A 72,089-nucleotide genomic window follows, 5' to 3' on the forward strand; every position below is an offset into this window, starting at 1 on the left:
GCTTTAGTGGTCTTCTCCAGTTTTGTAGAAAGCTAATGGACCAAGTAAGTAGTTTCAGAGGCACGCCCATAGTCAACAAATGTCTCATTTGGTGATTTATTCACCATTGATAAGCGAGGAGATTGTGTGGCTAAAGCTTCAACATCCGTTACTACCCAAGAGCTGCAGTTCAATGGTCAAAATGTTAGGATGTTGCATAGTCAAAACAAAAATAACAATGAGCCTGTGAAATGAGTAAAACACAACTTTGTAACTTCACATATTATGGAAAATCCTTGATATTCCTTAAAACTCTATTTCATTTGTTTTGTTCCTTTTCAGATTTGTTGGTATTATTTGCAAGAGGCGTGTTTTATCCAATAGGTATAATATATTTTACTTGTATTTTTCTGAAGATTATTGTAGCGAAGACGTTTGTCAAAAGTATTCAGTATTTACAACCCATGGCATGTCCCATCTTAAGCCCCTCGAACAGACTTGTAATCACACACCAGACTGGTGTATCGGCATTTGCCGTAAACTTTTACTCAATCTATATAATTCGTTAGTTCCATTTCAGCTTCCAAAACATTTGTTGGCTATTTAAAACTTTGGCAAAGCCCCTTCTCGTATATAATGGCTGGGAGTGTTAGAAGGTACCACGACACTACAACTAAGCATCAGAGTGTTGAGTACATTGATTATGAGTAGAAGGATTTTAAGATAAATATGGTAGTGTCTTACCAATCATGTGGCATTAGCTATTGTTTTGTCCATTTCTTTTTGCTAGCCATTTATCTCTCCCCTACAGTGTAATTTTTGTATTGTTTGTATCACAAATATGAAATTAGCACAGGATAATGATGTGTTTGAAGAAAAACACATGCTACAGTTAGTAAACTAGAGGTGAGGAGGCTATTTCAAATACTGTGGTCGAGAGCGCTCGAGACTTCGATTATGGAGGCCAAATATTATGGCATATTCTGTTATTATATAGAGCTAGCTAGCTTCAATTCAATGGGTGACAGGTGAGCAGGAAAAGAGTGTAATGATATAGTCTTGGGAGGGAGAGGAGAACTAGGTGTGGATTTTAAAGTAGTAATCAATCTTGGGCCATTCATGCGGTTGCTTCGATTGTACCATGCATGACAAATTTAGAGTAAATAATCTTGGGTTGGAATTGATGACTGCTACAGACAGATAAAAGGGTTGTCGTACACAGCACTGTGCTTGGTTTACCTTGGGCTCATCATCAAGGATGATGGCAGCAGTCGGGCACTCGGGCCTGAGGAGGCGGTGCTGTCAGCGAGTCTCCGCCGGAGGAGGCGAGGACCATCATGATGTTTCATAACTTCAAATCATTCAGTAATTGATGTTTAGGAAATGTATTAAGAGCATCGTGCAGAAGTTCATGATTGTTTTACTCAGTTATGAAAAATGAAGCAGATGAGCATTCCATGTATTCTTGTTTGTAGCACAGTATAAGGGCAATAATTTTTAGATGGTCGGCTTATTAACATTAACATTTGTTAAACAATGGATATGTTGCTCGGTCCTTCACCGTACAACATGCTTCAAAGGGTGGACCATATCACCATCCTCAATCCATGAGTGTGGTAGCATCCGGTGCTTCATGCTGATATTCCATATGTTTACGTCACAAGCCGAAACACAAGCCTAAAAAATGTCAGAAATGCTGTATACTGTTTAAACTTGTCTGAAGCATTCACTTCAAGAACATGGGAGTTATGAAGTTGTTGCGTCCATGAGTGTTCTATCATCTACGTTTGTCCTCTGAATCTGGTTGATCGTCAATCAAGTGGAAGCAGTTTGGTGATACAAGATGAAGAATTTTATATCATTCCGCTCAGGAGATTTCATTATCTTTTTAGGCGACGCTTAATTGTGATGTTTGAACTCAAGTTCTATTTCTTATATGGATCTGGTATGAAAATTGGACCAGTAGCCCAAGTGGCGTTAGGGACATTTTCCCATTTCCTTTACTGGTTATATCTTGTGCCTCCAAGATTAATAACCACCACTAATTTTGTTAGCTCTGTTACACAATACTTAGAATTATCTTCTCAAGACAAGGCAAAATAAGGAGCAGATTATCCCAATCATTTCAAGACCAACCTTGGTATATGCACAAGTGGCACACCCGTCCTAATTCCGTCTCAATTCCGGCATACCTGACCTAATTCCGTCTCAATTTTGGCACTCACCTGCACCAATACATTTTAAATAGGCACTCACCAGTATGAATACTGCCCAAATGAGCAATTTGAGAATTGATCTTTCATTGAAAAGGAAAAAAACCACCTGTTCGCAGTTATTGTCATTAGTCCAATATTTTCGCCTCAAAATAAAATGTATCAAATATATCTTTATCCAAATATTTTTTGTATTTACATGATTTATTACTTTAATATATTAAGTGCCAATGATTAAGTACTTTGTTCATTTAAGTATGAGCAAACTTTTGGTGACATCATGCCACATGTCCATCAATAATATGGTGGAGGAGCTTATACAAAAGCATAAAAGCTGAAAAAATAATGCAGAATCGTACTAAATTGTCATATCTTACTACATCATCTCAATGGGATGGTGTGTCTGCAAGATACTAAAGTAGTTCAATTCCGGGCTAATTCTAAATACTAAAATAAGATAAAATTTATGGTTTAAATTTTGACTTGATTCTGCCATTTGCGCGATATCACACGTCTTATGCTGTGTTTTGTTCTACGTCTTTTTTTAGCACACAGTCACATATGGTGATACTTTCGGAGAAAGTAGTGTAGATTCAAAGATACAACATAGCCACGTCCATAATTTTCTTCACATGTTTTGGAAACTCAAATGTGCAAGTAAAACGAAATAAGAAATCGCAACCACTTTTCGGTCATAGCAACTGGATTGCCCAAAGGAAAGTGGAAGCGATATCGAGAGCACTACCCAAATGAAAGTACAAGGGCCATCGAGGCTATTATACCTCACCATGGGACGCCCCGTCGGATACTATTCTACTCGATCCAAAAGCTCTACTCCAACCTCGGATGATGTTGTAGCTCACCTGGATGGCCATCCAACCCGAATGCCCTCCCTTTATCACTACGGTGATGACATCGGCAAGAAGAGTACAGCTCCACTCCAAGCCTCTGATATTAAAATAAGCCAAAACTTATGGTTCAAATTCTTATTGAATTATGCTATTTGTGCAATAGCACAACGCGGTAATTCGGTACTAAAATAAAAGAAACCCTATGGTTAGCCTTTGTCATTGCGCGATAGCGCAACGGGTCATCTAGTATATTAATATCAAGAAGATACCAATTACACCCAGCCTCTGCAACAACGAACCACCCTAATGGCACTACGGATGCACACAGCCAAAAACAAGAAAAGAAAACTAAGAAATAAAAGTCCCGCTACAGTATCTCGGGCCTAACAACAGCAATACATCCACCGCCAAGACAACACCTGAATTACAGACTAGTCCCCGCTCTCAAAACAAATGCCTCCACCAAGGACATTGCCAGGCACAACCAATTAAGGCCAGACCTTGGGTTTTCACCCTGAAAGGTAGGACTCTGCACTTCACCTGTGTTGTCGCCCCCACTTTCATATCGCTGCTGTGAAGCCCGAAATACCAAGCAAGTCCCTCAACATCGCAAAGACTTGAACCTCCCTTAGCTAGTCCTCCCCTCTGGCCTTCATGAAATTCTCTTCTTCCGACTTTCATCATGGATCCATAGTCACTTGATGTCAATCAAAGAAAAAGAGCTTCGCGTCGCTCCCTCCAGAACCAATCGGTCGGAATAAAAACATGGGTGCGCACGACCGAATACCTCCGATCCAACAAACTCCAGGCAAAAGCACTGTTACATTCATCGGCGGAGCCTTCCGGAACTCAACACTCCGGCCAGATCACGAGTCCAGGCCTCCGGTAGATCCTCCTCTTCACGCAAGAGAGGCCCTAGGACCGCCGCCTTTATTCAGGTCGGACCCCCACGTCGGCGACCATCCCGGGCTGGCCACTCCAACCCACCACCGGCGACACCGACGCCGGCTTCCAAGCTCCTCCATCATGCCGCCGGAAAGCGGTGATAGATCGATGGATCCACCACCACCAACCGCAAGCCGACCCTCTCCGACGAAGAAGATGGCCACCTCCACCGTCGTACCCAAGGCTGCTGCCCCGGGCGACCTCGTGGCGCGAGAGAAACCCGAGATAGCCTCCACACACGGCCGATGTAGAGAAAACATGTTCATAATAAAGAGCTACTCCACACATTTTTGTGCATCAATTTACTCTATGCATTTGTGTTTGATCACCATATGTACAACTATTTCCTATACAATTCCGTTTTCACCACCTTGGATCAGACTCACCGGCAAAGTCTGTGCAACAAAGTTATCACAAATTTTACGCTAATCGTAAAGTTTTGTGTAACAAGTTTGTAGTATGATTGTATGAATAAAAGTTGCTGTTTAAATGAGATGTGCATGCTAATAGACGGGCATCTTAATCAAAATGCTCTATCGCAACAAATTCAGTTACCACTGAACAACCCTGCATAATAGGCCATTACATTGAACGTCCTGGTAAGAAGATTGGCATAGGCATTTGACTGAGCAGTTTATGATCGACCTTGTAAGAAGATTGGCATAGGCATTTGATCGGGCACTGTATAAACGACACATGCAAACATTCCGTCGAATAGAATAATCTGACAGCGGACGAGAAAATGAATACAGAACACAGGATGTAATCAGGTATAATAGCTTGTTTCATTACATTACATATTACAGCACGAGCAAGAACCAGTAGCACAGTACTACTATAACTTATATATAACATTATTCGAATTATGCAGCACTGGTACGCGACTAAGATGGGCAACCCATGGCTAGAGAAGAAGAGGTAGATTTAGAAGTCCTCGTCAATGCTGAAGACATGATTTGTTGCGGCACCGCCGTTGAGGTTGGACATGACAGAGGCCTTCTGGTAGTCTCCGACGCGCTTCTCAAAGAAGTTGGTCTTGCCCTGCAGGGAGATGAGCTCCATCCAGTCGAAGGGGTTGGCGGCGTTGTACATCTTGGCGCAGCCGAGCGCCATGAGCAGGCGGTCTGCCACGAACTCAATGTACTGGCCCATGAGGCCGGCGTTCATGCCGACGAGGGCGCAGGGGAGCGCGTCGCAGATGAACTCCCTCTCGATGTCGACGGCGTCGGCGACGATCTCGCGGACTCGGGACTCGTCGAGCTTGCTGTTGAGGAGGCCGTAGAGGAGGCAGGCGAAGTCGCAGTGCAGGCCCTCGTCGCGCGAGATGAGCTCGTTGGAGAAGGTGAGGCCCGGCATGAGGCCGCGCTTCTTGAGCCAGAAGATGGCGCAGAAGGAGCCCGAGAAGAAGATGCCCTCGACGCATGCGAAGGCGACGAGGCGCTCGGCGAAGCGCTCGCCGCCGTCGATCCAGCGCATGGCCCAGACGGCCTTGCGGCGCACGGCGGGGACGGTGTCGACGGCGCGGAAGAGGCGGTCCTTCTCGGCGCCGTCGCGGATGTAGGTCTCGAGCAGCAGCGAGTACATCTCGGAGTGGATGTTCTCGATGGCGATCTGGAAGCCGTAGAAGGCGCGGGCCTCGGCGACCTGGACGTCGGACATGAACCTGGAGGCGAGGTTCTCGAGGACGATGCCGTCGGAGGCGGCGAAGAAGGCGAGCACGTGGGAGATGAAGTGGCGCTCGTCGGGGGAGAGCGTGCCGTCCCAGTGGCGCGCGTCGGAGGAGAGGTCCACCTCCTCCGCCGTCCAGAAGGACGCCACCGCCTTCTTGTAGAACTCCCAGATCTGCGGGTACCGGATCGGGAACATGGAGAAGCGGTCCGAGGACTCCGCCAGCAGCGGCTCCCCGGCGTCCACCATCGTCAGCGCGGCCGCCGGCATCGTCTCGCAACCGCCGGCAAGATTGATCGACTGGCGGCTTCGTTCGGGGTGGGATTTTGGGGGTGGTTGTGGCTCGGGGAATGGAGGGAGCGGGTGGATTTATGCGCGGGTGTGGGGAATTTTGGGTGGGAGATTTCGAATTGGAATTTTGGAATTGGCGGCGGCTAGGCTTGCGAAGGAGGGAGGAGCGGATAAGGGTGGCGCCGTGCGGAGGAAGAAGGGGGCGAAATTTGGATTGATTTTGCCGGGTGTTTTGGGGGAAGAATGGAGGGTTCGCGCCGCCCGTGCAACTGCGTGTCCTTGGACTTGGGCCTGTTCGGTTGTTATGCGGTCCTCTGGACTCTGAAGATGATGGTTTTGGGCCGGTGATAATGGAGGGAATGGACGGAATGTAAGATGATATATTTTTTCCTATAACGGCATAGATAAATATCTAAACTATATCTACTTCCTGCTAATTGTATGAACCCTGATTTTTTCGGTTGAAAAATATCGATGTATGTAACAAACAATTGTTCATGCATTTAAAAATTAATGTCCATGTGTCACAAAAAATATGTAACTATAAGTGGAAGAAATGTTCATATATCTGAAAAGGATGTTTATGGTGTGAAAGGAGAATATTCATTTGTTTCAAAATAAATGTTTATCTATTTAAAAAATAAATATGCATGTATGTACCCCAAAAAAGTGACAATAGATGTTCATATATATCAAAATGAATTTTAAGTTTAATATTCATGTATAAATAAAATAAAATAATAATATGAAAGTAAAAATATATTTTTCGAAACACGGTATAGATGCAGACGCTCACAAATGTGTATATACACTCACTTCTATGAACGCACGCACATCCTATCCTTATTGCACCTCCGAGAGACTAAGTCAAAGAAATTGATCTGGCAGGTCTTGAGATTGACAAAGTCACCAAATGCTCCTCACTTTCAACGGGAACTCCGTATCCCACTGAAAGAATATGTATCAAAGAAAGTAAGAATATGCAGAGTATAAGGTATGTGTGTACGTATAGGAAAAAAGTGGTCATAATATGTATGTATTGTGAGAAAAGGCAAAGTAAAAAAAAAATAGATAACAAAACTATGAATAAAACGGGAAGTGGAGAAAAGAAAAATTAAAATGTGAACATAAAAGCTTAGTAACGAAATCAATGGTTGAGAAAATAAAAAACCAAAGAGCAAACAAATAGCACATAAAATGAAAAAAATCAAAAGGAAAAAAGGTACCAAAAAATGAAATACGAAAAATAGAAAAGTAATAAGAAACAAAATCTTAAGAAGATGGAACACTGAGCATGTGACCTACCGAGATATAATCACCAAGTAATTAACCTAAATTAGACTCAACAACAACAATCAACAATTGTTGTTTATTGTTAATACTCGTGTGTTCTTAGGGCATCTCCAACGATTTGTCCCATCATGTCTTCCAATCTATTCTCTCCATTCTGGATTTGACTATGCTCTGGCGATTCTGACATGATGAGAAAAATGAAAAAATATAGGGTAGAGGGGTGACTCATGGCATATTTATAGCCGCCATTTACTTGTTATAGATCTATTTTTGGGAATTATTGCACATACTATATGATTAGCGTTAAAGGAAATTGAAATCCACTGAGCCAAGATTTTTACCGTCATTTTGCTTTTTTAAAAAAAAATGAGGTAAGGTGGTATGCCCCCTCGTCATCTGCATCAAAATAATGCACTCGACATTTATTTATATTTTATTAAATAGAGGTCCGGCGAGAACATACATCAAAAGCTATCGTGCAATACCTACAAGCCCGACAAGAGGAGAAGAACATGTCATCAGAGCCTTATGCCCTAGAAACACAAACAATGCCCCAAGCTAGGTACCATGGGCGCATCACCAAGTCCCCTGTGGCGAACCGGGGGCACACATGCGGTCTAGGAGACCCACGGCGTTCACCTCATGCACACTATGCTGAAGCTGTCACCGCATAGGAAGTCGCACCATCTTCACGGCAGATATCCACATAGTCCTGTCCAGGCGTGCCAATGAAGCCGCCACGACGCTAGACAACGCCTTCGTCTTGCGCTAGTCCTCCATGTCATGTCCGTCGTCAATTCTAGTTACACCACGTCGCTGAGACATGTTGTTGTCGGAGCGGTGGATTAAACACCACTCCACCAACAGACCCCTCTAGACATCACATGTTCCAAAATGATGCCCGCAAGAGGGAAAGCATCATCGAAAGTGAAAACATCATCTGATGCAGGAGACTCAAATCTAGGGTTCCCCTCGGAACATCTGAGCTGGAGGTGGGAGATTTGCAGTAACGACACCTTGAACAAGGTAACGACACCCACAGATGTCGCCATCGTCAGCTCTCACCACGCCGGAGCCCGACTCTCATCAGACGGCCTGCCTCGCGTCCAACCCGCGCACTTCAACCACAGCCCACAGGGGGCAAGACGTGAGAGAGGGAGCCATCTCCATGTTGTTCATCGTCGATCTTCCGGAGAGGGGCCACCATGCCGTCGTGGTGATACAACAGATGTCATAGGATGGCTTAAGTTGAGGCTGAATGTACGCTTGAGGATCCGGGTAAGGGTAAGGTTTAAGGGGAAAGGGAGACAAAACTCCGGATTGTATTACTAAACTTGGCTGAGAGCCAGAGGTTGAAGATGGTACAGGACCTAGCTCTACTTGCTGCTCAATCGATCTCCCCGCGCAGGGGTGTGCCACCTCTCCTTATATAGGGGGAGAGGTGGCTTACAAGGGAAGAAACCCTAATGACATCTTTGATGAGCTAAGCTACTTTATAAAGCTACTTTGGCCCCAGTGACACCATTTCTGACTTAATCAAAGACTGATGAGCTCGTCCGGTATCTTTAGCGTCATCTTCAGCTTTGGCGTCATGGCTTCGATTTTAGCTGAAGTTCTTCGCTCATCTTGCCCTTCGGTTCTTGATGGAATCTTTGACTGGAGTGCCGACAGGCTACAGTTGAACCTATGCCGGATCTCCGGTATCCTATGCCGGTTTTCCGGTATCTTATGCCGGTATCTTTATCTGTGAGGACCGGCTTCTTACCCTTTGTATCTCAATTTCTACTCTTGGGCACATCTCCGGCTTAGATATCACCGGTTGCCTTTTACTCCGGTATACCCCTCCTAGTATACCGGATTGTTTCATCCAACAGTGTTAAACTAAGCCATCATAATCTGGTTTATTCTTTAATCCGGTTTAGTTTATGCCGGTATCACCTTTACCGGTATACTCCTTGGGTATACCGGATTGCTCAACCCAGGCGACCTTCAAACTCCGGTATCTTATGCCGGTTTTCCGGTATTTTTATCCGTGAGGACTGGCTTCTTTGGTTAGAAACGACCATGTCTGGATTACCTGTGTAAACCGGTTTCTGGCTATCTTACTTAGCCAAGCTTGACACACTCTTGACCTACCGGGGGTCATCCCCCGACTCTCATCAGCTGGCCTGCCTCGCGTCCAATCCGCGCACTTCAACCACAGCCCACAGGGGCCAAGACGTGAGAGAGGGAGTTGTCTCCATGTTGTTCATCGTCGATCTTCCGGAGAGGGGCCACCACGTTGCCGCAAAAGAAACCACGCTATGATGCCCAATGGCACACTACGCTCAGTCCTAGGGCCCTTCGTCCGCCAACCGAGGTCGGAACTCGGTTTTCACCGGCAGTCACGCATCCCCAACTCGCAGAGTGTAGTGCCAAGACGGGCAAAGATGACGCCTTCGACAAGGTAACGACGTCGACCGATGTCGCCATCATCCGCCAAGACCGAGGTCAAGGCTCAGTTTTCACCGGCCGCCATGACACCCCGGACTAGATCACCATCGCCGGAGACCTGTGCGAGATCCCATGATCACCCACACAGGACTACCAGCCTGGCCGACCACCTCCGACGAAGAAGAAGGCCGCCTCCACCGTCGAACCCGAGGCTGCTGCCCCGGGTGTCCTCGTACCGCGGGAGAATCCCAAGGTCACCCCCTCGCACCGGTGAGAAGCGGAGGGGATGGCGCCATCCCACCACCAGCCGCCACCGGTGTGCCGCCGCCGGGAGGCAGGGGAGGCCGCAGCACAGAGGCCACCGTCGCCCCTCCATCCTCCGACCGCCGCCGCCCCGCCATCACACGGGAGGCCGAAAGTCCACCGCTGACGCCCCCCATCGGGAGGCAGGAAGCCGCCGCCGCTGCATCGAGTGGAGGACCCAGCCACCGTCCCCACCGCGCCATGAGGGAAGCCCACCGCCGCCGCCACGCCCCGCGGCCTTTGCCCGGCGGCGCCGCTGGCGGCGGCGGCGGGAGGAGCTAGGGTTTCTGGGGTGCGGGACGGGAGGGTGAGGTTGCGGGCTGGAGGGTGGGTTCAAACATGTTCATGTAAATCAATCTTGTTAGATTGAATGGCATGGGGCTACTCTTGGTGAAGTTGAACGTGCGGTTCCATTTGTAATAAGTTGAGACCTTAGGCTCCACAAGGGTCAGTGAGAAAAAACATACGAAGATCAACATTTTTTTACAACTAAAGTGTGAATACATTGTACTGTTGGCAAAGATAATACAGGAGCAGCCGCACACATGATAAAACAATGATGAATTAAACATTTGGAACATTGGACCAGCAACAACCGCACTTGCTCCAACATAAATTAGAAAAAAAAACTCACAGCAAAAACTGGTGGCAAGTGGAACAATACTCTGGCTAGATACATAAGGGCACTGGCATTTTCATTTCATGTTACAAATAGTTGTGCAGACAATTCAAATATTCTCTAAAGCAAGACTATGTTAAGGAAATCTGAGGCACCCGTGCATATAAGTGCACCATATATGCATAAGGGCACTAGCATTTTCATTTCATTGTTACAAATAATTGTGCCAAACTATTCAAATGTTCTGTAAAGCAAGACTTATGTTAAGGAAATTGAGGCACCCGTGCACCATATATGCAGCACTTTTGTCAGCTATCCAATAGTGGAATTCCTGGCAAGGTATTTTCAAGCATGTAGTAGCTATGAACAAATATAGGCAATAGCATGTAGTAATAATGTAAGAGCTGGCAATACGTCAGTAACAAGTAAGCATCACGCAAGTGCTCAAATATTCATGATAGATGGCAAATCATACCACCAAACCCAGAACAGCAAACTTGTAAAAGCCGTGTGATCGCCGGCAATGAGCAGCACAAGAACAGCTGTTACCCATAATAGAGATGGCAGCATAAATCCTGGACTCATGTCCAATCAGCACAGGATGATATATATAGTCCTTCCATCAGTGAGCCAATAATACAAGAGAGGCTAAAACTTTATATGCTGTTCTTATCAAGACTACGACTTGCAGACCAAAAAGCTAAGCACACAGGGAGCACGCTCCCACTAGCAAGCAGATTAATGCACGCTCGACCTACATTGACCAAAGCCTCCGTTTCCACTTTGGAAAAATAGACAAGAAATAGCACCACCCATTCACCATCAACATCATCTTCCATCTGAAACATTCTTTCAGATTTTGTCAACCATTTGCGCAGACTTCACACATACATCAGCCTCTTTTCATTAGTCCAACTGTCCACTACTAAAAAGGCGACCGGCTGACCCCACCACAAAGTGTATGGGTAGTGCACTACAGATCCAAAAGGAAACAAAATGAGAGCATGCCAGACTCTTTGGTAGCTCTACCCATCACTCACACTCATAGGGGCATTGAAAGACAAAGATGCATGAACAGAGCCATACCCTTGTAATCAAAGCACCTTTGAAACGAAGAAGAAGAAAAGGGAGGACACATCATATATCATATACCATGGGTACTACTTCGAGAGGAGAGGATCTTTAGGTCCTTCGCCTGCTCTCTGTTAGCAGATCAAAGTGTTCAGTATATCCTACACTTCGGATAGGTCCACGCCTAGCAATAGTAGGGGTGCATGCTAGAGTTACTGTTCCTATACTAAGAATGAGTGTTGGGTTCAGGCTTCATTGAGTGGCCGTCCTGCAGATGTTGCGTGTCGTAGATCGCCATTGCAAGCGAGATTGGCATCATGCATAGCGCTTTGGATTGGAGGAACTGCATCGCTGCCCCGATGTCTTCTTCCATCAGCTTTGCTACCTGCTTTTCCGTGCCATCAGTCGACCACTTCTCCCAAATCTGTTGTTTGCCCCCACTGTCACTTGCCTCCCCCTAGGGTGTCATTCCAGCAAGATTCAGTTTAGACCGAAAGATATGGTATGACTAATGGATGAAGATTCATAAGTACCAAAAGTCAAATATAATTATTTAAAAATGAATTTCTGCTACCTGTTGTTAATCATTTACCACTATCAGGTCACCCATGCTATGGGGTACAAAATGGTCAAACGAGTGTGTTCTATCAATCAAAGTGGATCAAGAATAAATAGCTAAACTATTTCAACTAGTCAGCCCATTAGCAAATATGAATTATTCATTAGTAGCAAGAAAGGATATACTTTTTGCTGACAGCACAAAACACCAATAGTGTATGCTGACACGTATGAATGGATAATCAAAGAAATTAAAGGGCAAGGAAAGGAAAATTAGACTGTGCGCAACATACTTTCTACTACCTCTGATCTGGTTTAATCGACGCTGGACAGTATGTAAGCGCTTTACTAGCTAGCATCACTTTGCGTTGATTAAATCTGATCGGAGCGAGTACACGGCTTGACTCTGAAAGAAGGAGCAACTAAACCTAAACCATAAAAATATAAAGATCGGAAAAGAATATCTAAAATCCTAGTGATTATTATTTTGGCATGTTTGTTGGAAGCAACAATGACAAGCCATTCATGATAGCTGGTTCATCAAATTAATTGTATAGATTCAGCGTAAGAGTACAGCATTCTACGTTTTTGACAGAGGGTGTGACCTTAACTGAGAGTGGGATATCAGCAATCAGCTGCGCAACTGCACCAGCACCGCCGAGTCTGCTCATACTCAGAACCTGGCATTATAGAACAATTATCAATATCAAATAGCTAAAAGTAGCAGATAGTTTCGGCTTGTGCTGTTTTAGACAACAGTACATAAGAAAGCATACCTTTACTTGAAGCCTAAGAAACTTCACATAATCAAGGATCTCATCTAGCATCACTGCCCTGTCAGTCTGCATTTAAGATAAGACATGTTTAAAAAAATTGTTTGAGATACAACACTAATTTTGTTAATTGACTCTCTTCATGGGTCGGCAGAACAAAACTATATCTAGTAATTACATAATCATGTGATAATACATTGTTTTCAAATTACCAGACAACAATCAACAATTCAACATGAACAAAAGTAATCCAAAGGGCAAGTATTTGTGTTATCCTAAGTAGCATCCATATATAATTAGCAAACATATTATGTACTTATGTGGGTTATAGATATGAAGATATCAGTTCTTGAGAGTCATTTTGATTAGTCGGGAGAATATTAAGGCGAACGGGGTGGAAATCTACTGTGAGGACATCATAACTCTGGACCACTTGCTGAACATCCAATTGTGGCAGGCATGTGCAGCACGCAAGTCTTAGCTTATTATGATACTCGATGCGAAAAATTGCAGGCAAACCTTGTTTGTGTTGGGGACCAATTCTTGCAAGGCCCTCATCCTTTCTGCTATTCTCTCTCTTCTTAGCTGCATTTGAACAGAGAAAGAATCAAACCAGTGCTAAGAGCCAAAGAGCTATAAGAACCGAACAATGTCTAATGAAAATATGAAATGTAGCTATAAGTAAACTGGAGGCTAACGCTTTTACAGAACAACAAGAGGCTAGCCCTCTCATATTAGTGACTACTGGGAATATATTGCAAGCACACCCTTCAGCCATATTTATTAATACCCTTTTTTTGCGAAAAGTATTATTAATTCCTTGGTTGCAATCATATCACATTCACTAGAAAACAAAGTTCCAGTTTGGTATAAGAATTGCCAAAAGCTTGTGACTTCCAATACAATGCAACATGATTGTTAAAGTATTCAGGGATGCTTAAACAACACTACACAATATACCTCCACCACATAGCCGCCCAACACGGCAACACCTAGCTATGAAAAGAACATTTTCCTTAATCCTTCCAATTCCTTGCACAGCAACACCCGATAAAGTTAAGAATGCAAGGAACTCATACGAAGGTTCTCTTATTGTGGATAGCGTTACCGTGCCAACAACCATCTCTCAAGCTTCATAAACTCGTGTGCATCAAACATGAATGTGGCTAGGTTGGTCAATTTAACTGTGCAGGCAGGTGTGAGTTGGTTAGGCATAAGAGATTACCCTCTCAGCGATACTGTGGGGATCGGTGGCCTGCCCCCGACGTGCCCGCACCTTAGGCCGGGGCGGTGGCGGCTGGTGCTGCTGTGGCGCCATGGCTCCCTCACCCAGCCTCGGCTGGGCGTGGAACACCTGAACAAACACAACGAATCAGCAACAAATCGAAGGTTAAAGCGCACACACCATTCAATTAAGTCGGATCAACCTGAGGAGGCGGCGCAGGGCGGAGGTGCGGCGCCGCGCCGGCGAACACCGGAGTGAAGAGGCCAGCGAGCTGGGCGGGGTCCCGGTCCTGCAAGAAGAAAAGAAAGTGGAGAACACCTCAGTCAATCCCCTCCCATGTCGCGCCACTGGCAACCACAAGGACAGGGTAAGTGAGCTCCTCACCGCCCGGGCGCCATCGGGTCCATCGTGGAGGCGCCTGGCGCCGGCGGAGGCCTCGGCGGCGGCGTCGAGGCTGAGGGCGAGCGGGAAGGGGTGGTGGTCCCCGGGCGCGGCAGCTGCGGCTTGGCCGGCGGGGAAGGAGGGGATGCTGAAGAAGTGGTCGAGGAAGTCGTCCTCGGGGCCAGGCGGCGGCTGCTGCCCCGCCATGGAAACGGCCGCCGGCGAGTGGGTGCCCCAGCTGTCAGGCGGCAGAAGCTTCGGGAGTGAGAGCGAGGAGTGGGGTTTGCTCGGGGAGCGTGGAGAGAGGCTTGGTTTGGCGTTTCTTTAGTAGAGGACGTACTGGACTGGCGGAAGTGACAGAGAGAAAGTAGGTAGGGCCAGGGGAGACAGAGAAAAAGACTGGGCTTCCGGGCCCTGGTCTTGTAAGGCCGACACAAGTTTGAGCCGAGTACATTCGGCAAATCCTATACGCCCACCACCCACCAGGTCGCCGCACACCACGCACGCGGTACAGCCCGGTCCAGTTAGGTGCTGGTGTTTTTTTTTTCTGTTTTTTTTTTCGTTCGTATTTCTTTGTTTCCTCTTTTTTCTGTTTCTTTTTTTAAGATTCGAAAAATGTAAAGATAATTTTTTTTTAAAATTGAAAATATACAGATTTTAAAAAGGTTAAATTCAAAAAAATAAATTTGACATTTGTAAAAAGGTGCAGATTTAAAGTTGTTCAAAATTCGGAAATTTTCAAATTCCTAAAATAGCTTTGTTTTAAAATTGTGCAAATTTAGAAAGGTGTAAATATTAAAATTTATTTTTTTTCAAAAAAATTCAAGTTCAAAACATATCTAGATCTAATAAAATATTTTGAAAATTGATTTACGAAAATAAGTACATTCTAAAAAACATTAAAGAAACAACTTAAAAAAACAAGGAGATAGTACTTGATCCTGGGCCGTGGCCCAACTAGCCGTCGCGGCCACGTAAGGGTATACGACACCACGCGACTGCCGATCAAGTCAATAGCGAGGAACATGCCAGTTCCTATATGGCAACTAGGTCGGCACGTATCGCAAGCCACACACCCCGATGTGCGGTACTGGCCGACCCACCTAGTTAGGTGTTTGTGGTGTTTTTCTATTTTCTTTTTTTCAATCCTGCCTTTTTTTTCTTTTTTGTTTATTTTCTTGCAAGATTTGAAAAATGTTAAAACAATTTCAATTTTTAAAATTTTCAATTTAAAAATTTAAAAATGTTCATTTTCGCAAAATTTTCAAAATTGAAAGAATACAAATTTGTGAAACTTTAAATTTTAAGAAATGTCAAATATGAAAAATGGTCAAATTTAAAATTGTATATATTGAAGAAAAGTTTAAATTTTGAAATTATTTAAATTTTAAGTTGTTCGTATTTAAAAATCTTACAAATTTGAAAAAAACTCTATTTTCAAAAATAATACTACTCCCTCTTATCCATATTATTTTCGCTAATGGATGTATCTATAATCAAATATGTCTAGATACATTCATATTAGTGTCAAATGTCAGAGGGAGTATTAGTTTTTAGAAACGGAAATGTAAACAAAAAAATACTAAAAAAAGAAGAAAAAAATAAGAAAAAACACATTCTGCCACATCCCACTAAATCGCCACCGGGTTGGGGGTGTGCGGCACCCGGTACACACCGACTCGGTCAGCAAATAGGGCCTCCCAAGTAGCCCCAAAATGAAAACTTTGCTGTTTTTTTAGTGCTTAGCTTTAGGCGTGACCTGCTATCTTGTTTGTATGCGTGTTTCCGTTTTTGTAAGATGTGATTAGCATTCTTGTAGTTCTGCCGTTTTGACTGCAAAGGAAAACTTCAAATAGAGGTCGAGCTATACGTAACTCTTTATTTTTGAACACTCAAAATTTGAATTTCAAAATTTTAAAAAATCCAAATCAAAATTGTAGAGATAGCCAATGATGTATACTACAATGGTGTAAAATCTCAATACAAACTATTCTATACTCTAGGCTACACAAAAATGACAAATTTTAACAAATTTTATAGTGAATAGTACACATTTCAAAACTACTAATTTTGTCAGTTTTTGTCAATTTCGTGTAGCCTAGAATACAAATCAGTTTGCATTAAGCTTCTGCACCATTTATAGCATACATCATTGGCTACTCCTAGGATTTTATTTCAGATTTTTTTAAATTTTAAAATGTAAATTTTAAATTTTTGAAAATAAATTGCTACATGTAACTTGAGCTTCAAAAAGTCACACTCGGACTGAGAGTGAATAAAGTGAACCGGGCGGCATTTGCTCCCGCGGCAACTTCAATAGCCATTGGTCCACGTTAGCACTGGGATCAGTATAGTGGCAGTGTATATCTCCTGGTAGATTGAATAATTAGTGGGTATATTATGTTGGGTCCGTATGGGAGAGTAAATTTCTGCTGTGAGGTGCATCTCCTCTCCACCTAACTCTATCTACCTAATTTCTTGTCTTCATGCCACAGCAGCCAACAACCACAGTCGATGCTCCGGCGATGTACCGATTGATCTGTGGAAAGAAGACGTTGTGGTTCGAAGAGATGATTTGTGGTGTGGAAAGATTAGCATGAAAAGCGAACTGGACTGTCAGTTCGAGCCGGGGCAGAGACATGAAGGCGACGGCGGGAGCGACACACAAAGGGGACGGGAGACACGCCGCGCGCCTCCGTTGTGTCGTCGCAGTGTGGTCGGCGGAAGAGCGTGCCCTAGGCACGGCCCTGGTCATCCACCAGCGCCGCCAGTGAGTTGCTTCATCTAGACCTCTCGGGGCAGAGCCAGGCCGTGCTTCGCCGTAGGAGGAGGTGTACGGGAGGTCTGCGGAAGCTACATCGATGGAGGAAAAGGGAGATGGGAGGGCGAGCGACATGCACCAGCCCAGCCACGAGGGGCGGCAGAAGCGGGGCAACAAGCCGCGATGGGAGGGCGTTGGCGAGATGTACCTGCTCATCACCTGCAACATGCTCGTCACCACCGGCTTCTCCACCTTCGGCTACGTCGCGTAGGGGCTCAGCGTGGTACGGCCCTAGATCATGCCCGAGAACGCCATGGATGGATGACACAGTGCTTCATAGGTGTTGCAGGGACGCCCAAAGATGGTCAACGGCGGCAACATGGTGCTGGAGATAGCGCAGCCGTCTTGTCGGCGTCTGCAGCAGGTCAACACGGTTAATGGCAGGACGTGGTGCGGTATTAGTGTCCTGATGCCTACACAACGCTACCGACGGTAGTGACATCCTCTCCTACGATAACCCAGTTCACGCTCTTCTACACGCTCAGCACTGCCGACTCCGTCTTCCAACTGCGCTGCGACCCGACACTCTTGTTGTTGTTGCTCCGGTGCAGACGACGCTGCCACTGACTGTCACTGTCACTATCTACCACAACGCGGCGACTGAGCAAGGCCGACGGCGCCGCCCCGGATCAAGACGCTCAGATGAACTCGCCAGCGTCCTTCCTTGTGCTCGTCGGGCCCACCTTTTTCACCACTGACATCCCAGCTCTTCGTCGATGTGGCTCAACGGGCGGCGCTACAGAACATCAAGGAGGGCCACTGCTGGCGCCGCCGTCTGCCGGTCGCCGCACCTCCTCGCAGACCGCTGTGCCCCAGCCACTCCCTATTCATCCATCAGCGTCGTATGCTGCTTTGTCTGCGCCCCCCGTGAGTGAGGAACATCATTTAGGGAAGCAATACACTTTGACCATGCTTTAACTTCCTTAGTCTTTTCTCTCTTCTGAGGTGGTCCTACGCCTGTATATTCATCGGTGTATTGTTGATTGCTCTCAGAAAAATTATCACTGCAGTTGCAGGACCACTTCTCACTCAGCCAATAGGAGAACAAGTTCAGGCAGGTGCAAATGCCACCAGGTTCATCTAAGAGCATCTCCACTCGTTGGCGCTCCCCACGCCCAAATCCGGACGAAACAACCACTGGATTGGACGAAATTAAGTCGTGGGGAGTACCGTATTTCCAGTCGTCCACCCGGAGTTCGGCGGACATAGTTTAAATTCAAACAAAACGCCGTCCCGCGCTACAAGTACGGTCAGTTGATCGGCAAAAGGAGCAAAAGGATCAGCCACAGATCGGCGATCGGAGGGAAATTACACGGAAACAGGCTCATCGGCAGTCCCGGCCGGTACGGCGGTGTCCGACGGACCAGTTTCCTCACACGCCGTGGCCGAAGCGGCTGCGGCAGCCGACGAGGAAGCAGCGGCAGTGGACGTCGAAGCAGCCGCAGTCGACGAGGTAGATGGTGAGGAAGCCGAGGTAGGAGCCGGCGGAGACGATGAAGGACTGGCCGGAGTGGCTCGGAGGATGTCGCGGCGGTGGCCCTGGTACCAATTCCTCGTCTCCTCGTCCATTAGTTCCATGTTGCCGCCGCCCATCAGGAACGCCAAGTCTGTGTTCCTCTTTCTTCGTCGCCGCCGTCGTCTTCAGCAGGGCGATTCGGACGCCTTGGTTGGCGAGCATCTCCCGCCACCTGCCGTCGAACTTGTCGTTCCTCCCGTCGGCGTGCGACCTCAAGTCGGCCCAGCACTTGTCGATCGACGCCTGCATCCTGTCGGCGGGATTGTCCGTCTTTTGAGCTCTTTGAGCTTCTTCTGGCCGAGTTCAGGGCGCCCTTCCGCCGCGCAAGCCGCCGGAGCGTCGGGGTTGTACTGCTCGGTCTTGCTCTTCGAGAGGGTCGTGCGGGTTTCCTTCCACTTCTCGCAGTTCTCGAGACGGGCGTAGACGTTCAGGAACTTGAACTGCAGGCCGGTGTCGTCCGTGTACATGTCCAAAGCACGGCGCAGCTGGGGAAAAAAGAGCACGGCGATACGGGTTAGCTCACGACGATGTACCTCGGTGATGCAGGGTCGACGGAGCATACCTTTTGCTCCAAGTCGTGGCCGCTGATCGGCCGTTTCTCAACCTCCTCCTGTATGTCGTGCCATTTTTTGCACGCCGTCTGCATGATCCCCCGGCCAATGGGTGGCCAGTGCCTTGTCTCCCCGGTACACGTTCATGTTCGTCTTGTTGAAGTAGGGATCGACGAGTTTGCGTTCCTCGTACGCCTGCCTCACTCGAAGCCAATATGTGTCGAACGACTGATTGGCCCCGATTATGCCGTTCGTGGACACGGTCATCCAAGCTTCGGCGAGGCACTCCTCTTCCTTCGGCGTCCATTTGATACGCGGTTCGACAGGCGGCGAGTCCTTCTTCCTCTTCTTCTTCCCCTTCGACAGGTTGGCGGCGGCTTGAGTTGGCTCTTCTTCTTCTTCGTCTTCTTCTTCGACGGCTTGGCTTCCGTCGACAACATCCTCCCGATGCTCGTTGCGCGCCGCCACAGCTGCCGTCGCCCTCGCCTTCTCTTGCGTGAAGAACCCCGGGCTCGCAGCGGCAGCGGCCATGGAGCCGGAGGTGATCATCTCGTGGATCTCCTCTTCGTTCGGCGCCGCCATCGCACCGAACGGGAGCGGCCCTCGTCGCAAGGCCGGCGAGGTGCCCTTGAACTGGCCGCCGCTGCCGACGTCAAGCTCGGGCGGCGACGGCGTGGACCTGGACGGTTGGACGTAGGCGCTCTCTTGGAACACGGCAGGCGGCGACGGCGAGTACATCGAAGGGGAGAAGGACGACGGGGAACTGGTGGTACCTTGCGTCGGCCATTGGCCGGGGAACATGCCACCGCCGCTCATGGCCATGCTGATCTTCCTCGCTTGTTCGTCCTGGGCCGCCGCCGCCCTCTTGGCGGCGGCTTTTTTCACCCTCTCCGCCCTGCCGCTTGTTTCCACCTCGCGCCGTTTCTCGTCCGCCGCCCACTCGGCGTTCGTCATGCCCGGCGGCCGCTCCTTCTTCGCCCGCGGCTTCCTCGTCGTCGCCTTCGGCGGCATTGTGGTGGACGAGAAGACGAGGAGGAGAGCGGTGGTGGACGAGAAGACGCCACTGGGAACTGGAACTGGAAGACGAGGAGAATGGACAAATTCGGCGGGAGAGAATGGGGATATGCAAGCAAATTGGAGGGAATGGGATATGCAAGCAAATTGGAGGGAAAATCGACAGGATTTGGTTTTCCTGTCGCCGACTACGCGGGTCCACACGACGTTTCGCGCCAAAATCTTTCGTCCGGAGTCCCCGAGCGCGCCCCGGGGGGCCGGGGATGGCGTGGGCTCGCCGGATGGATGAAGGGCCAAATCCGGACGAAAACGAGGAACCGGGGGCGCGACTGGGCCAATTTACGCCGTCCGGATGTAAAAATGGCTCGCCGGGGGCCTGTTCGGGGGACGAGTGGAGATGCTCTAAGAGTTTTCCCACTCGGACTGCAAAGCCTTATGTTTAAACTTTAAAGTGTGACTGCACGCGTGTGCCCAACTACCAAATCTGCAATGATGCTGTATTGCCGTGGAGAGTTTAATCAACCTCTGAATATCAGTCTGTTGTGCGCGCGGATGATGTCACGTTTCCAACACATCGTCAGGTTTGACTAGTGATCGCAGGTGACGGAGATACGGCGTTGTCCATTTCGTTTCGAGGTTGTTTCGTGGGCGCGCAGCGGCGAAGAACCGGCACCCGTGTATGACCGCGGTCGGAAAAGTGACACCGACGATTCTCATGTACAACAATTCAATTATACGACATGCGCTGCATACCGTTCGTACTTGGCTAGTTTTGGGTACTTCCTTTATGTTTCTCTAGTCCTGCCGGCCCTATTAGTTTCTTTTCAGACTCCTACAAACATGCTCTGCGTGTTGTATAACTTGGGTGAAAATCTATTATCTATGACGGCATTTTTGTACCGTTTCTTAGAGACGTTGTTTTTGGAGATGGTGGATTTATCGTGCTATATTGGTGATGTTTGGCCCGTTGTCACGATGAATAGATCACTATAGCGGGATTTTTTTCTGTAATTTTTCTTTCGTTTTTTGTTATGTGCATTCGTATTACCATTAGGACACTACGGTGTTGTAGAGGCTGGGTGTAATGATATCTTTGCGATATTAATATCCTTTGTCGAAAAAAAAAACTTGAACCTCTTGCTCTTGGTTGGGATTTCATTGTTTTTTCAAACATGTCGTGTTTTTGGCACTCCCTATTGATCTAAAAAAAAAATGTCCCATCTCAAAGAGAACTGGTTAGATGGCTACCAGAGTTTAAGCCTCACGCATTTAACACATGTGTATCTCATAAAGACATAATGTTAGGCTCCCTAAAAAAAAAGACATAATGTTAGGAGGCGGTGTTTCGAAGACATAATGTTAAGAGGCAACATTTTGCTCGATAACGAGACGTCTATGATGATTTGTTAATCTCAAGATCTAACCCGTTGTTCAGTCTTTCAGATGTGCTAATAAACATGGTTTTGTCTATGTTTGTATTTATTTATTAAAAAGGTCCTAGCAGATAGATTCTTGTCCAGATGTAAGTGGAGTCCCGACTAACTCTCACTTATAGTTCCTTTGTTATTTTTTGCAAATTCCCTAAGGTTTTGTTTGCACTGGAGATTTGTGGTGATTAATGAAGATAATTACTTAGGATATTAGGTGAAACCACTACCTTCATCTAATCCCTTTAAATCTCCAATCTCTAATTCACTAGCTATAGATAGAGTACTGGAGATTAGAAAAAATACACTAAAAATTTGTGAAAAGTGAGGATCAATTTAGTTCAATACATTGAAATCAAACATGTTTTTGAAAATAAGCGAGAACTCAAAATGTATAAGTTAGAGAACCTAGCCATCGTGTGCGTCTGTGTACCATCCAAAAAGATGAGTAAAACGAAAAAGGGCCTCCAAATATGTACCTTTGGCATCATCCTACCATAGTGTACTGATATGTATCTGTGTTTTAAAAAGAATAAAAACCAATGCTTAATCTCCCTTGGCTTATGATGGGAGATTTTAATGAAACAATGTGGCAGAGTGAACATTTCTCAGATAAAAAAAAACAAGAAGCAAATGCTAGATTTTAGGGAAGTGCTTTCTTTATGTGATTTACATGATCAGGGGTTCATAGGAGCACCCTGGACTTTTGACAACAAACAAAGTGGCAGGAGAAATATTAAAGTTCGTATAGACCGAGCTGTTGCATCACTAGAATGGTCAAATATCTATCCTTAAAGTCAACAAGTAAGTCATTTGACCTCTTCTAGATCAGACCATTGTCCTATTTTGCTTACTTTCCAGCAGAATGCTACTGTGAGATCTTTTTGTCGTCCTAGGAGGTACGAAGCTTGTTGGGAACAGGATGAATCTGTAGCTGAAGAAGTTAAAGTTGCCTGGGAAGGAGATAGGCGCCCAAGTGACCTTGGCGGTGTGGCTTCTAACTTGAACGGGGTGATGGACTGCCTACAAATATGGAGCAAGAAAAATGTAGGCTCTGTCTCAAAACATATTGAAAAACTGAGAAAAAGATTGGAAATTCTAAACATAAGGTTTCTGTGGCATGAACAAGAAAAAAATAGAAAATAGAAAGGGAGTTAGACAGTTTATTAGAACAAGAAGAAATATATTGGAGACATCGATCAAGAATTAATTGGCTAAAAGAGGGCGACAGAAATACTAAGTTCTTTCACCGCAAAGCAACCTGGAGAGCAAAGAAAAATAACATTGACCGGCTATATACTGCTGATCAACATGTTCAGCCTGAAATCATCACTGACTCTATCCAAGCTCAAATTTCCCAAGATATGAATGAAAAACTTTGCATGGGGTATTCTGATGAAGAGATTGGCAACACCCTCTTTCGGATTGGACCTCTAAAGGCCCATGGTAAGGATGGGTTCCCAACCAGATTTTTCCAACGCCATTGGGGAGTTTTCAAAGATGATATAACATATGCAGTCAAGGAAATCTTTAGGAGTGGAAACATGCCAGAAGGAATAAATGATGCGGTTATAGTGCTCATTCCAAAGAAGAAAATTCCGGTGTGCCTTCGAGACTTCAGACCCATAAGCATATGTAATGTTATTTATAAGGTAGTCTAAAAATGCATTGTTAATAGACTCAGGCCACTTCTTCAAGATATCATCGCTCCAAACCAAAGCGCTTTTGTTCCAGGAAGGCAAATTACTGATAATGCGCTCATAGCTTTTGTGTGCATCCACTCTTTACAGAAAAGTGGAGATAGAAAAGGAAAATACCGTGGATACAAGCTGGACCTTGCAAAGGCCTATGATAGGGTGGACTGAAAGTATTTGGAAGGAATCCTAGAAAGGCTGGGTTTTTCAACACAGTGGATCACCTGGGTAATGACTTGCGTCAAAACAGTCTCTTACTCGGTTCGCTTCAATTGGAAGATTCTGGAAAAATTCACACCAACTAGAGACCTCCGGCAGGGTAACCCCTTAACTCATTATCTTTTCCTTTTTGTGGTTGATGGTGTATCTAGACTTCTCCAAATAGAGATTGATAAGGGGCAGATAAGAGAACTGAAAGTTTGTCAACGAAGCCGGGAATTTCTCATCTGCTGTTTGCAGATGACAGCCTCCTTTTTTTCGAGGAAAATGTAGATCAAGAAAATAAAGTAAAGGCAGTGTTAAATAATTATGAACAAGCCACTGGGCAACTTCTCAACCCTGAGAATGCTCTTTACTGTTGGGAAATAAATGTACAGTTGTAGAAGGGCAGGAAGTGGCATCCATCCTTAATATTCAAATCATTTGGGTTCGATGAAAAATATCTTGGGCTCCCACTCCCTGATGGTTGCATGAAAGATGGAAAGTTTCAACCGGTCAAGGAGAAAATAAAAAAGAAACTCATTGACTATACTGAAAATTATTCTTCAAGCGGGGCAAAGGAGATATTGATAAAATCCGTGGTCCAATCCATGTCAACATATCCAATGAGTGTTTTCAAATTTTCAGAGGGCGTGTGCGAGGAGCTCATGAAGATGACAAGAGATTTTTGGTGGGAGACGAAAATGAAAGAAAAAAGATACAGTGGATGAGTTGGGACAAACTCACGAGAAGAAAGGGTCAAGGCGGTATGGGCTTCCGAGATTTACACTTATTCAACCAAGCCTTGTTAGCAAAGCAGACCTGGAGACTCATCGCCTTTCCTGATAGTTTATGTGTAAGGGTGTTAAAGGCTAAATATTACCCTTTTGGTGAGTTAACAGACACAACCTTCATCAAGAATCCATCGCCTTGCTGGCAAGAAATAGTACATGGCCTGAAGTTGCTGAAAAAAGGTGTGCTTTGGCGCATTGGAAATGGAAGGAATATAAGAATATGGAGGAACAACTGGCTGCCTAGAGGGGACATGAAAAGCACACCAAATATAACCAACTCAAGAATAAGAAAAGTTGCAGATCTAATAAACCAAGAGGATCTTTCTTGGAAAGAGGAAACAATGAGAAGAATTTTTATGCCACATGATGCAGATGAAATCCTTAAAACTGGGTTGCCAAATCATGAAACTGAAGACTTCATTTTCTTGGAGTCGTGAAAAGCATGGACTCTTCACTGCCCGGAGTGCCTACAATTTGGCCCTGGATATCCGTGAAAACAATCCTCCAAACTCCAGTGACAATTTAAGTGGAGATAGAAACCTTTGGAACACAATCTGGAAAACAATTGTGCCACCAAAAGTAAAAATCTTTATTGGCGACTGGCAACTAACAACTTAGCTGTTCAGGTAAATAGAAGCAGGAGAATCCCTAATGTTTTACCAACTTGTACAATATGTGGAATAGAGACGGAGACTGGATATCATCCTACAATGAATTGCACGAGGGCTAGAGATTTAAGAAAAGGACTTGCTGACCTTTGGAACCTACCACATGATAAGGAGTTGGCTTTTACTGAAAGTGATTGGGTGTTAGTGTTGCTTGATAAGCTAAATCAGGATACGAGAGGCAAGCTTATGTTCGTCTGGTGGAGGGTCTGGCATCATAGAAATAATATTATTTTCGGCGACGATAAGGCCTCTATTCAAAATTCCATTAGTTTCTTGCAGAATTATTTAACTACTCTGCAAAACTTGGGAAAAGGTAGTGTGAAATTTGACATGAAAGGAAAGGCAAAGATTGGTCAAGATAAAAGTGAAAACAAGGGTAAAAGGAGAGAAGATACAGGGAAGGACCAAACTTGGGAAAAACCTCCCGATGGATGGGTTAAATGCAATGTCGATGCAAGCTTCTTAACTGAAGATAGAAGGGATGTATGTGGAACAGTTCTGCGTGACTACAATGGTACAATTTTAACATCAGCCTGGGATGTTATTAACCACTGCCAAACCATAGAGATGGGAAAAGCTATTGCTTGCTTACAAGGGTTAAAGTTGGCTATTGCAAACTCCATTTCAAGCATAGTGATTGAAACGGATTGTGCTCCTCTACCAAACATTTTCAACGAGGTCAGCTCCAACCGTTTTAAAGTGTGTTTGATTGCAAATGAATTCAACCTATTGAGGCTTCCGGAGCGACATATAGTTATTTCAAGCATCAAGAGATCTGGTAATAAAGTTGCACATAATTTGTGCCAATTTAGTCGCAGCGTGTTGTGTGGTGGTGTTTTACGAGGTGCGGTGCTGATCTGTGCGTCGAAAGTGGCCTTGGATGATTGTAAACATTTATCTGTTACTTGATTAATACACAACACTTTAAAAAAACATCTGTGTTTTAATATTATTTTTGAATGTAGTACTAGCATAACTAACGAGGGACATTTTTTTCTTTCAATTGGATGTTGCAAGAAAATTGCGAGGCACGTGGTCCACGAGACAATCTTGCCTCGCCCAACGCCCGTCCGAGGCATCCACCTCGCCTCACCAACCCACACTGACCAGCGCAAACATATTAATACTGACGAGTCACTGCCTATCCGATCCAGTCCAGCCCGCCGTCGAACACCTCTCGCGCAGACACCGCCTCCGTCCCAACGCACGCACGCACCTAACCATGGCCTTCTCGCTCAAGGCCTCCTCCTCCCTCGCCGCTTCCTCGGCGGCGGCGTCCTCCGCCTCATTCGCCGCCTCCCCGGCGCCGAGGGGGCGCGCCGCGTCAGGGAGGATCTCGTTCCGCGGGGCCGCGCCCGTGGCCGCCATCAGGGCGGATGCGTCCGCCACCGCCGCCGCCGTGGCCGGGGACAAGCGCACCATCTCGGGCACGTTCACCAAGCTCAAGGAGCAGGGCAAGGTAAGGTCTCCAGCCCGCCCCGCCACGACGTCTATTGGTTCTGCGATTTGTTACTCCTGCGTTGGGCACTGTCCGGTGCCGGTAGGGACATGCCAATTTCACCTCTGGATGGGTTGGATCGACTGGGTTAGGCTGATGTCGAACCTCTCTAGATTTGCTGCCGTCCTTCTACAGAACCCAACCCAGTATTTAGAGCGCGCCAGTCGATATATTGGCCGTGGATAAATTATAGCCTTACCCAATTTTCGATCATGGTGGGTGTTAAATTCGTGCTGCCGTGGTCTAGGTTGAACATGTGTATTTGGATCATACAGTTTCTGCAGGTAAGAACCCGGATTATCCATTGATGTCTTGTGCCATGTTTTTTATTTATTTCGGTACAATTTTGGGCGAGTAAGATATAAGATAAATATATGATTTACAAACAGGGCGGCTATAAAAGATAGTTCTTAGGAGAGATACGCGTTGAATGAGTCTCGGCACTCTCTATTTTTTTTTAGTATAGCAGTGTATCCCATTTCTCCAAATGGGTTACCACTTTGCCATGTTTCTTTTCTTGGCAACCTGTAGTGCCTCCATCTGTCCGTGTTTTAATATTTATACTGATTCTCCTGAGATGATATATTTATGTTTCCTACGATGTGCTATGTTCCAGATCAGCATCTATCTTCGTAGCCTTTTTTCTCCCGTATCAATATTCATTTCATATTATATTTGTTTTTTTAATAATATCTTCAACTTATAGATCGCGTTCATTCCATTCATCGTTGCTGGTGACCCTGACTTAGCAACCACACTGAAAGCACTGAAGGTTCTTGATGCGTGTGGTTCGGATGTCATTGAGTTGGGTGTCCCTTATTCTGATCCGTTAGCCGATGGCCCTGTTATCCAGGTATGCGACAATGCTAAACATAGTCCGTAGCATCCGTGATCTTCAGCTTATGTGTTTTCACATCTCTGCTTGCATCATTTTAGGCTTCCGCTACACGTGCACTAAGAAAAGGCACCACATTTGAGGATGTTATCGCTATGGTAAAGGAGGTGGTACCTGATCTGTCCTGCCCTCTAGCCCTTTTCACATATTATAACCCAATTCTGAAGCGTGGTGTCGCAAACTTCATGTCTGTTGTAAAAGAAGCTGGTGTACATGGTAATGCCTTCTAGTTTTTTTTTAATAGCTGCAGTAACTCTTTTTATAGTTAAACACATAGCATGCTCTTCTACATCAAAATTTCATTGAAACCATATTGGTCACCTAATTATCTGAAAGTATGGTATCGGTTCCTCTCTATCTCAGTTTGACTAGCGCATAAGGTTGATTCAGATAGACAATTGAGCAATTAAAAGTGGGATAACAACATAGACGGATGTCTAGAACTATATTTACACATTGTACACTGATCTTAATAATATGGCTTTCTTGCTGTTGCGAAGTTCTATTTTACTGTAACAATCAAGTTACATGTTTGCATTAATATGTTGCAGGTCTTGTGGTACCTGATGTTCCTCTGGAAGAGACGGATATTTTGAGAAGTGAGGCTGCCAAGAACAACCTAGAGTTGGTAGGCCCTCTTTCGTTAAATAAGTGAACTTATAACTGGTCTTTTCATCTCTCGTGTCTGAACCAAATAGAGTCAAATATTTTTGTTAACCTTCAACGTTTGAAGGAAGACTCCGTTTGATATTTCTTATTTTAATGCTTATGCAACACGATGAGTTATGGTCGTCGGCTCATTGCTTTGCTGCAATTGTAAATTTGACTCATGACTCATGTTGGTCTGCCCTTTTGTTTTCTTCTCACAATAAGCTACACTATCTGGTTTACATGCTGCGAATTATTTTTAAATAATACGTATTTTTTTAGCAATGTTACAATTAGTATGCGTTTAAAAAAAATACAAATCTGTGACTCAGGCTGGCCGATCGGCCAACAGTCAGCCGACCAGGCCAGCATTTGCCATGCACATCAGTGTGCTCTTTTTCCTTGGCTGCCCATGGCTGCTCACACACATGTCTGGTCGGTTAACAGTCAGCCGATCGGCCGACTGTCGACCGACCGAGTCACAGATTCATAAATTTTTAAAATTGTATATTATTTGTAAATTTGATCAAAAAAGTATATTATTTTAAAAAATTCGCTTGACATGCTAGCAGCCAAACTTCAAAACATGATTGTTATTAAGCATTGAGTGCTGATTAGTATGGAATATTGAAGATGTCTTCTTTTGTTTGGGTGGTTTGAGTTTACATTATTTTCGTTGTCTCTTAGAAATTATTTCATAGTATTTATTTTGCATGAATGCCTACAGGTGTTACTGACCACACCAACTACACCAACAGAAAGAATGGAGAGAATTACAAAGGCTTCAGAAGGATTTGTTTATCTTGTAAGTGTCCAGACCTCGCTAACTATTTTCTCAAATATGTTCTCATATAGTGTATTCTTCTTACAAAAAACACAAACAGGGCTCATGCCGCTTGGACGATTAAATAATTAGAAACACATTTTAATGTTTAAAAACTATTTTTAAAAGCACGTGCACATACTCACTACGTACATCTAAAATTTCAGGAATAGATATGTTTATTTGAGGGATACACCAAAAACAAAAATATATGGATCTATAATGTATGTGCTATTTGCCATTGTAGATCCACACATTTTGTTTAATTGTGCAGTGCACAGATGAACATACTTATTAATGAAATTTTACAGTCATGTAGATCACATGAAATTTGTAAATTGTACATGTGGGTCCGTTTTGCAACTTTGGAATATGATTTTTCATTTTTGAAAGTTCTGGGCTCCAAGTGATCTGGGAGCCAAAACACCTCACCCAAAATGGCCAATCTAGTCTATATAAGATTTAAGAAGAGTGTAGTAGTTTAACATCTCAAGTTTTCTGGAGGGAACTTACCATCTGAAGTTGACTTCCTAAACTTAAAAGATAAACACATGCTTCTGTGATGTCATGCTTTCTTCTCAAAAGAGGCCCTGCTTGACATGCTTCTGTGCCTACATGTAATCTGGTGCTAGAAGCTAGTTGTTCTAATTGCAAAAACTGAATAATATTATAAAATGCAAGTACTGTTTGCCAAGACGGAAACTCCTCCATTATTTGCTTTCACTTCTCCACTTGGCTTTATGAGTGATGCACCATTGGAGTTCACTTGACACCGTTTCTGATTCTATCGAATCTGGTTGAGAATAACCAAGTAGATATATGATTGGCTACTTGCTAAGTTGTAATGTTGGTATTCAGGTAAGCACTACTGGAGTTACTGGGGCACGTGCAGACGTAAGTTTTAAGGTGGAAGCTCTTCTTCAGGAAATCAAGCAGGTTTGAAAAAAAAAACCTTTTTTTATTGTTACCCAGTGAACTAGGTCTGCTACCTTACTGTTTAATGGAGATCTTGTTCAGCAATGCTTATATAACTCGTCTTCTGATTACAGGTTACAGATAAAGCTGTTGCTGTTGGCTTTGGAGTGTCGACCCCAGAGCAAGTGAAGCAGGTAATCATGCCCAGCAACTCTCTGCTCAGCAAAATTCTTGTTTTACCCTCCGTTTCTTTGACAAACTTTGACAACTTGGTTGCTTCAATGTGTATAATGCAGATCGCGGGATGGGGTGCAGATGGTGTAATCGTCGGGAGTGCAATGGTGAGGCAGTTGGGTGAATCTGGTTCTCCTGAAGAAGGATTGAAGAAGCTAGAAGAATTGGCCAAGAACCTAAAGGCCGCATTTCCATGAAACATGCATTGTCTTGTTTTGCCGGAAAGCACATGAATGTCATTTTTTTGTAGTTCTGTTTTAAAATGTAGTATTGCAATCTTGGCTTATAGGTTTTGGAGGTTGCTCTTGTGTGCTTATAGGTTTTTGAGAATAATTGTACCCTCGTGTTGAATGCTCAAGTGAATAAATGGAGGTTAATGTTATAAATGGTGCAAAAGTTAGTGTCTTTTTTTTTGGAGTAAACCGTGAGCTTTATTAATCACCAGACACAAAGTAGTTATAATCAGCCTGAAGGCTTTGAACAAAAAAGGACACTCCTCCAGCCATTCGTGTGACACAACATTGTTGCAAGCATATTTAGCACACAAGTGAGACACCACATTGTTGCAACCATATTTAGCACAGAAGTGGGCCACACTATTGGCTGAACGGGCGTCTAAAGCACAAACTGAAAAACTGAAAGTACACACTCAACTCACGGATATCATCTAAGATAAGAGAGATCACCGATCGATCTCTCTTACTTGCGCCCCAGATGCGGACGAGCTCGGAACAGTCGGCCTCAAAAGCGACCCGGGAATAATTCTTCTCCCTCTCAAAAACAACAGCGTCTCGAAGAGCAAGAGCTTCGATCGTAAGGGGGTCTGACATAGCCTAGTAGACCTTACACCAAGCTCCTTTAAAACCCTCTCTAGCAATCCCCCCCCCCCCCCCTCTCTCCTGCAACTCCTTCGGTAACCACAAACGTACCGTCAGAGTTCATCTTGATAACTCCCTCTGGCGGCCTCTGCCATCTGCACTCCGGCCTCCTTGGCAGCAGACGTTGCTGAGGCGATGAAAGGTAAAGGGACAGTAGGGTATCCTTGACAAAACCTATAGTAGAAACCGGGTTATACCCCTTTTCTCCATGGGTCCATTTATTCCGTGAGTCCCAGATCTCTCAAGCCGTGAAGCTATGAGCTTAAATCTATATGAATATGTCCGATCTGTTAAAGATAAGGTTGAGAACCCCCTGAACTGAAAGTGGCTTATCAAATTTCTATTGGTATTGCCAAAAGAGCTATGAAACTAACCTTTTCAGGGGATAAAAGTCAAACTTCTATGGGACATTTACACACTATTGAAGATCTGTGCTCTTTATTCAAACTATTTGGTATTCATCGTGATGAAGTGAAGAGGAAATTATTATATCTATCTCTTTCTGGTAATGCCCGCATATGGTTTAGATCTCTGGATGATAAATACCGTATTGATTGGGAATGTCTGAGGAAGGCTTTCTATCTTAAATACTATACTCCTAAAGAAGCTTATGATGACCGTTGTCATATTTATAATTTTTGGCCCCTGTTGGAGAAAGTATTGCTCAACCTTGGGGGGTTTAATGAACTTATCTGTAAGAATCATTGTCATGGTCTTCGTGAGAGTATTATATATATTGATTAATTTCTATGTGAGGCTACCCCAGCATCATAGGGACTTTCGTCTGAAGGGAGTTTTACTAATAGAACTCAAAAAGAAGCAAAGGGACTTATTGGATACTATTGCTAATAATACTGATGCTTGGGATCTTGACAAAGGTAACAAATCTCGTTTTGAATATGAATATGAAGGAGATATGCCCTAGAGGCAATAATAAAGTGGTTATTATATATCTTTATGTTTATGATAAATGTTTATATACCATGCTATAATTGTATTAACCGAAACATTGATACATGTGTGATATGTAAACAACAAAGAGTCCCTAGTATGCCTCTTAACTAGCTTGTTGATTAATGGATGATTAGTTTCATAATCATGAACATTGGATGTTATTAATAACAAGGTTATATCATTATATGAATGATGTAATGGACACACCCAATTAAGCGTAGCATAAGATCACGTCATTAAGTTATTTGCTATAAGCTTTCGATACATAGTTACCTAGTCCTTATGACCATGAGATCATATAAATCACTTATACCGGAAAGGTACTTTGATTACATCAAACGCCACTGCGTAAATGGGTGGTTATAAAGGTGGGATTAAGTATCTGAAAAGTATGAGTTGAGGCATATGGATCAACAGTGGGATTTGTCCATCCCGATGACGGATAGATATACTCTGGGCCCTCTCGGTGGAATGTCGTCTAGTGTCTTGCAAGCATATGAATAAGTTCATAAGAGACCACATACCACGGTACGAGTAAAGAGTACTTGTCAGGAGACGAGGTTGAACAAGGTATAGAGTGATACCGATGATCAAACCTCGGACAAGTAAAATATCGCGTGACAAAGGGAATCGGTATTGTATGTGAATGGTTCATTCGATCACTAAAGTCATCGTTGAATATGTGGGAGCCATTATGGATCTCCAGATCCCGCTATTGGTTATTGGTCGGAGTGAGTACTCAACCATGTCCGCATAGTTCGCGAACCGTAGGGTGACACACTTAAAGTTGGATGTTGAAATGGTAGAACTTGAATATGGAATGGAGTTTGAATATTTGTTCGGAGTCCCGGATGAGATCCCGGACATCACGAGGAGTTCCGGAATGGTCCGGAGAATAAGATTCATATATAGGAAGTCATTTTATAAGATTTAAAATAATCCGGAAGGTTCTATGGAAGGTTCTAGAAGGTTCTAGAAAAGTCCGGAAGAAACCACTTTGGAAGGCGGAGTCCCAAAGGGACTCCACCACCATGGCCGGCCAACCCTAAAGGGGGAGGAGTCCCAAGTGGACTCCCCTAAGGGGGCCGGCCACCCCCTCCCAAGGAATCCCACCTCTAGTGGGAGTCCTAGCTTGGGTAGGTTTCATGTGATATGGAAGGTTTTGGTTTGGGGTCTTATTCGAAGACTTGTAGACCAACTCTTGGGTGTTCCACCTATATAATGAGGGCCAAGGGGAGGGGGCTGGCCACCCCAACAACACAAGGTGGCCGCACCACCTAGATGGCCGGCGCCCCCCTCTCCCCAAACCCTAGCCACCCCACTACTCCTTCCCCGCACGCTTAGCGAAGCTCCGCCGGGTTTCTCCACCACCACCGACACCACGCCGTCGTGCTGCCAGATTCAAGAGGAGCTACTACTTCCGCTGCCCGCTGGAACGGGGAGGTGGACGTTGTCTTCATCAACAACCGAACGTGTGACCGAGTACGGAGGTGCTGCCCGTTCGTGGCGCCGTGATCAAGATCTTCTACACGCTTTTGCAAGCGGCAAGTGAATGTCTACCGCAGCAACAAGAGCCTCATCTTGTAGGCTTTGGAATCTCTTCAAGGGTGAGACTCGATAATCCCCTCGTTGCTACCGTCTTCTAGATTGCATCTTGGCTTGGATTGCGTGTTCGCGGTAGGAAATTTTTTGTTTTCTATGCAACGAATCCCTACAGTGGTATCAGAGCTGTGTCTATGCATAGATGGTTGCACGAGTAGAACACAATGGTTTTGTGGGCGTTGATGCTCTTGTTGTCTTTAGTTTGAGTACTTTGCATCTTTGTGGCATAGTGGGATGAAGCGGCTCGGACTAACTTTACATGACCGCGTTAATGAGACTTGTTCCTCGTTCGACATGCAACTTGTATTGCATAAGAGGCTTTGCGGGTGTCTGTCTCTCCTACTATAGTGAAGATTCAATTTACTCTTCTATTGACAACACTAGTATCACCGTTGTTGTTGATGTTCGTAGGTAGATTAGATCTCTATCGAAAACCCTAAACCACGTAAAATATGCAAACCAAATTAGAGACGTCTAACTTGTTTTTGCAGGATTTGGTGATGTGATATGGCCATAATGTGATGATGAATATGTATGAGATGATCATTATTGTATTGTGGCAACCAGCAGGAGCCTTATGGTTGTGTTTATATTTCATGTTGAGTAGTATTTCAAAGTAGTTGTAATAGTTGCTACATGGAGGACAATCATGAAGACGGCGCCATTGACCTTGACGCTACACCGACGATGATGGAGATCATGCCCGAAGATGATGGAGATCATGTCCGTGCTTTGGAGATGAAGATCAAAGGCGCAAAGACAAAAGGGCCATATCATATCACATATGAACTGCATGTGATGTTAATCCTTTTATGCATCTTATTTTGCTTAGATCGCGACGGTAGCATTATAAGATGATCCCTCACTAAAATCTCAAGATAATAAAGTGTTCATCTTTAGTAGCACCGTTGCCAAGACTTGTCGTTTTGAAGCATCTCGTGATGATCGGGTGTGATAGAATCAACAAGTGCATACAACGGGTGCAAGCCAGTTTTGCACATGCGGATACTAAGGTGGCCTTGACGAGCCTAGCATGTACAGACATGGTCTCGGAACACGTGATACCGAAAGGTAGAGCATGAATCATATGGTTGATATGATGAACACTTTGAGTGTTCGCCATTGAAATCACACCTTGTCTCGTGATGATCGGACTTAGGTGCGGTGGATTTGGTTCGTGTGATCACTAAGACAATGCGAGGGATATTGTTTTGAGTGGGAGTTCACCTAGATTTTTAATCATGTTGAATTAAAATTTGAACTCAATTTGTCATAAACTTAGTCTAAACTTTTGCAAATATATGTTGTAGAGATGGCGTCCCCAATCAATTTTAGCCAGTTCCTAGAGAAAGAAAAGCTTAAGAGCAACGGTAGCAACTTCACCGACTGGTTCCGTCATTTGAGGATCTTCCTCTCTGGCGGAAATCTGCGATTTGTGCTTGATGCACCGCTAGGTGACCCTCCTGCAGAAACTGAAACCGATGAAGTAAATAATGTTTACGCGACTCGGAAAACTCAGTACTCTCAAGTTCAGTGTGCCCTCCTGTGCAGTCTGGAAGCCGATCTTCAAAAACGTTTTGAGCACCACGATCCTCATGAGTTGGTCAATGAGCTGAAAGCTATATTTGAAACTCATGCGGCCGTGGAATGCTATGAAGCATCAAAACACTTCTTCAGCTGCATGATGGAAGAAGGCAGCTCCGTTAGTGAGCACATGCTCGCCATGACCGGGCATGCGAAGAAACTCAGTGACTTGGGAATAGTGATTCCTAACAGACTGGGGATTAATCGTGTCCTTCAATCACTGCCACCAAGTTACAAGAACTTTGTGATGAACTACAATATGCAGAACATGAACAAGGAGTTACCTGAACTCTTTGGCATGCTAAAAGCTGCTGAGATTGAGATCAAGAAAGAGCACCAAGTGTTGATGGTCAACAAGACCACCAGTTTCAAGAAACAGGGAAAGTCTAAGGGAAAATTCAAGAAGGGTGGCAAGAAAGCTGCCACGCCTCCTGTGAAACCTAAGAACGGCCCTAAGCCTGATGCTGAGTGCTATTACTGCAAGGAGAAGGGACACTGGAAGCGTAATTGCTCCAAGTATCTGGCTGATCTGAAGAGCGGCCTTGTCAAGACGAAGAAAGAAGGTATATCTGATATACATGTTATAGATGTTTATCTCACTGGTTCTCGTTCTAGTACCTGGGTATTTGATACTGGTTCGGTTGCTCATATTTGTAACTCGAAACAGGAACTAAAGAATAAATGAAGACTACTGAAGATGAAGTGACGATGCGCGTTGGAAACGGATCCAAAGTCGATGTGATCGCTGTCGGCACACTTCCTCTACATCTACCTTCGGGATTAGTTTTAAGCCTAAATAATTGTTATTTTGTACCCGCGTTGAGCATGAACATTATATCTGGATCTTGTTTAATGCAAGACGGTTATTCATTCAAATATGAGAATAATGGTTGTTCTATTTTTATGAATAATATCTTTTATGGTCGAGCACCTGAAAAGAATGGCTTATTTCTGTTAGATCTCGATAGTAGTGATACGCATATACATAACATTGATGCTAAGAGAATTAAATTGAATGATAATTCTACTTATATGTGGCACTGTCGTCTTGGTCATATTGGAGTGAAACGCATGAAGAAACTCCATACCGATGGATTACTTGAATCACTTGACTTTGAGTCACTTGATAGATGCGAAGCATGTCTAATGGGAAAAATGACTAAGACTCCATTTTCTGGAATGATGGAGCGAGCTACTGACTTATTGGAAATCATACATACCGATGTGTGCGGACCAATGAGTGTAGCATCGCGCGGTGGTTATCGTTATGTTCTAACCTTCACAGATGATCTGAAGTAGAAAATCAACGTAACAAGAAGATTAAATTTCTACGATCTGATCGTGGAGGTGAATATCTGAGTTATGAGTTTGGCATGCATTTAAAGAAATGCAGAATACTTTCACAATTGACACCGCCGGGAACACCACAACGAAACGGTGTGTCCGAACATCGTAATCGAACTCTCTTAGATATGGTTCGTTCTATGATGTCTCTTACTGATTTGCCGTTATCATTTTGGAGTTATGCATTAGAGACAGCCGCATTCACTTTAAATAGAGCACCATCAAAATCCGTAGAAATGACACCGTATGAATTATGGTTTAATAAGAAACCTAAGCTGTCGTTCCTTAAAGTTTGGGGTTGCGAAGCCTATGTAAAGAAGTTAAAACCAGACAAGCTAGAACCCAAAGCGGAGAAATGCGTCTTCATAGGATACCCTAAGGAAACTATAGGGTACACTTTCTATCACAGATCCGAAGGCAAAATCTTTGTTGCTAAGAACGGAACCTTTCTTGAGAAAGAATTTCTCACTAAAGAAGTGACTGGAAGAAAAGTAGAACTCGATGAGATTGATGAATCTATACTCGTTGATCGAGTAGCGCGATCGAAGTTGTACCTGTACCGCCTACACCGGCAACAGAGGAAGCTAAGGATAATGATCATGAAACTTCGAACGAGGAAACTACTGAACCTCGCAGATCGACAAGGGAACGTGCCACTCCTGATTGGTATGATCCTTGTCTAAATGTCATGATTGTGGATAACAATGATGAGGACCCTGCGACGTATGAAGAAGCGATGATGAGCCCAGATTCCAACAAATGGCAAGAAGCCATGAAATCCGAAATGGGATCCATGTATGATAACAAAGTGTGGACTTTGGTAGACTTACCTGATAGCCGCAAGGCTGTCGAGAATAAATGGATCTTCAAGAGAAAAACAGATGCTGATGGTAATATTACTGTCTATAAAGCTCGACTTGTCGCAAAGGGTTTCCGACAAATTCAAGGAGTTGACTACGATGAGACTTTCTCACCTGTAGCGAAACTAAAATCTGTGAGGATTTTGTTAGCAATAGCTGCATTTTTCGATTATGAGATTTGGCAGATGGATGTCAAAACGGCGTTCCTTAATGGAGACATTGAGGAAGAGTTGTATATGGTACAACCCAAAGGTTTTGTCGATCATAAAAATGTTGACAAAGTATGCAAACTTCAGCGTTCAATCTATGGACTGAAGCAAGCATCAAGAAGTTGGAACCGACGCTTTGATAAGGTGATCAAAGACTTCGGGTTTATACAGTGTCATGGAGAGGCCTGTATTTACAAGAAAGTGAGTGGGAGCTCTGTAGCATTCCTGATATTATATGTAGATGACATATTATTGATTGGGAATGATATAGAACTATTAACCAGTGTAAAAGGTTATTTGAATAATAGTTTTTCAATGAAAGACCTTGGTGAAGCATCGTATATATTAGGCATCAAGATTTATAGAGATAGATCAAGACGCCTAATAGGGCTATCACAGAGTACATACCTGGACAAGATTCTAAAGAAGTTTAGAATGGACGAAAGTAAGAAAGGGTTCTTACCTATGTTACCAGGCAAAGTCTTGAGTAAGACTCAAGGACCGGCTACGGCAGAAGAAAGAGAAAGGATGAGTAACATCCCCTATGCCTCGGCAGTAGGATCTATCATGTATGCCATGCTATGTACTAGACCGGATATAGCACATGCTGTTAGTTTGACTAGCAGATATCAAAGTGATCCAGGAATGGAACACTGGACAGCGGTCAAGAATATCCTGAAGTACTTGAAAAGAACTAAGGATATGTTTCTTTGTTATGGAGGTGACCAAGAGCTCGTTGTAAGCGGTTACACCGATGCGAGTTGGAACACTGATCCTGATGACTCTAAGTAACAGTCTGGGTACGTGCTTATATTGAATGGTGCTGCAGTAAGCTGGGCAAGCTCGAAGCAGTGCACGGTGGCGAAGTCTTCAACAGAATCAGAGTACATAGCGGCTTCAGAGGCTTCATCAGAAGCGGTATGGATGAAGAGGTTCATTGTAGAGCTCGGTGTGGTTCCTAGTGCATTGGACCCACTAGTCATATACTGTGACAACATGGGTGCCATCGCCAATGCACAAGAACCAAGGTCACACAAGAGGCTGAAGCATATCAAGCTACGTTACCACTCGATTCGCGAGTACATCGAAGATGGAGAAGTAAAGATTTGCAAAGTACACACTGATCTGAATGTAGCAGATCCGTTGACTAAAGCTCTCCCTAGGGCAAAGCATGACCAACACCAGAATGCCATGGGTGTTAGGTACCTTACAATGTAATCTAGATTATTGACTCTAGTGCAAGTGGGAGACTGAAGGAGATATGCCCTAGAGGCAATAATAAAGTGGTTATTATATATCTTTATGTTTATGATAAATGTTTATATACATGCTATAATTGTATTAACCGAAACATTGATACATGTGTGATATGTAAACAACAAAGAGTCCCTAGTATGCCTCTTAACTAGCTTGTTGATTAATGGATGATTAGTTTCATAATCATTAACATTGAATGTTATTAATAACAAGGTTATATCATTGTATGAATGATGTAATGGACACACCCAATTAAGCGTAGCATAAGATCACGTCATTAAGTTATTTGCTATAAGCTTTCGATACATAGTTACCTAGTCCTTATGACCATGAGATCATATAAATCACTTATACCGGAAAGGTACTCTGATTACATCAAACACCACTGCGTAAATGGGTGGTTATAAAGGTGGGATTAAGTATCCGGAAAGTATGAGTTGAGGCATATGGATCGACAGTGGGATTTGTCCATCCCGATGACGGATATATATACTCTGGGCCCTCTCGGTGGAATGTCGTCTAGTGTCTTGCAAGCATATGAATAAGTTCATAAGAGACCACATACCACGGTATGAGTAAAGAGTACTTGTCAGGAGACGAGGTTGAACAAGGTATAGAGTGATACCGATGATCAAAGCTCGGACAAGTAAAATATCGCGTGACAAAGGGAATTGGTATCATATGTGAATGGTTCATTCGATCACTAAAGTCATCGTTGAATATGTGGGAGCCATTATGGATCTCCAGATCCCGCTATTGGTTATTGGTCGGAGTGAGTACTCAACCATGTCCGCATAGTTCGCGAACCGTAGGGTGACACACTTAAAGTTGGATGTTGAAATGGTAGAACTTGAATATGGAATGGAGTCCGAATATTTGTTCGGAGTCCCGGATGAGATCCCGGACATCACGAGGAGTTCCGGAATGGTCCGGAGAATAAGATTCATATATAGGAAGTCATTTTATAAGATTTAAAATGATCCGGAAGGTTCTATGGAAGGTTCTAGAAAAGTCCGGAAGAAACCACTTTGGAAGGCGGAGTCCCAAAGGGACTCCACCACCATGGCCGGCCAACCCTAAAGGGGGAGGAGTCCCAAGTGGACTCCCCTAAGGGGGCCAGCCACCCCCTCCCAAGGAAGGGTGGGAATCCCACCTCCAGTGGGAGTCCTAGCTTGGGTAGGTTTCATGTGATATGGAAGGTTTTGGTTTGGGGTCTTATTCGAAGACTTGTAGACCAACTCTTGGGTGTTCCACCTATATAATGAGGGCCAAGGGGAGGGGGCCGGCCACCCCAACAACACAAGGTGGCCGCACCACCTAGATGGCCGGCGCCCCCCTCTCCCCAAACCCTAGCCACCCCACTACTCCTTCTTCCCCGCACGCTTAGCGAAGCTTCGTCGGGTTTCTCCACCACCACCGACACCACGCCATCGTGCTGCCAGATCCAAGAGGAGCTACTACTTCTGCTGCCCGCTGGAACGGGGAGGTGGACGTCGTCTTCATCAACAACCGAACGTGTGACCGAGTACGGAGGTGCTGCCCGTTCGTGGCGCCGTGATCAAGATCTTCTACGCGCTTTTGCAAGCGGCAAGTGAACGTCTACCGCAGCAATAAGAGCCTCATCTTGTAGGCTTTGGAATCTCTTCAAGGGTGAGACTCGATAATCCCCTCGTTGCTACCGTCTTCTAGATTGCATCTTGGCTTGGATTGCGTGTTCGCGGTAGGAAATTTTTTGTTTTCTATGCAACGAATCCCTACAGAATATTCATGTGTAGAGAACTTCTCTACTACTATATTATTTGAAGAGCTAAGGAATATGTTTGGCCTATCTGTTTGGTAGAAGTTAGTAAATCTTGTGCTAACCATTTGAATGTCCCTAAAAAATGATTTGTTGTTTATGTTGAACCTCTTAAAAAAATCATATGTTTCTATATTTGAGAAACAGGTTAATCAAGTATCATCTGTCATAATAGAAGAATATGTTGAAACTCCTCCATATCCAAGCAGAGTGAAGGGAAATTACTCACTACTGTTGCAAACAAGAGTGTTAGAAGATGGCATGAACCATATGAACAAGTTGAGGTAAAGCGCCAAATTTCGGCCATAAAGGAATTAAGTGAAGAAACTCCTTGTGATGTCTATTTATGTGAAGATTCCACCAAAGAAATTCAAGGTAATACCACCAAATTTGGTAAACCCATTATATCATGTGCTATTGGAACTTCATGCTATCATGTTCTTTGTGATATTTGAGCAAGTATAAGTGTGATACCATATTCTCTATATCTTGAAATTAAGCCTGACATTGATCCCATACACATGGAAGAGACAGGTATAACTATTCAACTTGCTAATAAATTAAGAATATATTTGTCCTCTAGGTATGGTTAGAGATGTTGAAGTATTAGTAGGAAAAATTAAATACCCCACTGATTTTATTGTACTTGGTTGCTCCCAAGATTATTCCGTCCTATCACATTTGGTAGACCATTCTTACATACTGCTGGTGCTGAAATTATTTTACCAAAATAAAAAGTATTCATTAAATGTGCTGGTGAAAGATTAGAGTTTAACTTTTCAAAGTTTACTGGTAAGCATTTAGAAAAAGAAAATTCCCAAAAGATATAGTGGAAACTCTTTCTTCTGTGACAATCGCGTTGATGTCTACGCACGCTTCTATTTTTGTAGGCAGTGTTGAGCCTCCAAGTGCAGAGGTTTGTAGAACAGCAGCAAGTTTCCCTTAAGTGGATCACCCAAGGTTTATCGAACTCAGGGAGGTAGAGGTCAAAGATATCTCTCTCAAGCAACCCTGAAATTACGATACAGAAGTCTCTTGTGTCCCCAACACACCCAATACACTTGTCAGGTGTATAGGTGCACTAGTTTGGCAAAAAGATAGTGAAATATAAGTAATATGGATGATTATGAGTGGTAATTCCAATCTTAAATAAAAATGGTAGCAAGCAAACATGTAGCAGAGCTGGTTGTAAACGGTGTTTCAACACTAGTAATATATGGGTTTAAAATGATGGTATGATACTAACGGTTTGGAAATCCATCAGCGATTGTATTTTTCTATGACGGTAGGGCGTTTTTGCGTCACAGATGGCGATTTGGGCCGCTCGGCCCGAAAAATTAGGGACGGGCAAGGTCTAAACGTCATGATTGTGCAGAAATGAGCGTCGCGGGTGGTTGGTGGCCCGAACTGCGGAGTCAGTAGGGGGGGCGTCACAACAACTGGGCTTTGGGCCGGTGTACACACCTGACCCACACTCTGCACGCTCTTGTTCACGTACTTTTTTGTCTGCCCGCACAACAGTCCAAGGCCTGCAGTACTGGGACCCATATTGGTAAGGGGAGACAACCACTGTCTGCACACATGTACTTGACCTGCAGCACTCGGGCCCGCATGTAAGGTACCGACACGACTCACCTGCGTGGGTCTGCCCGTTCCGACAGCCTCCCAGCATGCGAAGTGGCCCGGAACCACCAACAAGGGTTCCACATGTCAGTTGCCATGCCAAAAAAAATTGCGCATGTGCCAACACAAGTGTCTGCCTGCCGTCAATTCTGGATGCATGGCCCCGCAGGTCAGAGCTTGCTAGGCCTACATAATATGTCGGGCCTACCTGAGTCCCAGGTGCCATTCCCGTTTCATTGCCAGCCAGCGAAGTGGACCAGTCCTGTCAGTGGGACCAACCAGGGCTCCACATGTCAGTTTCATTGCCATTTTTTGCGCACGTGCGATCACAAGTTTGTTACGCATCTAGGTGTCTTTGGGCCAAATTGGGTGAGTAAAGTCAAAGGCCTATTTAGTAGGTTCGAAACAAGCATACAGAGGAGCCCAACTTATATCCAAAGCTAGATTGGGGGCCTAGACCAATTCATAGCAATTTATATTCCGGCCGAGATCGATTACCCATAGCTCCGCTGCTCCAGTTCGCCTCATGGGCCCATTTTTTATGGGCGGGATCATATAACTGCCGGCCTGCCATTGCCAGCACCCGAGCATGTCCATCACCGCCGTCCGCCATTGCTTGTAGTCTGTCCAGCTTTTCTGGCGCGAATAACCACTTCTTCAGGTCAGCAGGTTGCAGCCACGGTAAGACTTTGGCATGTTTGTCGATAAAATTCCCTAGCATATACTATTACTATCTCTGTCCTAAAATAATTGTCTCCGAATAAGTGGGGATGGACCTCTGAGATAGACCACGACCCAAAGCTGATGTCGGGAATGCAAACGCACGGTCGATAGATGCACATTCTTTCTTTTTTTACATGAAGATATATTAACCTTAACGATCACAATACAAGATTTACATAGATCATCAAAGAGGAAGAGCCAGGAGTAATAGGCTGCACATAACAGAATGTACACGACCATTGTTTTCATCAATGATAGATGCACATTCGTTGACTAGTAGGAGTCTAATTCACACTTTCCACTTAATTGTCTTTTCTCATATGTTCATTGATGTAAAAGACATAATGCAAAATATAATTAACCTGATCTTGCATGGCCAGTAAGATCAGTTCATGGGTCTAGTAAGTCTCGGATACAATTTAAACAAGAACAATTCAACACAAAAGGACTACCAATTACAATTACACCATTACATCAGAGGATACTTAAGGGCAGCTGGTGGCGAGCAGTACACACGTTTCAGCTTTTGGCATGGCAGTACCAGCTTCAGGATTGGGGTGTCCACCAGCTGCAAGATCAGGTAGCAACAAATCTAAATCTTTTGGCATGGCAGTACCAGCTTAAGGGTTGAGGTGTCCACCAGCTGCAATATCAGGTAGCTGCCCATGGGATACATTCCACTGCCGCACAAGTTCGTTCCAATCTGCATTGCTAATTGAACTGACAAGACTTTCTTTTGGCATGGTAGTACCACTTTCAGGGTTGAAGGTTCCACGAGCGGCAAGATCATAGAGAAGCAAACCATCCTTTGGGGTTAATTTCCAAGCCTTCACAAGTGCCTCCCAATCAACATTGCTTATCGATCTGATAGGACTTTTTGATGGCTTGGCGGCACAAAGAGGAAATTCCATTGGAAACGTACGAGCAATATCACACACAATTCTTTTGTTGCTTGTTGCATGTCCAACACCTGATCTTAATGCTTCTGGAGCCGTCTTGGGCGAGGATACTCCCGAAGGCATCAGGTTAGCCCCCTGGTTAGAATGACAACATGGATCAATCAAAGAGCATGATGAGAATTAACTATATATGAGTAAACAATAATGAAATCCATAACACAGACAAGACATGGTATAAGAGCCCTCTGAGTCATTCCTGTTGAATATGATCCGAAATCTATTTACCTGTTGTACTATGGAAGGAATCCTAAAGGACTACGGCGTGCTAACCGTGCTAGACGTAGCACATCTACAACTCTATTTTGTGTCCGCCAAGAAAGAGTTGTTTGCCCCTATATATAGTCCCACGTAGTCATAGAATAGATGAGAGAGATACAACATATTGATAGCACATAGAGGGTTTGTCCTCTCGTGTATTGTAATACTCCTCCCAATCATAGTGATACGCCGCAGTGCGTTCCGTGGTTTTTTCCCGTTTAGGTTTTCCACGTAAAAATTTGTGTTCTTGTTCTTCGTTTGATCTACTTTTATTATCGCGGTTTTGTAATATTTCAACATTCGGACGGGATAAGCAATCCACTTACACATCTCAATACCGCTCCTCACGTGTGAACGAAGAGAAGAGGAGGTCAACACGTGGAAAACAATGGCAAACGTATGAATGCGCTTAATATGGAAGAGATGGGCGAACTAGCAACTTGCAACTAGTTTCTTCAAAGATCTATACAAGGTATATACAAATGTGCAGCCTAAGATCATTGTCAATATCATTGAGCCGCAGATCAATCAACTAGACTTTGCGGATATATGGATTAAATGGGTGATGGTTTGTGTTAAATCAGTGATTAAATGGATTTCAGACCTTCAAGAGGTTTACGGAAGGGGACCCCTAATCCCCGTATCTTTTCCTTTTTATACATGTGTAACTATGAACAGGCAACATGACAATTGTTAAGCCTAGAGAAATGTTCTATGCTCCTAGGGAACAAATTTACACAGGAGATGGGTCAACAAGTGATGGCGATCCTAGATGTTGACAAGGCAAGCTTAATTTAAAGAAAAGTACATAGGGCTGCTAGTTCCTGAGGTAAGGATGAAAAATGGCAGATTCAACCAGTTAAAGGAAAGTAAAAGAAAAGAATGAATGACTAGTCTGAAAAGTATCTTGCAGGCAATCACGACAATATATTGTGCCGAGACATTTCCTATCACGACATATATCCTATCAGTGTTTTCAAACTTTTGGCGGGTTTATGCGATGATCTTATGCAAATGATTAAGAACTTCTGGTGGGATGAAGACAATGAGAGGAGACGTATTCACTGGACTAGCATGGAAGGTGTAAGTAAGATAAAAAAGCAATAGACACATTTAATAGGAAACGTCTCTTCAATACTCTCTTGTGCTAAGAATGAAATGCATCACATGGACAAGATATTGTGCCGGGACTTTTCTTAGTTCTATGTGACTTTATTTCGCACCGTCAGAGGAGCCGGTTCCAGCAATCACTCCCCAGATCGAACTAAACTAGTATCCGAAGTACTGGGTCTAGGCCCAAATAAAGGTGCATCTCAACGTATTACAGAAATGCAGGGGCTCTACACTAATACCTCTACACTAGGAAATTTTATAACCGTACTAATGATCTAAACAGTTTATCTTACAGAGTAACTAATGATTTCCAATTACTTACCGCCATTGATACTGCTGCCGAGGTGGCCGGCGCACGCTGACAATGTGTCTGCCGAACACGATGGTGAAGTAGCGGGAGGGAGGGCTCTTCTGGATGTGGCCGGAGGTCGATCTAGGATTCCTCCGATTGGGGAAAACTGCAGGTGTCACCCGGCTACTGGCCGGGTGTGGGTTTGGAGTTGGTGGGGAAAACTGTATGTGTCGCACGGCTCGGTGCAGGTATGGAGTGGTGGTTATGCGGGCCTTGGAATTTGGACATAGTTTCCTAAATACCTTTCGCCCTCTCGCCTTGTTTATGCGTTATAGTTAAGAAGACTGACGGGTAGAAGGGATATTTCCCGGTGCATCTGAAAACATAAGCGGTGCCGGGAGTATGTGGAGGCGGGAAATATTTCGGTTCTTCAAATTTCCCTCTTAAGCCAATCTAGCTAGGCCGATTCTCAAATTTTAGGACACTTCATACATGTGGGTTCGCAATCAGCGGGTTCTCCCATTCCTGCGCTGAACTTATCCACAACTAAAAACTACGTATATCTCGGTTTTGAAATGGACTAAAACTACGTACATCTCGGTTTTGAAGGACCAACCAATCAAAAAATCTTAAACTCAATTTTCAAATGGACTAAAATCTACTTGATGGAAGAAAAGGAGAGTCAAAAATCCGGTCAACCATCATTAAACCGATGTTAGGGACCAAAATTGTACTTAATTAAGAGTTTGAGGGCAGATTTAGACCAAAACAGAGTTGAGGGACCAAAATTAGACTTCCGTAAAATTTAAGGGACCAAAAGTGCAGTTAACCCTAATCTATACCTAATAATAAAGAAAATAAGGTTTCTTGTTGGTCCGTCTATTATTAGCCCTAATTTTCCATCCAAATTACATGATCTGGCACCGCCAAGTAAAAATAACGTTTTGTCCGTCCTGCTTCCTTCCTTCCCTGGCTATCCTGGATTCTTCCGCAACCGACCGCCTCTCCTTGATCTCCAACCCTTCCTCCTGCCCCGGGCTCGAAACGGAACGAGTTGGTACCGAACTATGCTACCAAATCAAAACGAAACTCGTTCAATTTGCTTTTGATTCTTGCACTCTCCCTACAAAAGAACACCCATATATATTTCTGCTCCTCTGCGCACGATTCTAACGTAAACAAACAATCCCCATCGAGCGAGGATTGATTAATTAGGTCTCGCCGGACTGCTGGTGCTCGAACACAGCTACCGGGACCTCCATCGATAGGAGGACTGATTAATCTCCTGTGGGACCTTCATTGAGAGGAAGATTGATTAATCTCGTGCGGGAGATGGGATTTGGGAACAAAACTAAATATGAGATATTGGATCGACCAACGAGTAGAGCGGGGATCGCCGATTACAAAGTGGGACAGGGAGGGGCGGCGGCGCCGGAAGCTGGCCGTGATGGGGAAGATGCAGAGACGCCAGATGCTGGCCGTGATGGGAGGAGGAGGCGGCGATCGACGCTGGCCGCGATGGTGAGTAGACGGTGCGCCCGACGCTGGCTGTGACGGGAAGAGGCGGAAGCGTCCGATGGTGGCCTGCAAGGAGGAGGAGGGCGGCGTGCGTCGCTGACCGGGACAGGGAAGGAGACGGCAGGCCGGCAGCGTCCTGCTCTGGATGGAACGGGGGAGGAGAGAGATGTGGTCGGTCTGTACTCCGTAGGATGGGGCAGAGAGAGGCGTGGCTTGGGAGTTGGGACGATAGGGTCGTGATCCTGGGAACGATGGAGAATTGCATCGTGGCCTTTTTTTGACCTTTTTGGGGGCCTATTTTCTATTACTTGGGTCATGGCTTGTGTGGCCGTAGGGTGGGGCTGGGGAGTTGGGTATTTTTTCAATTCCCTCTTGTGCTATTTTTTTTACTCCCTACTATTTTTTATTATGTAGTTCAAATCTAAATTCAACTTAGTTATAAATGAGGAGCTGTTCCATTCATGCCGATATGTGCAATGAAGCCCACAACATATTTGCGTCCATTCATCAAACACTTGCAAGAGTATCCAATAAATATTAATCCGTTGCAATGCAATGGCATATTTTCTATATCCTATATTCTAATATATATGTATTTATATGTGAGCTATGTATATATATGTATAAATAAAAGCAAAATGATTTTCGTGGTTTGTCTGGTCTTTTCTGCCCGGCATTGAAAAATGAGCAAAAATATGTTCTTGAATATTCTTGTTGGAGTAGCTTTCCTGTGAAGTAGCTAAAATTAATCCGCCGCAACGCGCGGACATTTTTCCTAGTTTATACCTAATAATAAGAAAATAAGGCTTCTTGTTGGTCTTTTTTTGTTACCCCTAATGTTGGCCGAAATTACAACTGGATGCCACCGCCAAGTAAATAAGAAAACGATTCGTTTCCTTTGGATAAAAAAAAACATAGGCCGCCCGCAACCCCATCAATCTCTGTCCAAGCGCCGCATGAGCCTACCCTTCAGCCACGCGTGAGAGGTCCAAGCGTGGCCCCTTGCACCACGCGACGCGGCTCCTACAGCCCAATGGGTAGAGCTCCTTATCCAGAAAACGGCCAGCGCACCGTCCGGCGTCATCCTCCAGCATGAACGCGAGCAGAACTCGATTTCAGTTCTCGCATACGGCGTGCCCACGAAGAGGCCACCTGGAGCTGAGGCCAGTGAGGGCTCCGGTGGCTGACGGCCCGCCAAGGCGTCGTGGGAGCCACGGAGTCAGGGTCTCCTCGGTTTCTGTCCAAACCAAGGAGGAGAGGACAGAGGAGGACATGGAGGAGCCGTCGGACGGCCGGCCTCCCTGGCGTCATCTTCTTCCCCTTCTTATTCTGGCTAGAACAGGCGTTGTGTTCTTCGATCTGATGCGTGATCTTCAATCTGATCCACATGTATCCCTGCCGCCAATGTTTTTCTCCCAGTTCTGCTGATAATGTGTGCCTCCTGCTGTTTTGCCGAGTTGCTTCATGCCTTCGCCGGCTCATTGAGGCCACTCCGTTGCACTCGGCGTTGTGGGTGCATGCCGTACTGGTTGACAGGGAATTGGTTGATCCTGCTGAGAGCATCGATCCTGTCTAAACCATTTTTCCGGCTGGGCGCACCTGTCTCCGTCGACTACCAGATGCCAAGATGTTGGCTTCATGGGTGAAGTGCAGATTCTCCAAGCTATTCTCACGGTGCAGGTTTTGAGAATTTGCACATGCACTGACGATGTTTGTGCATATTCACAAATCAAAAACTCTACTATATATCTACAAATCTCAGATTCATTAGATTTTCGAACGTGTAACCCGAATAGGCTAACTTCTATTCTACTCGGTACAAAATATAAAGGTACACAATGTGAGTATCTTTAATTCAATTCTTCATTTATATTGCTCCTTTTCAGTGTATATAATATCAAAGTAGTGCAAATGTTATGGATAAATATTGCTAATAAATGCTCACACGTTTTGAAATTATATTATACTCCCTCCTTACCACTATGTAGTGCATATAAGAATTATAAAAATGTACATCTACCATACCAAATGTATACCATATGAAAATATACATAGTGAGGAATCTAATGGTATTGAATTGGTATTTCAGATGTTGACATATTTTTGTACATACCTGGTAAAACTTTATGCCGGTTTGACTTTTAAAAATTCTTATACGCACTATATTTTGGCAAGGAGGGAGTATTATTTTAGGTGTGGCTATTTCTTAATCGACTGAGAACTAACTTCGTTCTCAGTCAGATGTTGTCATCAAATCTCAGTTGTAACTCATATTGCAACAAATAAGTAGCACGAATCATAAAGCAAATCTAATGATGTAAGACTTGACTGAGCACGAACTTTGTTCTCAGCTAACTTCGTTCTCAGTCAGATGTTGTCACCAAATCTCAGTTGTAACTCATATTGCAACAAATAAGTAGCACGAATCATAAAGCAAATCTAATGATGTAAGACTTGACTGAGCACGAACTTTGTTCTCAGCTAGCCGAGAACTAGCAAAATCCTATTATTTTTGCCACTTCTGTATGAAGTAGCAAATTTTGTTAATATTTAACTACATAAATAGTACTGATTTGAATTAGTATTGTTTCAAGAGAAAATCAAATTTGTCAGTGCCATCCGGGTTTGATGGTAAACACCAAAATTGAAGCAGTCTTGGTGGTTTTTCGGCCGAGCTTGGAGAGGGAGAGCCATGTGCTCGTCATCCTATACTAGAGTCGGTGATGGGAGCATACACGCAATGTCGATGACCAAGCTCAGTGTCATACTAAGTTGTTGACATTTGGCACCGCAGCGCCGCCATAGAAGAAAAAAAAAGTTGTAAGTAGCGCCCATCGATTTGTTGTTGATTTGAAGTTGCAAAAATTCTGAATCATGTGATCGTTCTTGGAATAAGCACTAAGGTTTGGTGATTGATTTTCTAGCTCGGTTAGGTCAGACTGAAAAGGCTTACAAGTTAAATCTTACTGCAATCTAATGAAGTTTGGCTTTATGCCGTCCGGGAGATGGCTACCAGGGCATACGGGCTGCCTCTGGTGGCTGGTGGCGCTGCTCCTCCTCACCATGACGCTTTGGAGGTCAAAGCTGAAGATGGAGAGAGGAAATCTCGTTCCCCTCCTGTTGAATAAGCCCGTTGTCAGTGGAGATCGAGATCTGGTTGGTGTTGCCCTCAAGAGCTGTCGTGGTGGCGGACTGAAGGGGAGGCCGGCGGGATATAGATCTCCGGGGAAGTTTCGAGCTGCTGAACCGTGGAGTTCCTACATGGCAGCAAAGCTTGGCTGTTGTGATCCTCGGCCGAGATGGCGACCACTCCACACGCCGGTGCAGCTTCTGCGCTTGTGCGTTTCCAACCTCCTTAAGTGGAGGCCCCTTTACCTCGATGCGGCGGTGTATGCCTTTCTCAAACCAAGTGGTCTCGTCCCCGGTGCTGAGCAAGGTCGTCGTATTCGGAGGTGTACCAGCGCGAGCAGTGGCAAAGAAGATGGAGGACTTGATTGCTTTTTGGCAAATCATTGTAAGGTTCTTCTTGGAAGAAATCAGGACCATGTAATATTTATTTTTCTGTAGAGGCCCTTTATGTAAACTGTAACGCCACCGCTGATGAATAGACCAGCTCTAGGTCCTTCTGGACCCTTTTCCGTTCAAAAAAAAAGAAGTTACTGAGCCTAACATACTAGAGTGAGAAGATAGAAATTTATTTTGAGATTTTAAATACGTCTCCAGGCCATCTAGGTATACCACGACAAAATTTAGCGGTGTCAACTAGAACATGGCGAGATTTTTTTAAAAAACTATAACATGGCGAGGAGGTTAAAAAACACATAATCCATTTCTATTTTCTTTCTAGCTTAATTCCGCTATCACGATAACATTTTGATAATGTATCTCCCCGTGCAACGCATGGGCAATTTTCCTAGTTTAAATAAAAAACAACTAAGTGAATTCGAATACCGTTTGATATATATATATATATATATATATATATATATATATATATATATATATATATATGTTTACATCTTGGTGTGCTCCAAATTGAAGAAGAGAGAAGTTTTGGCTGGTTTTGGGGGCTTTGTCGACCCTCGAGTGTGCACCAGAGAGAGACGAGAAGCTAAAGTGAAGATAAAATACACGTGGGAGTGCAGATGTGCAGGTCGTACGTGAAGGAAGCTCAGGAAAAGTCAAAACGCCTGGTTACTTTACCAGTGGATCTTCTGTTTGCACAGCTTCCATATGTTGATAACTCAAAATATTGACATGTCGGCCCTAGCTTAGCTCGGAGGATGCCATACAACATGCATAAATTCTTGCAGTAAACAACATACCATTGCATGTTGTATTAACATAACACCAATGAAACACCGTTCCACTAGTATTACATCCCTCAGAGGGATATACAAGAAACATATGCGAGTCCAAGGCATGTCTATAGAAGTACACACGAACCGTTTACAGAAGATCAACACAACTTCCTACTTTACAGTGAGGTAAAACTGCAAATAAAGCTTCAAAAGAATAACTCGTAGTGTAACTTATTACTAACTCTAGCTCTAGAGATATTTGGCTTGCTATAGAACTCTAGCTATTTAGGTGCTAGGATTAGGGAAATGATTTTCTTCTATTACTAGTCTAGGTTTCCACCCTAGCTGATGTAGAAGTGACTCCATTGACTTCATTGATTCTGTTCTCCATCTTGTTGTAGTTAACTCCTTTGTCTTCGAGTTCCATGGTAGTTTCTCCTTCGGTGACTTTAAATCCAATAAGGGGGTTCAAGAGGGAACGAATGAGTACGAGCATACTCATCAAGTTCAATAATAGAAATAGATGTATCATGCACTAGCTACGGCCATGGACCAGAAAGCCATAGGAAATGCATGTTTTTGTAAACATTTATTCAAAAAGGTTGCTTTTATTCCGAAGAACTATGTCTGCCAGTCTTCACAGGTTGAACAGAACTTAATGGAGTTCTGTTCTTGCCGCGTTCGCAGTTCCTTCCCGAAACAGGGAGTGACAAGTCACAATTCAATACATTCTGCAGAGGTGTGTTACTTTACCCATAAGAGAACTTATCCTTGTTGCCAACCGGGAGTTCCTTCCCGTCCACACTTCCTTGGTGTGAGGCCCAGTATAAGAACCAAGCCAATCACTACCTTCTCCGCGACCCTGCATACCCACCCTTTTGTATTCAGAGGGCCCTCGATCGCATACTAATCTAGAGCGCTTGATCCTCGGCCATGATACAATCCTTCGTAAACTCTATTGCACAAGACTTCCACCTGGGACCAGACAGCTTAATGGTCTCTCAACCTTACCGTGGGACTAGCAGCACCCACACGACTACGACAAATAGGCACCCGTTGATATGCGAAAGCAAGAAGATACATCTGACTTCCCCAGAGCCATTATAGATCTTATGGTTAACACGTAATATACGACGTTAGAATCACTGTACGACATTTATTGTTAATCCTATGTGAATACATTCCCAATTGCAATGGAACCTCCACCATCATCTCAAACCATGGTTCCATTGCCCACCACATAGTCATATTCATAATTGTAAAAGTAATCTTTTGATTTTCAATGCAGGAGTGATAAGTATAGTACTTTGCAAGTAATTTGATAAAAATAATCAAATAACACGAGCAAGAGATGAACTTACCTTTCTTGATTGTAAGATTATGCAGGCAAAAGCTTCGATGCGATAACTCCAAATTATGAAATAGCATCATCGTTCGGTAAGGATAATGTTTAAAGAAGTGGCATGATACGTTGCAAACGTATCTATAATTTTTTATGCTCCATGCTTATTTTACACCAATTTCTATATGTTTTGTTTACACTTCGTGGCATATTTATGCATTTTCTGGAACTAATCTAGATGCCACAGTGCCAGTTCCTATTTTCTGCTGTTTTTGTATTTCAGAAATTTTCTCGGAATTGGACAAAAAAAAGCCAAACCTCCTATTTTCCCCGACACGAAGACAGAGTCCAAAGCAGAGACGGAGGGGGGCACCGAGGCGGCCACACAATGCCTAGGCACGGGCCCCTCCCTGGCCACGCCTAGGGGTGGTGTGGGCCCCTCGGGCGCCCACCGACCTTGCCCTTCCGCCTATAAGTTTCCTCCCGACGCGAAAACCCTAAATCAACCAGCTTCCGTCCATGAAAAGTTCTGTAGCTCCGCCGCCATCGAATACAAGTTTCGGGGGACAGAAGTCTCTGTTCCGGCACCCTGCCGGGACGGGGAATCGCCCTCGGAGCCATCTCCATCGACTCCACTGCCATCTTCGACGTTGTTGCTGACTCCCATGATGAGGAGGGAGTAGTTTTCCCCCCGAGTCCGAGGGCTTTACCGGTAGCTATGTGGTCTATCTCTCTCTCCCATGGTATGATCTTTATGTGATAATGAGCTTTGTAATCTAGTTGAATAAGTAGATGTTACTCTTCATCTATTATGCTACTCAAGTGGTTTTATTATGTGATCTCCGGAGACACCTTGTCCCACAGTGTGAAGGTGACAGTGTGCACACCGTGTGTGTCTCTTAGGCTAAATTTTACAGAAATACTTATCATGAGTTATAATTTGAGTTGGATGTCTCTATGAAAATGTGGTGTTTGTTAGTACTATTGGAGATATGCCCAAGAGGCAATAATAAAGTGGTTATTATTATATCTTTGTGTTTATGATAAATGCTTGCATCCCATGCTAAAATTGTATTAACCGAAAACACTAATACTTGTGTGTTATGTAAACATAAAAGACTCCCTAGTAAGCCTCTTGTTAAACTAGCTTGTTGATTAATAGATGATCATGGTTTCCTGATCATGAACATTGGGTGTTGTTAATAACAAGGTTATGTCATTGGGAGAATGATATAATGGACACACACCCATAATAAGCGTAGCATAAGATCAAGTCATTAAGTTCGTCTTGCTATAAGCTTTCAATACATAGTAACCTAATCCTTTGACCATGAGATCATGTAAATTACTTACATCAGATGGGTACTTTGATTACATCAAATGCCACTTCGTACATGGGTGGTTACAAAGATGGGATTAAGTATTCGGAAAGTGTGAGTTGAGGCATATGTATCAAGTGTGGGATTTGTCCATCCTGATGATGGATAGATATGCTCTGGGCCCTCTCGGTGGAATGTCATCTAATTAGCTTGCAAGCATGTGACAAGGTCATAAGGGATGACATACCACGGTACGAGTAAACAGTACTTGTCGGTAACGAGGTTGAACTAGGTATAGAGATACCGATGATCAAACCCCGGATAAGTAAAGTATCGCGTGACAAAGGGAATCAGTATCGTATGTTAATGGGTTAATGGTTCATTCGATCTAAGTTATCGTTGAATATGTGGGAACCATTATGGATCTCCAGGTCCCACTATTGGTTATTGGTCGGAGAGGAGTCTCGATCATATCCTCATAGTTCACGAACCGTAGGGTGACACACTTAAGGTTCGATGTCGTATAGTAGATTTGGAATATGAGATGGAGACAGAATGTTTTTCGGAGTCTCAGATGGGATCTAGGACCTCACGAGGAGATCCGGAATGGTCCGGAGAATAAGATTCATATAAGGAAAGTTAATTTCTGGGGTTCGGAAAAGTTCGGGAATTTTCCGGTGGAAGACCGAGAAGTTTCTAGAAGGTTCTAGAGGGGCCACCCATGGGCCCACGACCCCGGGGGGGCCACCTGATCTGAGGTGGTGCAGCCCAGCCCTAATGGGCCAGGAGCACCAAGCCTCAGAGGCCCAGAACGGCCAACCCCCTAGGGTTTGGGGAAACCCTAAAGGGGGGTAGACTTGGGGGGCAAGTTTCCCCCTCTCCTTAGCGCCGGCCCTAGGGCTTGGAGGAGGGGCCAAAGAAACTCTGGCCGGCCCTCCCCCTATATAAAGAGGGGAGGGGGCAGGGGGTGCAGCCCACCCCTTCCCTCCAAACCTAGCCGCCACCTCTCCTCCTCCTCAATATTCTTGCACCGGCTTGGCGAAGCCCTGCGGGATCTTCTCCTCCACCACCACCACCACCACACCTTCATGCTGCTGGGATTCCGAGGAGATCTACCACCTCTGCTGCCCACTGGAACAGGGAGAGGAAGGACGTCATCGACACCGTATGTGTGACCGAGTACGGAAGTGATGCCGGATTGCAACACCGAAACGATCGTCTACATCAACCACGAGATCCGATCTCGTTAAGGCTTTGGATCTTCGAGGGTTAGTATCTCTTCTTTCTCGTTGCTCTGATCTCATAGATTAGATCTTGGCTTTTCCATAGATTGGATCTTGGATTTATTCGTCTTTGTGGTAGAATTTTTTTGTTTTCCATGCAACGAACCATATAGTGGTATCAAAGCCGTGTCTATGCATAGATCGTTGCACGAGTAGAACACAATGGTTTTGTGGGTGTTGATGCTTTTGTTGTCTCTTGCTTTTCATGTACTTTGCATCTTGCGGGATGGGGAGATGAAGCGGCCCGGGCTAACTTTACATGACCGCGTTCATGAGACTCGCTCCACGCTTGACATGCAACTTGTATTGCATAAGTGGCTCAACGGTTGTCAGTTTCTCCCACCATAGTTAAGATCCAATTTACAATCTTCACTTGACAACACTTGTATCAGCGTTGTGGTTCTTGTTCGTAGGTAGATTGGATCTTACTCTAAAGCCCCAAACCACGTAAAACATGCAAACATTTTTTAGAGGCGCCTAACTTGTTTTTGCAGGGGCATGTGATGTGATATGGCTATGTGATTGTGACTATATTTGATGTATGAGATTATCAATATTGTATTATGGCAACTGGTAGAGCCTAATGGTTGTCTTTAAATTTTTTAACACATGCGTGTCTATTCATCATGTAATAGCTTTATTTCAGGTAGTTGTTATAGTTGCTATAAGTGATGGAAAACCATGAAGCGACGCCACTAACCTTGACGCCATGCTGGTGATGATGGAGATCATTTCCGTGCTTTGGAGATGGAGATCAAAAGCACAAGAAGAAAGGCCATATCATATCACATATTATGAATTGAATGTGATATTAATCCTTTATGCATCTTATTTTGCTTAGATCGCGACGGTAGCATTATAAGATGATCCCTCTCACTAAATATCAAGATAATAAAGTGTTCGTCCTTAGTATGCACCATTGCTAAGACTCATCGTTTCGAAGCATCACGTGATGATCAGGTGTTATAGATTCTATGTGTGCATACAACGGGTGCAAGCTAGATTTGCACATGCGGATACTAAGATTAAACTTGACGAGCCTAGCATGTACATACATGGTCTCGGAATACGGGATACCGAAAGGTAGAGCATGAGTCATATGAATGATATGATGAACATTTTGAATGTTCGCCTTAGAAACTACATCTTCTCTCGTGAAGATCGGACTTGGTGTCATGGATTTGGTTCGTGTTATCACTAAGGCAACGTGAGGGATGTTGTTTTGAGTGGGAGTTCACCTAGTTATTTTAAGAATTAAAATTGAACTCAATTTATCATAAAATTAGTCTAAACTCTTTGCAAATATGTTGTAGATCATGGCGGCCCCCACCATCAATTTTAATCAGTTCCTAGAGAAAGAAAAGCTTAAGAACAATGGAAGCAACTTTACGGACTGGTTCCATAATTTGAGGATTGTCCTCACTGCTGGATAACTGCAATATGTGCTCGATGCACCGCTAGGTGCCCCACCTGCAGAAACTGCTCCCGATGATGTAAAGAAAGTTTACCTCACTCAGAAAACTCAATACTCCACAGTTCAGTGCGCCATCTTGTACGGCCTAGAGGAAGAGCTTCAAAAGCGTTTTGAAAACCACGACCCTTGTGAGATAGTCCGTGAGCTCAAAGCAATATTTGAAACTCATGCGGCGATGGAAAGATATGAAGCCCCAGAACAGTTCTTTGGTTGTATGATGGAAGAGGGTAGATCCGTTAGCGAGCATGTGCTCAAGATGTCTGGGCACGTGAAGAAGCTCAATGACTTGGGAATAGTGATTCCTAACCACCTGGGTAGTCATCGTGTCCTCCAATCACTGCCACCTAGTTATAAGAACTTCATGATGAACTACAACATGCAATGCATGAACAAGGAGTTGCCTGAACTCTTCTCCATGGTGAAAACTGCCGAAGTGGAGATAAAAAAGAGCACCAATTGTTGATGGTCAACAAGACCACCAGTTTCAAGAAGCAGGGCAAGCCTAAGGAAAAGGGCAACTTTAAGAAGGGTGGCAAGAAAGCTGTTGCGCCTTCTAAGAAGCCCAAGGCTGGCCCTAAGCCTCATAATGTGTGCTATTACTGCAAGGGCGATGGACACTGGAAGCATAATTGCCCCAAGTACCTGGCTGATCTGAAGAGCAGCCAAGTCAAGAAGAAAGGTATATTTGATATACATGTTATTGATGTATATCTTACTAGCAATCGTAGTAGTGCCTGGGTATTTGATATTGGTTCGGTTGCTCACATTTGTAACTCGAAACAGGAGCTGCGGAATAAATGGAGACTAGCGAGGGATGAGGTGACGATGCGCGTTGGAAATAGATCCAAGGTCGATGTGATTGCCGTCGGCACGCTCCCTCTACATCTACCTTTGGGATTAGTTTTAAATCTAAGTAATTATTATTTGGTGTCTGCGTTGAGCATGTACATTATATCTGGATCTTGTTTGTTGCAAGACGGTTATTCGTTTAAGTAAGAGAATAATGGTTGTTCTATTTATATGAATAATATATTTTATGGTCATGCACCTGAGATGAATGGTTTATTCTTGTTAAATCTCGATAGTAGTGATACACATGTTCATAACATTGATGCTAAACGAATTAAATTGAATGATAATTCTACATATATGTGGCACTGTCGTCTTGGTCACATTGGAGTGAACCGCATGAAGAAAATCCATTCCAATTGACTTCTTGAATCACTTGAAAGATGCGAAGCATGTCTGATGAAAAAAAATCACTAAGACTCCATTCTCTGGTATAATGGAGCGAGCTACACACTTATTGGAAATAATACATACCGATGTGTGCGGTCCAATGAGTGTAGCATCGCGCGGTGGTTATCGTTATGTTCTAACCTTCACGGATGATCTGAGTAGATATGGGTATAGTTACTTTATGAACATAAGTTCGAAACTTTCAAGAAGTTTAAGGAATTCCAAAGTGAAGTAGAAAATCAGTGTAACAAGAAGATTAAGTTTCTACGTTCTGATCGTAGAGGTGAATATCTGAGTTATGAGTTTGGCATGTATTTAAAGAAATGCGGAATACTTTCACAGTTGACACCGTCGGGAACACCACAACATAATGGTGTGTCCGACCGTCATAATCGAACTCTCTTAGATATAGTTCGATCTATGATGTCTCTTACCGATTTGTTATTATCGTTTTGGGGTTATGCATTAGAGACAACCGCATTCACTTTAAATAGGGCACCATCTAAATCCGTTGAAATGACACCGTATGAATTGGGGTTTGGTAAGAAACCTAAGTTATCGTTCCTTAAAGTTTGGGGCTGCGAAGCTTATGTAAAGAAGTTACAACCTAACAAGCTTGAACCCAAAGAGGAGAAATGAATCTTCATAGGATACCCTAAATAAACAATTGGGTATACCTTCTATCACATATCCGAAGGCAAAGTTTTCGTTGCCAACAACGGAACCTTTCTTGAGAAGGAATTTCTCTCGAAAGAAGTGAATGGAAGGAAAGTAGAACTCGACGAGGTTGTTGAACCTTCTCTCGGACTTGAGAGTAGCACATCACCGGAAGATGTTTTTGCGCCGCCTGCACCGATAAGAGAGGAAGCAAATGATAACGATCATGAAACTTCGAATGAAGTTGCTACTGAACCCCGCAGGTCGACGAGGGTTCGTACCACTCCTTATTGGTATGACCCTGCCTTAAATGTCATGATTGTGGACAACAATGATGATGACCCTGCGATGTATGAGGAAGCAATGATGAGCCCAGATTCCAACAAATGACAAGAGGCCATGAAATCCGAAATGGGATCCATGTATAATAACCAAGTATGGACTTAGGTAGACTTACCTGATAGCCGCAAGGCTATCAAGAATAAATGGATCTTCAAAAGAAAAATAGATGTTGATGGTAATATTATTGTCTATAAAGCTTGACTTGTTGCGAAAGGGTTACGACAAATTCAAGGAGTTGACTATGATGAGACTTTCTTGCATGTAGCGAATAAGTCTATGAGGATATTGTTAGCAATAGCTGCATTTTTCGATTATGAAATTTGGTAGATGGATGTCAAAACAGCGTTCCTTAATGGTGACATTAAGGAACAGTTGTATATGGTACAACCCAAAGGTTTTGTTGATCCTAAAAATGCTGACAAGGTATGCAAACTTCAGCGTTCCACTTATGGACTGAAGCAAGCATCCCGGAGTTGGAACCGACACTTTCATAAGGTGATCCAATACTTTGGATTTATACAAACTCATGGAGAGGCTTGTACTTACAAGAAAGTGAGTGGGAGCTTTGTAGCATTCCTGATATTATATGTAGATGACATATTGTTGATTGGGAATGATATAGAACTTCTAAGTAGTGTCAAAGGCTATTTGAATGAGGGTTTTTTCAATGAAGGAGCTTGGAGAAGTAGCATACATTTTAGGCATCAAGATTTATAGATATAGATCAAGACGCCTAATAGGGCTTTCACAGAGTACATACCTGGATAAGATCCTAAAGAAGTTTAGAATGGATGAAAGCAAGAAAGGGTTCTTGCCCATGTTGTCAGGTATAATTTTGAGTAAAACTCAAGGTCCGGCTACGGCAGAAGAAAGATAAAGGATGAACAAGATCCCCTATGCCTCGGCAGTAGGCTCTATCATGTATGCCATGTTGTGTACGAGACCGGATATCGCACATGTTGTTAGTTTGACTAGCAAAAATCAAAGTGATCCTGGAATGGAACACTGGACATCGGTCAAGAATATCCTGAAGTACTTGAAAAGGACTAAGGATATGTTTCTTTGTTATGGAGGTGACTGCTGTCTACTGTTGGCTTCTTTTCCTGTAGACAGTGTTGGGCCTCCAAGAGCAGAGGTTTGTAGAACAGCAGCAAGTTTTCCCTTAAGTGAATCACCCAAGGTTTATCGAACTCAGGGAGGAAGAGGTCAAAGATATCCCTCTCAAGCAACCCTGCAATCACGATACAAAAAGTCTCTTGTGTCCCCAACACACCCAATACACTTGTCAGATGTATAGGTGCACTAGTTCGGCGAAGAGATAGTGAAATACAAGTAGTATGAATGAATATGAGCAGTAGTAACGGCGCCAGAAAATAGCTTGCTGGCGTGCAGTTGATGGTGGTAATATTGCAGGAAGTAAAGATGCAGGAGAACAGTAAATAAGCGATGATTGCAGTATTTGGAAACAAGGCCTAGGGATCATACTTTCACTAGTGGACACTCTCAACATTGCAATCATAAAGGAATATAAATAAGCACTTCACTATGCTATTCTGAATTACTCTTTGGCAAGATAACGAACACTAATTCATCATGTAGGCAAACCTTAAAGATGTATTCCCAAGTACTAATAAACACCCCACGCTGTCACTGTGAGCATTCATAGGAGGTACTAACACACCACAATTTCATAGAGACATCCAACTCAAATCATAATCCAGTGAATAAGTATTCTGTGAAATATAGCCTAAGAGACCCACACGGTGCACACACTGTCACCTTTACACACGTGGGACAAGGAGTCTCCGGAGATCACATAAGTAAAATCCACTTGAATAGCATAACGACATCTAGATTACAAAGCTCATCATATGGATCTCAATCATGTAAGGCAGCTCATGAGATCATTGTATTGAAGTACATGGGAGAGAGATTAACCACATAGCTACCGGTATAGCCCTTAGCCTCGATGGAGAACTACTCCCTCCTCATGGGAGACAACAGCGGTGATGAAGATGGCGGTGGTGTCGATGGAGATGCCTTCCGGGGGCACTTCCCCATCCCGGCGGCGTGCCGGAACAGAGACTCCTGTCCCCCAGATCTTGGCTTCGCGATGGCGGCAGCTCTGGAACTTTTCTCGTACCGTGGCTTATTTGTATCGAAGATTTAGGCCAGGGAGGCTTCAATAGGCGAAGAGTCGGAGTCGGAGGGGGTACGTGGCAGCCACACAACAGGGGGCGCCCCCCCTGGGTCTCGCCGCCACCATGTGTGGTGGCCCTGGGCCTCTCCTCTGGCCCCTCTCCGGTGTTCTGGAAGCTTCGTGGAATTATAAAATACTGGGCGTTGATTTCGTCCAATTCCGAGAATATTTCCTTACTAGGATTTCTGAAACCAAAAACAGCAGAAAACAGGAACTGGCACTTCGGCATCTCGTTAATAGGTTAGTTCCGGAAAACGCATCAAAACGATATAAAGTGTGAACAAAACATGTAGGTATTGTCATAAAACAAGCATGGAACATCAGAAATTATAGATACGTTGGAGACGTATCAGCATCCCCAAGCTTAGTTCCTACTCGTCCTCGAGTAGGTAAACGATAAAAAGAATAATTTCTCTAGTGACATGCTACCAACATAATCTTGATCATACTATTGTAAACCATATGAGATGAATGAAGTGATTCAAAGCAATGGTAAAGACAATGATTAAACAACTGAATCATATAACAAAGACTTTTCATGAATAGTACTTTCAAGACAAGCATCAATAAGTCTTGCATAAGAGTTAACTCATAAAGCAATAGATTCAAAGTAAAGGCATTGAAGCAACACAAAGGAAGATTTAAGTTTCAGCGGTTGCTTTCAATTTGTAACATGTATATCTCATGGATAATTGTCAACATAAAGTAATATGATGAATGCAAATATGCAAGCATGTAAGAATCAATGCACAGTTAACACAAGTGTTTGTTTCTAAGATAGAAGGAAATGGGTAAACTGACTCAACATAAAGATAAAAGATTGGCCCTTCGAAGAGGGAAGCATGGATTGCTATATTTGTGCTAGAGATTTTATTTTGGAAACATAGAAACAATTTTGTCAACGGTAGTAATAAAGCATATGTGTTATGTATAAGATATCCTACAAGTTGCAAGCCTCATGCATAGATTACCAATAGTGCCCGCACCTTGTCCTAATTAGCTCGGATTTACATGGATTATCATTGCATAACATATGTTTTAACCAAGTGTCACAAAGGGGTACCTCTATGCCGCCTGTACAAAGGTCTAAGGAGAAAGCTCGCATTGGATTTCTCGCTTTTGATTATTCTCAACTTAGACATCCATACCGGGACAACATAGACAACAGATAATGGACTCCTCTTTAATGCATAAGCATTCAACAACATATAATATTCTCATAAGAGATTGAGGATTGTTGTCCAAACTAAAACTTCCACCATGGATCATGGCTTTAGTTAGCGGCCCAATGTTCTTCTCTAACAATATGCATGCTCAAACCATTCAACTCATGATAAATCACCCTTACTTCAGACAAGACGAACATGCATAGCAACTCACATGATATTCAACAAAGTGTAATAGTTGATGGCGTCCCCAGAAACATGGTTACCGCTCAACAAGCAACTTATAAGAAATAAGATACATAAGTACATTTCAATATCACGATAGTTTTAAGCTATTTTCCCATGAGCTATATATTGCAAAGACAAAGAATGGAATTTTAAAGATAGCACTCAAGCAATTTGCTTTGGAATGGCAGGAAATACCATGTAGTAGGTAGGTATGGTGGACACAAATGGCATAGTTTTTGGCTCAAGGATTTTGGATGCACGAGAAGTAATCCCTCTCAATACAAGGCTTAGGCTAGCAAGGTTGTTTGAAGCAAACACAAGTATGAACCGGTACAGCAAAACTTACATAAGAACATATTGCAAGCATTATAAAACTCTACACTGTCTTCCTTGTTGCTCAAACCCTTACCATAAAATATCTAGACTCTAGAGAGACCAATCATGCAAACCAAATTTAGCAAGCTCTATGTATTTCTTCACTAATAGGTGCAAAGTATATGATGCAAGAGCTTAACCATGAGCACAACAATTGCCAAGTATCAAATTATTCAAGATATTATACCAATTACCACATGTACCATTTTCTGTTTCCAACCATATAACAATTAACAAAGCAGTTTCAACCTTCGCCATGAACATTAAGAATAAGGCTAAGAACACATGTGTTCATATGCAACAGCGGAGCGTGTCTCTCTCCCACACAATGAATGCTAGGATCCAATTTTATTCAAACAAAACAAAAACAAAAACATACAGACGCTCCAAGTAAAGCACATAAGATGTGACGGAATAAAAATATAGTTTCACTAGAGGAACCTGATAATGTTGTCGATGAAGAAGGGGATGTCTTGGGCATCCCCAAGCTTAGATGCTTGAGTCTTCTTGAAATATGCAGGGATGAACCACGGGGGCATCCCCAAGCTTAGAGCTTTCACTCTCCTTGATCATATTGTATCATCCTCCTCTCTTGATCCTTGAAAACTTCCTCCACACCAAACTCAAAACAAACTCATTAGAGGGTTAGTGCATAATCAAAAATTCACATGTTCAGAGGTGACATAATCATTCTTAATACTTCTGGACATTGCACAAAGCTACTGAAAGTTAATGGAACAAAGAAATCCATCAAACATAGCAAAACAGGCAATGCGAAATAAAAGGCAGAATCTGTCAAAACAGAACAGTCCGTAAAGATGAATTTTTTAGGTGCACCAGACTTGCTCAGATGAGAAAACTCAAAACTAATGAAAGTTGCGTACATATCTGAGGATCACTCAAGTAAATTGGAAGATTTTTCAGAGTTACCTACAGAGAACCCTGCCCAAATTCGTGACAGACAGAAATCTGTTTCTGCGCAGAAATCCAAATCTAGTATCAACCTTCTATTAGAGACTTCACTTGGCACAACAATGCAATAAAATAAAGATAAGGAGAGGTTGCTACAGTAGTAACAACTTCCAAGACACAACAAAACAGTAGCAAAATAAAAACATGGGTTATCTCCCAAGAAGTGCTTTCTTTATAGCCATTAAGATGGGCTCAGTAATTTTAATGATGCACTCCCAAGAAATTAGAGTTGAAGCAAAAGAGAGCATCAAAAAGAAAATTCAAAACACATTTAAGTCTAACCCACTTCCTATGAAAAGGAATCTTGTAAATAAACAAATTCATGAAGCATAATGCAACAAGCATAGAAAGATAAAACAAGTGTAACTTCAAAAAATTTAGCATATAGAGAGGTGTTTTAGTAACATGAAAATTTCTACAACCATATTTTCCTCTATCATAAAGATTTTCAGTAGCATCATGAACAAACTCAACAATATAACTATCAAATGAAACATTCTTATCATGAGCTTCATGCATAAAATTATTACTACTCCCAACATAAGCATAGTCATTCTTATTAATTGTAGTGGGAGCAAATTCAACAAAGTAGCTATCATTATTATTCTCATCAAGTGTAGGAGGCATAGTATAATCGTAATAAAATTTACTCTCCATAGTTGTTGGCACCAAAAGACCACTATCATTATAATCATCATAAATGGGAGGCAAAGTATCATCAAAGAAAATTTTCTCCTCCATGCTTGGGGGACTAAAAATATCATGCTCATCAAAACCAGCTTCCCCAAGCTTAGAATTTTCCATAGTCTTAGCAACAATGATGGTCAAAGCGTTCATACTAATATCATTGCTACTAGCATGCAAATAAGATTCCATAGGTTTTTTAATTTTCGCAGCAAACAATCCATGTCTTAACTCAGGAAATAGATTAAAAAGCTCATAGTTGCTTTCCATTATGCCTAAGTAGTGAAAATAAAAACAAGAAACAAAAAGATGCAATTGCAGGATCTAAAGGAAATAGCTTCGAGCATTTACAACGGCACCAGAAAATAACTTAGTTACCTGGGACCAGAGTGTAAGTACCTTTTACCTTTCCTCCCCGGCAACGGTGCCAGAAAATAGCTTGCTGTCTACTGTTGGCTTGTTTTCCTGTAGACAGTGTTGGGCCTCCAAGAGCAGAGGTTTGTAGAACAGCAGCAAGTTTTCCCTTAAGTGAATCACCCAAGGTTTATCGAACTCAGGGAGGAAGAGGTCAAAGATATCCCTCTCAAGCAACCCTGCAATCACGATACAAGAAGTCTCTTGTGTCCCCAACACACCCAATACACTTGTCAGATGTATAGGTGCACTAGTTCGGCGAAGAGATAGTGAAATACAAGTAGTATGAATGAATATGAGCAGTAGTAATGGCGCCAGAAAATAGCTTGCTGGCATGCAGTTGATGGTGGTAATATTGCAAGAAGTAAAGATGCAGGAGAACAGTAAATAAGCGATGATTGCAGTATTTGGAAACAAGGCCTAGGGATCATACTTTCACTAGTGGACACTCTCAACATTGCAATCATAAAGGAATATAAATAAGCACTTCACTATGCTATTCTGAATTACTCTTTGGCAAGATAACAAACACTAATTCATCATGTAGGCAAACCTTAAAGATGTATTCCCAAGTACTAATAAACACCCCACGCTGTCACTGTGAGCATTCATAGGAGGTACTAACACACCACAATTTCATAGAGACATCCAACTCAAATCATAATCTAGTGAATAAGTATTCTGTGAAATATAGCCTAAGAGACCCACACGGTGCACACACTGTCACCTTTACACACGTGGGACAAGGAGTCTCCGGAGATCACATACGTAAAATCCACTTGAATAGCATAACGACATCTAGATTACAAAGCTCATCATATGGATCTCAATCATGTAAGGCAGCTCATGAGATCATTATATTGAAGTAAATGGGAGAGAGATTAACCACATAGCTACCGGTACAACCCTTAGCCTCGATGGAGAACTACTCCCTCCTCATGGGAGATAACAGCGGTGATGAAGATGGCGGTGGTGTCGATGGAGATGCCTTCCGGGGGCACTTCCCCGTCCCGGCGGCGTGCCGGAAAAAAGACTCCTGTCCCCCAGATCTTGGCTTCGCGATGGCGGCGGCTCTGGAACTTTTCTCGTACCGTGGCTTATTCGTATCGAAGATTTAGGTCAGGGAGGCTTAAATAGGCGAAGAGTCGGAGTCGGTGGGGGTACGGGGCAGCCACACAACAGGGGGGCGCGCCCCCCTGGGCCGCGCCGCCACCATGTGTGGTGGCCCTGGGCCTCTCCTCTGACCCCTCTCCGGTGTTCTGGAAGCTTCGTGGAATTATAAGATACTGGGCGTTGATTTCGTCCAATTCCGAGAATATTTCCTTACTAGGATTTCTGAAACCAAAAACAGCAGAAAACAGGAACTGGCACTTCAGCATCTCGTTAATAGTGAGCTGGATGAGTGCCAAGCAAAGCGTGGTGTCAAAATCTTCAACTGAATCTGAATACGTAGCTACTTCGAAGGCTTCGTCGGAAGCGATATGGATGAAGAGGTTCATTACTAAGCTTGGTGTGGTTCCTAGTGCGTTGGACCCGATGACCATCTATTGTGATAACATGGGTGCTATAGCAAATGCACAGGAGCCAAGATCACACAAGAAACTGAAGCATATCGAGCTACGTTTTCATGTGATTCGCGAGTATGTCAAAGATGGTGACATAAATATTTGCAAAGTACACACAGATCTAAATATGGCGGATCCGTTGACTAAAGCTCTCCCTAGAGCAAAACATGACCTACACCAGAACGCCATGGGTGTTAGGTACATTACCATGTAATCTAGATTATTGACTCTAGTGCAAGTGGGAGACTGTTGGAGATATGCCCAAGAGGCAATAATAAAGTGGTTATTATTATATCTTTTTGTTTATGATAAATTTTTGGATCCCATGCTATAATTGTATTAACCGGAAACATTAATACTTGTGTGTTATGTAAACATAAAAGAGTCCCTAGTAAGCCACTTGTTAAACTAGCTTGTTGATTAATAGATGATCATGGTTTCCTGATCATGAACATTGGATGTTGTTAATAACAAGGTTATGTCATTGGGAGAATGATATAATGGACACACTGACATAGGCATCCCCAATGGGCCTGCCGAAGATGGTACCCGGGGTTTACTGGAGGCCCATGACCCAAAGTTTATGAAGCCCGGAAGCCCAATTAAGAGATAGTTTGGAAAGATAGAGTTGTATTAGGAATAATGACTTGTAATTATTACGGGACGAACTCAAAGAGTCTCCCGGACTTTGCAACTTGTACATCATGAAACCCTCGGCTCCACCTCCTATATAAGGGGGAGTCGAGGGAGAAAGAGAGGATCAATTTCATTGTCAACACAACCCTAGTTTTCTAGCAGTCGAGTACTTTTCCGGCTGAACCCTCGAGATCTACTTGCTCTCTACTTCCTACGAAAACCCTAGTCTACAATCTGTAGGCATTGACAAGTCGATACCTAATAAGTCCAAAACGTATCTACTTTCCCGAACACTTTTGCTATTGTTTTGCCTCTAATTTGTGTATTTTGGATACAACTAACACAGACTAACGCTGTTTTCAGCAGAATTGCCCTGGTGTCTCATTTTTGTGCAGAAATTCAACTTCAGGAAAATCCCCGGAATTTATGTCGAAGGGCTTATTTTTCCAGAAGATTCACGGAGCCAGAAGGGCAGGCCTGGGGGAGGCCCAGGGCCCCCCCACACTAGGCCGGAGCGGCCTGTAGGGGGGCGTGCCGCCCTACTGTGTGGCCGCCTTGGCTAGCCTCTGACGCCCCCCTCTGGACTATTTAAGGGTTTTGATCTAAAAACGCGAGGGGGGGGGGGAGTCGAAGTTGCCAGAAACCATCCAGAACGCCGCCACCATCGCGAAATTCCGTCTCGGGACTAGAAACTCCGTTCTGGCACTCCGCTGGGACGGGGAATTGGAGGAGATCATCGCCATCATCACCACCGACGCCTCTCCATCGACCAGCCATGTTTCCCCCATCCATGTGTGAGTAATTCCCCCGCTGTAGGCTGAAGGGGATGGTAGGGATTGGATGAGATTGGTCATGTAATAGCATAAGATTGTTAGGGCATAGTGCCTAGTGTCCGTAATTGGTACTTTGATGATATTGTTGCAACTTGTTATGCTTAATGCTTCTCACTAGGGCCCGAGTGCCATGATCTCAGATCTGAACATGTTATTGTTTCATGATGATATTCATTGTTTTATGATCTTACCTGCAAGTTGTATACACATGTCGCTGTCCGGAACCAGAGGCCCCAAAGTGACAGAAATTGGGACAACCGGAGGGGAAGGCAGTGATGTGAGGATCACATGTGTTCATGGAGTGTTAATGCTTTGCTCCGGTGCTCTATTAAAAGGAGTACCTTAATTTCCAGTAGATTCCCTAGAGCCTCGGCTGCCACCGGCTGGTAGGACAAAAGATGTTGTGCAAGTTTCTCATTGCGAGCACGTACGACTATATACGGAACACATGCCTATGGATTGTTTAGTACTTGGACACCATTTTATTATTATCTGCAAATGCCCTGCTTTGATTGTTACATGAGTTTATGTCATCCATGCAACGCCCGTTCATCCATCCCTGTGCCTACAGTATTTTAATCCTGCTATTTAATATAATCACTACTGCTGTCTTTGTTACACTGCTGCTGATATTTCACCACTGCTACTGCTATAAAACTGTTACTACTGATAAACTCTTGCGAGCAAGTCTGTTTCCAGGTGCAACTGAATTGACAACTCCGCTGTTAAGGCTTTCAAGTATTCTTTGTCTTCCCTTGTGTCGAATCAATAAATTTGGTTTTACTTCCCTCGAAGACTGTTGCGATCCCCTATACTTGTGGGTCATCAAGACTATTTTCTGGCGCCGTTACCGGGGAGCATAGCTTTATTTGGAAGTTCACTTGGATTGATATTGTTCGCTGCAAATTCTCCATCATGGGTAAATCTCGCGATCCTAAAGTCGCCATATTACCATCCACTACAAGAAAAGGTACAACTCTGAGTACCTCTGTTGCTCTTGATTCATCATCTATGATAAGTCAACTTGTTTCACCACCACAAGCTTCACTTGCTGGTACTTCTGCTGAATCTAAAAATTCCTATAATTTTGATGATGCTTCTGCTATGCTTGATGATAGTGGTTCGTTGGGATCTTTTCTAGATGCTACAATTGCTAGGTCTAGACAAATTGAAAATGCTGAAACTCCTTATGAAAATGCTGCTACACCTGTTAATTCACCCGAGTCTGTTGAATACTCTAGTGATGATCCTGATGAGGATTATCTGGAACTTGATGATGATTTTATTGATAAATGCAATGCTACTACTGATGCAAGAAAAATTAAAAAGTTGCTTGCACAGCATACTGTTAGATATAAGCTGTCTCCTGATCCTAAATTTGCCACATCTCCTATAAACATTAAGGATAAAGATTATGATTTTTCTCTTGACCTATCTCATATAGCTATTGTTGAGAAAACACCCTTTTGTGGTATTGAAAAAGAAAGTGCTGTAGAACACATGAATGAACTTTCTACTTTGAGTAGCTTGTTTTCTGATGATGTCAAGATGTGTACTTATTCTGTTGCTAAAATTTTTCCTTTCTCATTAAAGGATGATGCTAAAACTTGGTATAATAGTTTGCCTCCTGGTTCTATTGATAGTCCAAGTGGTTTGCTTGATGTTTTCTTTCGGAAATACTTTCCTGCTAGTGCTCAACATATTGCTTTGCAGAAAATTTATAGCTTTGACCAGGAAGATGGAGAGAAATTGCCTGAAGCATGGGCAAGATTTTGCTCTCTTATCAGAGCTCGACCTGGACATGATCTGGAAAAGCATGATTTACTTGATATATTTATAGTGGACTAACCGTTGAGTCTAGAGCATATTTGGATAGTTGTGCTGGTTGTGTTTTCAGGAAAAGAACTCCAGACAAAGCTGAAGAATTATTGGCTAAAATAGGCCGGAATCATGATGATTGGACTACACCTGAACCAACTCCGACGCCAATATTGAAGAAGAGGGGTTTGATTAAATTAAATGATGAAGATATGAGGGAAGCAAAGAAATCTCTTAAGGATAAAGGTATTAAATCTGAAGATGTGAAGAACCTACCTCCCATAGAAGATTTATGTAAGATAATTCCCCCTTCATCCATGATTGGGGTAAACTCTCTTCAACGCTTTACTAGAGAAGATATTCCGTATTCGAAACCTCCTGCTCAATGCTTAGATGAGTTTGATAATTATATTGTTAAGCAAGAAAATTTTAATATGAGAGTAGAGAATCATCTAATGGAAAATTCTCAAGCTATTTGTAATTTGCATGATATTGTGGAGAGAACCTCCAATGATGTTAAGATGCTTGTTAAACATTTTCATATGGTTAAAACTCAAATTGATCAACTCACTAAAGTGCAAAATGACTTGGTAAAAAATAGTTCTAAAGAAAAACATGCTTATGAAGTAACAACTAGAGGCGGTGTTTCTACCCAGGATCCTCTATATCCTGAGGAGCATCCCAAAAGAGTTGAAAAAGATTCTCAATGAACTGAACCTAGTGATCCTTCTAAGAAAAAGAAGAAGAAACATAAAAATGTTGTAGAATCCTCTGAACCTGTTAATGATCCTAATAGTATCTCTATTTCTGATGCTAAAACTAAAAGTGGTAATGAACATGATAAAGATAATGATAAGAATGATGCTTATGATAAAGAAGAGGTTGAATATGAACCTGAAAAGCATGCTAAAAATAAAAAGTATACTAAAGAAGATTTTACTGCTAAGAAACATGGTAATGAAAGAGAACCTTGGGTTCAAAAGCAAATGCCTTTTCCTGCTAAGAAACTAAAATCAAAGGAAGAAGAACACTATAATAAATTTTGCGATTGGATGAAACCTTTATTCTTGCAAATCCCTTTGACTGATGCTATTAAATTGCCTCCTTATTCAAAGTATATGAAAGATATTGTCTCTAACAAAAGGAAAATTCCTAATGAGGAGATTTCCACTATGCTTGCTAATTACTCTTTCAATGGCAAAGTTCCAAAGAAGTTGGGCGACCCAGGTATACTGACTATTCCTTGTTCTATTAAGAATAATTATGTTAGAACTGCTCTATGCGATTTGGGAGCGGGTGTTAGTGTTATGCCTTTTTCTCTTTACAAGAGACTTTATTTAGATAAGTTGATACCGACTGATATATCTTTGCAAATGGCTGATAAATCTACTGCTATTCTTGTTGGTATATGTGAGGATGTTCCTGTTCAAGTTACTAATAACTGCTTGATATTAACTGATTTTGTTGTGTTGGAAATGCCTGAAGATGATAATATGTCTATTATTCTTGGGAGACCTTTTATTAACACCGCAGGGGCTGTTATTGATTGCAATAAAGGAAAAGTTACTTTCAATGTCGATGATAAGGAGCATACCGTTTATTTCCCCAAGAGGATTGATAAAGTATGTGGAGTTAATACCATTTCTAATGTGAGAACTATCAAAGTTGGAGCTATTGATTGTCCTATATATGAGCCTAAAGAAGGATATCAAAATATTATGATTGGATCCATATCAATACAATTCAAGGTAACATGATTGATTTGAGGTTTATTTCTTCTTATGCTATGTAAAATTTGTTTGGTGGCAAGGCTTGATCAACCTTGTTAACAAATACATTTTATATGCATAGAGGAGCTAAACAACATTTCTTTCTTCCTCCACTTGTTCTACTTGCTGTAGCACTTTTGTTTTGCAAGGTTCTTTAGTCAATTAGAGATTTCAAAATCTTTTTCTGCCCAGTAATAATAA

At 43.4% G+C, this 72,089-nt stretch overlaps 3 protein-coding genes and 1 long non-coding RNA gene across 5 annotated transcripts in view; 2 read left to right on the forward strand and 2 right to left on the reverse strand.

The window, feature by feature from the left end:
* Positions 1 to 1,601, forward strand: part of LOC127321942 (uncharacterized) — a 7,208-nt gene extending 5,607 nt beyond the window's left edge. Inside the window, exons 12-13 of the long non-coding RNA XR_011752017.1 lie at positions 322 to 363; positions 1,176 to 1,601. This is a non-coding gene — a long non-coding RNA (uncharacterized lncRNA). The remainder of the gene's footprint in view (positions 1 to 321; positions 364 to 1,175) is intronic.
* Positions 1,602 to 4,728: 3,127 nt separating this feature from the next.
* Positions 4,729 to 6,091, reverse strand: LOC127321888 (ribonucleoside-diphosphate reductase small chain-like). The gene has a single exon (XM_051350846.2). It carries the CDS (start codon positions 5,924 to 5,926, stop codon positions 4,913 to 4,915), a length of 1,014 nt encoding a protein of 337 aa, XP_051206806.1. The 5' UTR covers positions 5,927 to 6,091; the 3' UTR covers positions 4,729 to 4,912.
* A 5,587-nt stretch (positions 6,092 to 11,678) lies between these two features.
* LOC127322082 (transcription factor UNE12) lies at positions 11,679 to 14,942 on the reverse strand. Of its 2 annotated transcripts, none has more exons than XM_051351032.2 (7): positions 14,607 to 14,942; positions 14,425 to 14,511; positions 14,223 to 14,351; positions 13,517 to 13,582; positions 13,001 to 13,066; positions 12,836 to 12,904; positions 11,679 to 12,123 (listed from the first exon to the last, which is right to left on the reverse strand). In XM_051351032.2, the coding sequence occupies exons 1-7, from the start codon at positions 14,808 to 14,810 to the stop codon at positions 11,893 to 11,895; spliced, it is 852 nt and encodes a 283-aa protein (XP_051206992.1). In that variant the 5' UTR covers positions 14,811 to 14,942; the 3' UTR covers positions 11,679 to 11,892. The 2 variants fall into 2 exon arrangements, with proteins under 2 accessions (XP_051206992.1, XP_051206991.1); XM_051351031.2 differs by having other exon boundaries at positions 12,830 to 12,904; positions 14,607 to 14,941.
* Positions 14,943 to 26,434: 11,492 nt separating this feature from the next.
* On the forward strand, positions 26,435 to 30,685 carry LOC127322081 (tryptophan synthase alpha chain). The gene is made up of 8 exons (XM_051351030.2): positions 26,435 to 26,745; positions 27,491 to 27,637; positions 27,721 to 27,895; positions 28,231 to 28,307; positions 29,055 to 29,132; positions 30,009 to 30,086; positions 30,200 to 30,259; positions 30,362 to 30,685. The coding sequence occupies exons 1-8, from the start codon at positions 26,509 to 26,511 to the stop codon at positions 30,494 to 30,496; spliced, it is 987 nt and encodes a 328-aa protein (XP_051206990.1). The 5' UTR covers positions 26,435 to 26,508; the 3' UTR covers positions 30,497 to 30,685.
* The last annotated feature ends 41,404 nt before the right edge of the window (positions 30,686 to 72,089 follow it).

Source organism: Lolium perenne, chromosome 2 (genome assembly GCF_019359855.2).
Source record: "Lolium perenne isolate Kyuss_39 chromosome 2, Kyuss_2.0, whole genome shotgun sequence".
In the NCBI taxonomy this organism is placed as follows: domain Eukaryota; kingdom Viridiplantae; phylum Streptophyta; class Magnoliopsida; order Poales; family Poaceae; genus Lolium; species Lolium perenne.

Coding starts and splice junctions, on each gene's coding strand:
- LOC127321888 (XM_051350846.2), bottom strand. CDS start 5,926: ATGCCGGCGGCCGCGCTGACGATGGTGGACGCCGGGGAGCCGCTGCTG.
- LOC127322082 (XM_051351031.2), bottom strand. CDS start 14,810: ATGGCGGGGCAGCAGCCGCCGCCTGGCCCCGAGGACGACTTCCTCGAC. Junction 13,583..14,222: donor CCCACAGTATCGCTGAGAGG/GTAATCTCTTAT, acceptor GTTCAAATGCAG/CTAAGAAGAGAGAGAATAGC. Junction 12,124..12,829: donor ATATCCCACTCTCAGTTAAG/GTCACACCCTCT, acceptor ATGACACCCTAG/GGGGAGGCAAGTGACAGTGG.
- LOC127322081 (XM_051351030.2), top strand. CDS start 26,509: ATGGCCTTCTCGCTCAAGGCCTCCTCCTCCCTCGCCGCTTCCTCGGCG. Junction 27,638..27,720: donor CCGATGGCCCTGTTATCCAG/GTATGCGACAAT, acceptor GCATCATTTTAG/GCTTCCGCTACACGTGCACT. Junction 29,133..30,008: donor CAGAAGGATTTGTTTATCTT/GTAAGTGTCCAG, acceptor GTTGGTATTCAG/GTAAGCACTACTGGAGTTAC.